Raw genomic sequence first — 72,089 nt, forward strand, 5'->3', positions numbered from 1 at the left:
TATATGATCTTTGGTGTAATTGAGTTTTGGCAATCCTATTACAAGATCATGTCTTGCCAGTTTCTCAATTAGGCGCATACTTGCATGACCAAGCTTCTTGTGCCACATCCACGGATCTTCTCCCTATCAAGCTTGCATATATGACTCGTAGGATTTTTGACGAGTCTAGAGTATACACATTTTTGTTTCTCGCTTTTGCAGAAGAATTTTTATCCCAGAGGAGTCCTCTATGACACAACCTGTTTTACTAAACCTTACCTCAAGATCAGAGTCACATAGCTGACTTACACTTAAAAGATTGTACTTAAGACCCTTTACCAACCAAACATTAGAAATGTCACAAGAATTATCAAAAGTAATAGTACCAATACCGACTACGGTTCCAGTTGAGTTGTCTCCAAAGGTTACTAATCCTCCATTAAAGTCATCGACTGATTTGAATAGACTTTTGTCGCCTGTCATATGACTTGAACACGCACTATCTAGATACTATTTTCCTTTTTTCTTTTTCTTGTGGTGTTCCTGCAAGACAGAATTTTTACTCTTGTTTAGGTACCCAAGGGTTCTTGGGTCCTTGATGGTTAGTTTCAACGCAATTATTTTTCTTGGGTTTCCATATCCATCTAGGTGCATTTGAAAAACGAAATCTACAGTTATGATAATCATGGCCAAGTTTTCCACAACAGAAGCATGTTTGAAAAAGTTTTCCTTCTCCTTTACACGGATTGATTGACCTATGTATTCCAGGATTTCTTCCAGTCGACTTAGAGGTTCTAGTTGACTTATCAGTTTTTAAAACAACAGTTGTCTTTCCTTTAAGTTATCAGTCATTGGTAAGACCCTTTTCCCAGTAGACTTATTTTCATCAGTTAACTGGTTTGACTTGGTATAACTATGACTGGAAGATTTCAGTAAAATATCTATTTTGGATTGTAAATTGTAAACTTCATTTTGAAAAGAAATTTTTTTCTTTTTTCGCATTTCTAATTTTGACTCCCACTCCCTTTTTCTCTCTTCAATTTCCTATATTCATCAAAGACATTATTTAGGTCTACAAGAGTTTGATCTAATAATTCTTGAGTTTCTTCACATTTAGAGCAGTGTGTGATGGGAACTTACCCATCGCTTTCTTCGAGAGCCATGAAACACACATTTTCAATTTCTTTTGATTCTTCATCCAAATTTCATCTTCACTCCAACTGCTGAAAGCTCTTTGTTTTTGATAACCTCTAGTTGGTTTCTTTCTTGTCTTAGGACATTCAGATGCGATATGACCATATTTTCCACATTCATAACGCTTCCAATCATTCTTTGACTGCCCAGTGGAAGCCTTTCCTTTTCTAAAGTTTAAGCTTCCTTTTCTATTATTTCTTGATCGTCTCATGGCTTCTATCACATTCTTGGAAATCATGGCAACTTCTTCTTCTTTAAAGTCATCATCAGATTCTTCAACTTGAGCCTTGAAAGCAACCACTTTCTTCTTTTCATCCTTCGATATCTTTGAACGTGATTTTTTTCAAATGCTATCGCATTCCCTCTTAACTCATCATAAGTGAACTTATCCGCATTTCCATCTTCCAGGACAATTGCTTTGGTTTCCCAAGTTTTTGATAGACTTCTAACAAGCTTTCTTACTTGTTGAGAGTTGGTGTAAGTTACTCCAAGGGATTTGAGTTCTCCAATTATCTTGCTGAATCTTGTGAACATTGATTCAATGTTCTCATCATCCTTCATCATGAAGGCTTCATAATCGTGTCTTAGAGCATCAATTTTATTTCCCTTACCTTTGATGTTCCTTTATAGGTGACCTCAAGCTTATCCCACATTTCTTTGGCGGTATCGCAATTTGAAATTTTTGCATACTCCTCTCCACTTACTGCACAGTAGAGCAAGGCTATTGCCCTGGCATTTATTTGCAGTGTCTCTTGTTGTTCTTTGGTAATGTCATGTGATTCCGCATCTATTGTTGAAGTATCCGTGTCTTCCTTGTTTTCGAAGGTGGTGTTTGGAATGGGTTTAGGCCCTTTCTTAATCACGATCCAGCTTGATAATCTGTCGATCGCACAAATATTTTGAACCTCTCCTTCCAATGACAATAGTGTTCACCATCAAGTATGGTGGTCTTGTCGTGGAGTGCCCATCCCGCAATATTGCTCCGAATTTGATATCCAAATATTTGATCTTTTCTCACGCGCGGTTAAGCACCGAAAGTGAGACCTCGCTCGATACCAATTGAAAGTGCAAGAGGGGGGCGAATTGTAAATTTTTCGTTAAATAGGCACGATTAGGTTAGACCAAGTCGACTATTTGCTCAGAGAACACTAAACGTAAAATGCAGAAGGTAAACGACACAAAGAGTTTTATACTGGTTCAGATTCAAGGTGAATCCTAGTCCAGTCCCCTTGGGTTGCAAGGGTGATCTCTGCAGCTTTTCGTTAAAGGTTTGGTACAATCGAGGTTTGAATGGAGCTCCTACGTCTACACTCAATCGCTCTTAATCTTTTTGATACAAAGCCTCACAAATCATTTATAACTCTCCTTTCTTTTTTCTTACACTATAAATCACTCAGACATACAATGTTTATGAAAAGTAAAGTAGAGTACTAGGAGAATGAGACTAAGCATAGCTTATTGGTTTGTGAAGCAGCCCTTTTATAGCTGTTTTAGGATTTTCACGCAGAGAGATCAACCCAAGGGATTTGATCCTTGGAAACGGAATTAACGATCCTATTTCCAAGAATAAGGCTGGAGCTGTTGCTGCTTTCCTTGTGCGTTGAGGCAGCATTATCAATCAACAAGATTATTACACTTCATGAGATATTCCTTTTAATGTTGGAGATGGCCTTTCCTTCGTTGGAGCGATTGTGTACTGCTGGAATACAATGCTGAAGATATCTTTTCCTTTCTTGAATGATTTGGTACAGCTGGTGAATACTACTGTGAGTCGTTATCTCATTAGGGCTGGGAAGGCTTCTCTTGAGTGAGCCCGGCTCGTTGAGCCGTTTTGGGCTCCCATCTTGTTGGGCCGTTTTATGGGCTCATATTATTCCTTGTGCAATTCAATTATTATACCCGCACAAGTAAAATTGTCATCATAAAAACTTGACATATATATATATATATATATATATATATATATATATATATATATATATATATATATATATATATATATATGTTCGTATTAGTCCACAATATTGTTTAACACGCAAAATGATATTTTATATGTGTGTTAGCAGTAGCACGCATAAAATATTAAACTTAATTCAAAAAAATCTTAAGCGCTTTCATGTGAGCTATTGATTTGCTTGGCCGTGTTACGTGGACGAGGGTGGATGAGGCAACCCTCTATTTTTGGGTCATGACCGGTCAATAATGTGAGAGACGTCCGCATCTTGAAGAAATTCTCAAGCTACCTAACTCCTTTACAACAACAACATACCCAGTATGGTTCCATATGATGGGGTCTGAAAAGGGTGGAGTGAACGCATATCTTAACCTTACCGGGTAAAAAGGTTGTTTTCAATTGATACTCGGTAAGCCACCTAACTCCTTTCTCGTTGCAAATTGCAATCTTTCTTAGTCCTCTTGGAGCTGGCTTGTCAGTTGTCTCAACATTAAAAAGGATGATATGATCACTTTTGACTTTTGAGTTTTCATGAATTGATAGATAGTACTAACGATGACTAGGCTGCTTGTGCATTTGTAGTTAGGGAACATCGAATTGAATTCCCGCCTTTGGAATTTCGATTAATTAGGACGTTCGGAAATATAGTATAGTACTTCATTTGTCGATCCATGCGACATTTTATTTTTAGCCAGTCTAAAAAGAATGATTTTTTTTTATATTTCTTAACAATTTAACGTTAAATTTCCTATTTTGCCTTCAACAAGATGATTTAAAACCATACTAATGTCTATAACTTGTTTTAGACTACAAATTTCAAAAATCTTTCTTTGATTTTCAAATTTCATGCTAATCAAACACCTTCGCATAAATTAAAATATAAGGAGAGAGTACATTCCTCATGTGAAGGTTGATTAGGAACCGGAAAGACACACATTATTCGTTCTTTACAAAGCCCGTCTTACTCATGTTGTTGTTGAACTTCATGTGGTGAATATATATTACAGCTGTCTATTGGTTGTCAATTTAAATTATGTGTACCTTTTACAAAAACTGAACCAGCTAGCACAAATAAATCTGGAATATATATACTGTATTTATTTCCAGAATTATTTCAGGGGTTTGAATGCTACATATGACTTGGACCCTCCTTTTTGAGTTATATGTTAGTCTTTCTTAATTTTCACATTTTCCCTCTCCACAGTTAATTCAAAAAAAATTGTCTAAACTCGTGGTTCTTTTGTTTCTCTTTTGGGAAAAGGGCCAAACATACCTGTAAACTATTCCAAATAGGTAAAGTTCACTTTCTGTTACATTTTTTACATAAAAATACTCTAGCTAGGTTACAAGGAAAAATGACCAATTTTGTCGTTACTCAACTATCAAAAATGCTCCAAAGCCAAGTAATTCAAATATACCATTCCTAGGTTACAAGGAAAAATGACCAATTTTGTCGTTGACTAGTCAAAATGGAATAATTTTGCCTCCGTTTTAAAGTTTAGAATAAGTGCTCTTAATTATAAAGATTTAAGTAAAAAATTATATTGCAAATTATGAGATTCCATTGACCACAGTTAAATTCAAAAAGTTTCTCTAAACTTGTGGTTCTTTTGTTTTATACTCTTTTTCAAATAATTCAGAGATTATCTAAGATGCTCTAATACACATTTATATGGGCTAAATTTCTCAAATGGTCACCTAACTTAATGATTTATCTAGTAAAGTCATTTTCTTTATTTTATATCAATAAAGTCACTTAACTACTAATTTGTTTCTCTAAAAGTCATTTACGCCGAAAACTTAACTAAAACCATATATATATATATATATTAATAACTCACTCTTTATCAAATCACGAGAAAAATTTCCTATGGTTACACCTGCATCTATTGCTGAAAAACTACGTCCCCAGCTGGTTGCCTCAATTCCTCTAGTGATCGTTTGGAATCAGGTTGATATCCTGTTTTTTCATCCAATTAATATGATGCAAAACCGATATCAAGATCTTCTTCAGTAAGCAATTTATGAGTTATGACAAGAACAAGCCCTACTCAATAAGTGTGAAATGGAAAATGAAGGTCCAGCTCAAGTACCGAACCCCACAATGGACTTTTCATTGGATTGGGAGAACAAGAAATCATAAGGAAAATGATAAAACTTGATCTCAAAAAATTTCCACCAGTGCTGCAAACAATAGATGAAGGAGAGCTCTGGTGTAACTGGTAAAGTTGTTGTCATGTGATCAGGAGGTCACACGTTCGAGCCGTGGAAACAACCTCTAACAGAAATGCATGATAAGGGTGTGTACGATAGACCCTAATGGTTGGCTCTTCCCCGAACTCCGCGCATAAGGGGAGCTTAGTGCATCGGGCTGCCCTTTATTGCAGACAATAAATGTCCATTTACAGAAGTTCTGACATTGGAAATGGAACATGAATTCAATTAACAACTAGAAGATAATTAAGTTACTCTTCCCTTTGACAAGAGCTTCAGCTTCAGTTCTTGCTGATCATGATGTAATCCTTAACGGAAGTGAAAAAAGAAGTACCACATGCAGATGTAAACAAATGTACTACTATAAGAAGTTGTCATGTCTAATAATAGAACTATCTAAGTCAATGAAGTACAAAAAAAGAGTAAATTTTTTGATGGTTTTATAAAGAGTGAATTATTAATGTCCTTAAACAATGCGAAATTGAACAAAAAGTTGACACACTCATAGGCATCAGTGTTTCTTTTTATTTTGGGGGAAAACAACCATTCTGGTTACAGAAGTCGTTTAGGGTTTAAACACAAATCGCGTGCAATATCAGCTCCACACCCCGAATATGAGTACTGCTCCTCTGCTCTAAATATTAAAGGACTTTCTTACTGAATATTCGATGTGCGATAACGTAAGCAACGATGCTTTTTATTTTTTTCATTTTAATATATAGTTAAGTTAATCCTTTAAAGTGATAGTATTATGATTACATTTTCTGTTTTACTGATGTTATTCTTTCTTAATTTTCACATTTTTCCCTCCCTACAGTTATATTCAAAAAAATTATCTAAACTTGTGGTTCTTTTGTTTTGTATTTTTTTTTTTTTTTAGATAATGGTCAAAAACACACATTAACTATCACTTTTCATTAGTTTCCCTACTTAAATTATTAGTTGTGCAAAGCTCATACCCTACTATCAGCTATCGGGTAGCGGGATTTCTCAACACTTTTCAACCATCGGTGTTCGTTTTCCTACCTCAACTATTCATTCGAAGTAAAAAAGGGAACAACTAATAATTGATGTGTGTTTCGATAAATAATTGGTGATAATTCGGAGTGGAAAACTTACACACCTAATTTTCGGGGTAAACTCGCGAAAAACTATTGTTCAGTGTTTTTTATGACTAACTTTTTTTTTTTTCAAATAATTCAGAGATTAGCCGAGTTACTATTAGGAGGTTTGGATTGGCTTAAAGCATTTTTTTGACTTATTTTAATTTTGACAAACACCAAAACTGCTTTTAAGTTAAAATAACCCAAAACAAGCCAAACGCTATCTACCCCAACTTATTGATTTTGGGTTAAAAAACCCGTTAGATTTGACCAAGTAAAAATAAAATTGTATCTCTCATCATCCTCCCTCTCAGCTTAGCTCTCGTCACAGACATTGCTTTCAGGTTTGAAACGGACATTTCATGAAATTTTCTGCATCTTTTTCTTGTGAAATCCATGTCAATAAATTAGTGAAATTTGCAAAGATAAATGAAAAAAAAAAAAAAAGAGTTTTGGATGGTTGACAAAAAGAGTGGCAAAAATTTGTAAGGAAATAATTGTGGTGTTGAAGAATTTCCTTGCAGAGATGAGAACCCTGAAAAACCTCATATGTTAGTAAATAAGGTTGGAAAAGGAAGGAATTTTGGTTACTTACTTAGGATTCAATTTTTCTTTAATGTAGTCATAAATTATATAATTATATAATATAGGTAAATATATTATGTTTCGAAATTACCTGGGTAGCATAAAAATCTTATACACCAGTGCACAACACTTTTGTTTTCCGGTGAAATCAAGTTTAACCAAAAATTCAATTAGAGATTTGTTTTCTAAGGGTTTGAAGATAAGTGGGACATATCTAACGCCGATAACTCTTTTTATGAGCCCGGTCCGGAAAATTTTAGTTCGTGATATAGTCTAATTAGCAACAAAAGTAATATAATATGATCAAAGCAATAAAATGATCAGAAAATAATGGTTCCGTGTATATACCCTATTCTTTTAAGAATGGAATGATGTTTTACAAGAGTGTGCGTGGGAGAGAAGATGATGCTTTTCTTCTATCCTAAGGCTCCTTATATAAGCTAAAACAAGACTTTTCTAACCCTAACGTTCGGGTGATGTGGCACGACTATGGCTCGATATGCGTTTCTGCTACGACACACTGATTGAGGTCTGCGGACAAGACCCGAGTTGGTGGGAATGGAGGACAGCTGTGTAGATACTCCATACTGTCCGAGCTTCCGATTGGGAAGGCTCGCCCGGATACACATTTTGTCGAATGCCCTTTCCTTCTACCCTAAGTTAGGTTTATATAATTAAGCCACTCCTCAACTTTTCATAATTCCCAAGGTACAGCTGACATGACCTTTCTGCCACCCCAACGTGTATACTTGTGGTGGTACTTTGACCGGTGACTGCTGATGTGACGGGAGTTGGTGAGAATGGGAACCAGCTGGACAACCTTTGTGGCCGTAATGGGTACCCGGGCCCGGACACACTTTTACCCCTATACAGATAGTCCCCCACTTTCCGAGCTCTTCGTAGCATGAGCTTGGGAAGTGCAAGAGTCCGCTCATTTTTAAATTCAGCGCGGGAAACCAGCGGGTCACACCTTTTTCCAAGATTTGACATGTTGTCAGGACGGCATTGAATGCGCCCATCCATCCATTCGGCGATATCTCTTCGATGGTAGCGATTGGCGGTTACAGGATCAGGCGTGTTGTTTCATCAATCGAGGTTAATGATCGTCTCGAAAGGTTCCTTTTAAGGAAGATGCCCGGACAAATATCACGCTTGCTGCGGCCGCACTACCTCGGGTCTGTGTAAACGGGTCCTGGCGATGGATGCGGTGCCTTTTCTTTGGTGATAGATCTCGGGTGAGACTCGCCGCCTCGCTCGTTCGACTAAAGAGGCCGTACGAGGGGTAGTTAACTTGGATGGAGATGAAGAAGAGACGGTGGCCGGTGAAGGTGTCGGGGGGGCCACCCACTGCTGCTGCGGAGACTCGCCCTAGGGAAGCTAGGGGTACACTTAGTGATGAGGGTGCCGGTCCTTCGGTTCGGCCGTTGTCTCCCGAAGGTCCTGGCTTTGACTTGGATGCATCTATTTCTTACTTGGCTGAATTATTTCTTTAGGTACGTAACTGGTCCCCTTTATGTACGATTCTTACTGCTTTCTCGCAAATATCGACACCTGAATTTTTCTATCGTTGCTTGCTCTGGGTCACGCTAGAATGACTTCTGTTATTGATAGCGTCAGGAATATGCCTCCTCCGCCATTAAGGGAGTTGGAGAAAGTGAAGTTCGAGAATTTGCGCCTCTGTGCCGACTTTTCAGGAGTTGCGTCTCACCATATTGTCGCTACGGAGAAGTGGCGGGAAGCCAAGAGAGCCTTATCCGAACGGGAGAGAGCTTTTCAACAACTGACTGCTAGAGGCCGAGTGCGAACATTGGAAGCTTCCTGGGCACTGCTCCGGGCTCATCTTGACCGACTGCGACTTCGCCGGGCTGTCGATAGGAATGCGGCTAATATCATTATGGACTTCGCTATTTTGAAGACCCCGGCGGACACTCTCCTGGAGGTTACAAAAATTATTTTCAGATAGTTTACTAAATTATTAAATGATGCCATATGGTGTTGACAATGAAGACAATGTTATCAGTCAAGATCGGGTTATCGTTAAAATCTCTTGGTTGGTTAACTATAATTAATCTTTTTAAACACAAAATAAGTTTGAAATAGGCCGAAATTAGAGTGTCAGCTATGCATTAATTTGGTCGGATTCGGTTGAGCTTTGGTTCAATTTTTGTATTTGTCTTAAAAATTCATTAAAGATCTATAGATTATTAATTTAGAACTAAATAAATTCAAATATTAGGATTCAGAACTCATATACTTCAAATTCTGGCTCCACATCTGATTTAATGTAAATAATTTCATCAAAACAAAAGTTAAAATATTAAATGAGTCAAATGAAAGTTTTTCTTTTATATATTGAAAATATACTTATTTGAAATTTAATTATTACTAACATAACTTATATTTCTTTAATTAAAATATCTGCTTTTATATATCTTGAAAGATAGGTCTGATATGTTGTTGTTTGCTGATAACATGTTGTTATGTTGAAAGATAGGTCTGATTCTCGGGGGGAACAAGTGGGGATCTGGTTCTCAGGGGGAATATCATTTACGAGTTTTTCATCATCAAAAAGGGGGAAATTGATAAGCTATGCTATCTCGGGTTTTGATGATTTGACAAACATATTCAAGGAACTAGATACGCTTTTAGGGGACCGACGGGATCGAGTGCTCCCTAGCGTCATATGGTCAACTCTACGCCTATAAAGTTGGCGACACTGCATCAAGAGCATCGGTGCGGCAAGACACGGTAGCAGTGCTAGTAGACAATGCAATGTCCCTTTCATCTCAACACTTGCTCCTCCTATATAAACAACATTATACAAGTGCAAACCTAACACTTCGCAAATCAGAAAACCTCATATATCTCACAGTGCAAGCAACCACCTCTCAAAGTGCTCTCAAGAACAAAGCTGCAACAAACAGAAGGACCAGTTCCCAATCACTGAAGATCATTTGATTCCTTAGGTTTGTTGAGTTTTTTTTTCTTTTGTTCTTATTTTGTATTCCTACACGGCTTTCAAGAAGTGTAATAGTAGGACAGATCTTCAACCTTTTACGAGTTGTTCACTTGGCTAGAGTTAGTCAAGGCCTTCTTTGCAATAGAGTTATTGTAAAGGTCTTGCAATAGAGTTATTGCAAGGGGGAGGGATTAAGAGTTTAATTCCTAGGTTGCAATAGGTTGTAATCTGAAGTTGCTCGTTTATAGTGAAGTTGAGCAAATCCTATTGCAGTGGGTTGTGATTTTTAATCCCTTGAGTAAGGAGTTTTCTACTTAAATATCTATAGTTATAATTTGCAAATCATTTCGTCTTTGCTTTTGTTATTAACGGATCTCCAATACAAAATGGGTGGACTACTCCACGTGCCCAAATTCTATGACAAAAAGTCCAAATTTGTTGATCAGCTTTCGACAGTTAATCCATCACATATCAAGGGCAAGGGAGTCTAGATTATATACATTGTTAGTTTCAGAAATTTTTACACTATCATATCATTTTCACTTGTTCTAGATGGTAACATGTGATACATATGTTTAAGATTACAAATCCCACATTTTAAGGAATCTTTATTTGAGTGACTTGGGAGTCAAAAAAAATTCTTTACGCTGATGGTATAAATAACTTAAACTCAGGGCAAAACGAGACCTATTCCTAATAACGCGACACTACATTTGAGCAAAAGTCTAACAAAAGGCAAAGTTACTCGGTTTCGATTAAATCGACAACAAGTAATAACCACCCATGGATGTGAGAGAGATTGACACTACAAGAAAAAAATATTTGGCAACAAAATTTTTTTTGTTGCCAAAGATTGATTATTGGTACAAAAAGTACTTTTGGCAACAAAAAAAAAAACTGTTGCATAAACTTTTCCCAACGGCTGTTATTGCAACGACGTACAACAACTTTTTTTTTTTTGTTGCCAAAAGTACTTTTTGCAACAATAATCAATACTATGAAAAAAAAAAAATTAAATTGTTTGACAACAAAAAAGTTCATTTGCCAACAATAAGACTAAGTTGTTGCCAAATATTAAATTTTTTGTTGCCATTTCTATACTTTCTTGTAGTGTGATGGGATCCTTCCTCCCTAAATCAAAGATTTCGTGGTCGAGCCCCCATGAATAGTTCTTGCTAAGCATCATTCCCCCCTTAAACGGGCTCTAAACGACGTAAACCTGAATTAGTCGAACAGTTAAGTTTTAATTACCAAACGGGTTACAAAAAGAAAGGAAGTAATAAATATTTTCTGGGTAGTTACAAGTTTGATGTTGTGCAAAAAATTAGTACTGAAGCATATATCATTTCATTTAGCAAATAGCATAATTATGGCAACATGTACTCTCTCCGTTTTAAATTATTTATTGTGTTTCTCTTTTATACGCTCCCAATCAAGAGTGATTTTGACGATTTTATTTTGACGATTTTATGTCTTAAGATACTCCCTTCATTCACTTTTACTTGTCCGTTATATTAAAAATAAATTTTCACATTTATTTGTCCACTTTAAAGATATCAAGAAGAAGACAAACTTTTTTTATTTGTTTTACCCTTAACATTAATTACTCATTTTCAAATCATTCTCTTAAGTCTATTGAGCCTATATATCAATTAATGTTGGTATTATTTCAATTTTTTAACTATTTGTTTTTACCTTTTTAATAAGAGTGAGTCAACGGTTGTTTCGTCGTCAAGGGTACCTTAGTAATTTTATTTTAGTTCTTTGTAAGACTGGCGTAGGGAAGACTCTGTTCCCTACACGTGTAATTCTTGGTGACACTTGTTGTGTACTTCCTTCTTCCGTCTTATCAATAATCTCTTATCAATAATCTCTTTCTTTCTTTGACCTGTTTCTCATTTGCTCTTGTTTTTCCTTTCAGAATAATTATGGCCAATTGGTAAGGATATCTGCATTGGGAATTTTCTCTCTTCCTCTTCGAATTTTATAGACACTATTTGCCGTGGCACCGTGCTTTTCTCTTTTATAGAAATAGTCATTTCTTGCCAGTAACATTTTTTTATTGGAATGTTGGTGTCAATGTTTTGCAAAATCTGCAGGAAGCCTATGGAGCACCAGATGATGCTAAGTACATGAAAATTATGCTCCCAATTACTTTTTCTCTGGTTCCAGTTTTTTCCACTGAGTATTTCTGCCACTTAGTTTCTTACCTTCGCTACTCGATTTCTTATAAGATTTTTTCTATTTTGGGTCATTGCTGTATTTATGAAGAACATATAAGCATACCTGCTTTGGGGATTCAATTTTCCTCTGCCATTTCGAATTTCACAGATGATATCTGTCGCGTCATGTCTGACTATAAAAGGTACAAAAATTTCTGATGGCTATTACCCTGTGCCTTTGGTCGTTTTCTTAATTGATTCTGAAATGCATGTTCTCTTCAAATATGTGGTGCATGTCAAATCCCAAATTGACTCAATGGACATTCTGTGAGATATTAAATAAAATGAATTAACTGAAAGCTACTGTAAAGAGTTGTTCAGCCTTCTGCTGTTTTGTTAACTGATTTGCAGATGCATGTATTAATTGACTATTTCGGGGTCGTTTGCTTCAAAGACAAGTTATACATGGATTAATAACGTTGGGATTAGTAATGTAGGAATTAGTAATACTGGGATTATTTTTGTTGAGTGTTTGTTCATTGCACTAAAATTGGACAGAAAAAATACCATTTGAATATTTATTTATTTTTAAAACTTAAAAAATAATTTGTTACAATTATACCCTTGGATGCTTGGCCTTCATAGGTTTCTTGGAACAAAACAAGGCCAATTTTGTCATTTTAGTTTTTTATCCATGGATAAGTTATCCCATGGTGGGGGTGGGATAAGATAATACAACTTTGGTGTATTAAATAATCCATGTATTAGTTATACATGCCCCAAAATGTCAACCAAACATGGAATAAAGTAATACCACTATTTTAGCTAAGGCCTCCTACCAAACGAGCTCTCGTGTCAATTTGGTAGCAGTCACTGGTATTAAGGAGAACTCAATGAGAATAGAGAAAGGCGCTGCAAATAAATATCCCAAAGGTTAGTATTGCACTTATGTTTTGTCAACTATTTTGTTACGTTTCAGCTTACTTGTGTTCAACATTGGAGCTCGCAAAACCGCATTACCTTAGCTTTTCTCAAAAATCCACCTGCAAGGTAGTTTATTCTAATTATGTGTCGAATATAAGACTTATTTCTAAATAGTGAAGTCTTAAATTTGAATTTGTTGCCCCTGTGAAGTTTTGATTTCCGTAGTGGAGACTTTATTTGTGTGGCAGTAAAATTATTACTATCTTCATCAATTGATTATAGCCAAGGTAATTATAATTTTGACTTAGATATTGTTTACATTTTTCACTTTTGTGAACAAGGTTCTCAAGATGGAGCCACCAACAAATAAAGAAACATAGATTCTGAGTCCCATCCTGTGGGAACAAAAAGTTGGTTTCAAACTGTAAGTGACGGGACTAACTAGCAATTTTGTTATATGTAGAATAAATATCATTCACTTAGTACAAAGGGGTTATATTAGTAATATAACCTAATAGTTCATTAACCGCACCAGTCCATTTGAAATAAGCAAGCATAAGCTCTTTTTGTGCGATTGAAGATAGTTGTTGTTGTTAGTTCCGAGCATATGCTCTTTTTTCAGGATTGAAGACAGTTGTTGCGGTTGGTGAAACATGTGCAAGAGTCAACTGAAAATTGGCTTTCCTTTGCACAGAGGAATGTGTTTTAATGCATTGTTAGTGTGGTGAATGGCTCTTGCGTTCGTGCTACCTTCCTACTTGGTTTAAAAGAAGCTTTACAGTGGAAAATAGGAAAAGTTATAGATGACCCACAGGCAAGCATCTTGATGCTTTTACAGTTGGTTGTGCCCTTAATTAATTGCCTTTCAAAAGCTTTCACTCAGTTATGCGCAAATTGTTAGGCAATACTAATTACTCTCAAATCTGCATCTTTACTATTGTGCATAGCATTTATCTAACAAAAAAGTAAAACTCGCTGAAATCTATTGAGGAAGTTAAATAACTTTTGTTTGTTATGAAAATTTATTCAAACATGTGGGCATTTTATGCTATCCTGCGTTATTGTTACGTAGAAATAGAATCCTGCTTAGTTGCTTCAGCGACGAGTTTTAGCCTTCTCTTCGCTTTAATAGGAGCTCTAGTGGACATGGGCAGAGAGCAAGCAGAGCGTATCATTCGTAATGGGAATAAAGGTACCACTAATTTGCCTCTTTGTTGGACTGCTGGCACAGAAAAATCGGTCTCTGACCAGAACCAAGAACCAATTGGAATCTGAATCTTGACAGGTCAGTGGTTTTTATATACTTTAGATACCAAATGAGAGATTTGTTGAATATGCTTCGTTCTCAATTTCAAGTTCTAATATTTATTTATAAATGTCATTTCCTATTTACTATAATGGCAGCCTTACTTTTGTACAGTATTTTGCTCATACTTTTTGTAAGGCTTATGGTTATCTACGTTCATAAGAAAAAAAGAAAAAAAAAATGTAGAACCAGTTCGTCTTTGTTCCAAAAAATATAATGTAAACATATTTTGGCTTTGACATGGATATCCAGTTGAAATGAACTTTTAGCACTTGAAGATTATCAGCATTCCAGTTTAACTTTGTTAGTTTGGTTGTGAGTAGACTGTAAATTTGACCTCTCTTTTCTCTTAGTGTGAGTAGACTATAAATTTGACCTCTCTTTTCTCTTAGTTGTTAACACAGAAAGCTATATATGTGAAGTATTCTGTTCTTCTTTGGTTTTCTAAAGCCATCTACGTACTATTCTGCATGTTTCAAGCTATTGTAATTACACTTAAGAATCATAGAACATCATATTGCTATATTTGGGATAAATTTAACTACTCTTCTTTTTGTAATTAAATGGTCAGAAAAGTGAACTAGAAAGTAGAAATGTAGAATAGTATGGCTTGAATTTGTCAAGTAAACTTTTCGCTAGGAGTCTTCATGCAACATCCTGAAGTGACTTGTTTTTCTACTTATTATTAAGCGGTATACTTCCAATAGTAGAAGATAGGGGACTATAAAAAATTGAGGAAGCATGCCAAAGTCTGCAGGATGATCAAAATTCTTTTGAGATCAAACAAACTTAAAAGCTTAAGATGATTTTTTGTTACATTTGATAAGGCTGCGTACAATAGACCCTTGTGGTCCGGCTTTTCCCCCGACCCCACACATAGCGGGAGCTTAATGCACCGGGCTGCCCTTTTTCCTTTGATAAATAATATACTTCAATATGGATTTTGAAATTTTGGTGTCATTATCATAGCTCTTTTGCTGCTTTTTCATCTAAGAGACCCTTCGTCTAGATTTTCCTTTTTGAAAATATTTTCTTCTGTTGTAAAACCTTGCTTCCAACTGGCCCCTCAGCCTTGAGGTTTAGTCCTAAGCATGTGCTTAAAAGGATGCTTGGTTACCATCTGGACAAGAGGGTTGGTAATCTTTCATATTTTGCATATGAATGAAAGGAAGCTTGCTGACATTTCCTGCATATCAACAGTCATTTTGCAGGACAATAAAGTATTTAATTTACTATAGCTTGCTGACTTTTTGTCTTGTACATAGATGTTCCAGTGACCTCTATAGTCACGGAACAAAGGTGAGCACTTCACCTAACTTGATTGCAGTTTTGCAAGTTCAAGTAATGCTTCTTTGACAACATAATGTCTTCTTCAGCTGGATTGTCGGTACACCATGCTGCTCGCTGATTCACCTGTCGTCTCTCAATCGTCTTAACCAGTAAGGTCTCATCTGCAATTTAGTTTCTTCAGTTTTTCTTGTTCTTGCTATGGCTTCTTAGCATTTGCGAAGAAACTGCGGGATTGTGCAAAATAAAAAAATGAAAATAGATTGCCTATTTAATTTAAAGTCTTGCCTTTGTTCTCGATATTGCATCTGGAGTGCTGAAAATGTTCTCATTTCTCTTTTGGATTTGGAATTGGAATTTTATTTCAGTGAGAATCAGCGCATTTGAAATTGAAATTTATTTTCAACTGAAAGCATGTTTAATACAAATATGTGTCAAAACCCAGTTTTTCCTATGTAAACAACTCTCTTAACAGTTTGGATTGTCTTTTAATAAGTACGGTGTACGTTAAAGAAGCAGCCCTTCGTCTCTTCTCATTATTTATTTATTTTCCTCTCTGCTTTCCAATGATTTAATTATTGTGTTTAGTTGTTTAACTTTCCTTGCTGTGGATTCTGTTTGGGAAGTATAATTCAAACGTTTAGTCCCTCTCCACTAGTTTAAATGGAAGCCTGAACCTTTTTTGGTGCAGTTGCATACTGATTTGTCTCGTCTATCCTAATCAAAAAGACTTTAGTTCGTTATCTTTTTTTCCAGTATACATAGTAAAATCAGCAATTGACTAATTAGATGAGCTAAGACAGAAGGTATCCTAGAATATCATGCGTGGCTTCAAGAAGACTATGGTAACATAGATCCTAGCCCAAAAGGAACCAGTGCTTCGAGGATATCAAAGAAGACAATTTGGATAAGACATTTTCGCTTGGGACCATGGTTGTCACTCTTGATGTGGGCTCAAATGGTGAATATAATGCATTTTGAGGGAATATGGGAGCAGGGCCTAGCAATGACGGGGCATCATCTTCATTTCCGCCGCCAGCGTGATCAAGTGCTAAAGATCTACGCCAAGTCTTAGGATTGTTTTACATTATGTCATCTTTTATGTATTTCAGTTTATTGTCTCATCAATGTACTCGCTTTTGTTATTTCAATGAAACTTGGCCTTTTATTTCCAAACTCAAGTGTCTCAATTTAATGGCTTGGATCACTCTATCATAATCTCGAATATTTGGTGTTAGGCCTACCTCTGGCACAAAAGAGGTCCCCTGCATAATAGGTTGCGCTATTTCTTTTTTATTATGTGATTTGTTGCTATGTAATATATGTTTCTTTTAACATTATTTGTCAAATGTTAATATTGTTTTATTAAAGTAGCAGTCATTCACACTATACTAACGTAGTTTTCTTCATTTTTGAAGGTTTTCTTTTATTTTGATTATTTCCCCAAAGGTTGATTCGTGTTGATCGCGAACCTGCGATCACCCATACTTCACAAGATCAAAAACACGAGCATCCAACAACATGAATGATCTGTGTGCATCTAAACAGACTGGCTTAGGACTTATCACCGTTCCGAGAGACAAACTTGAGGCTTCGGAAGGAAGGAATGCTGATGAACTCATCGCCCAATTGATGCAACAAATGGCGAACATGTAAAGTGAAATTGAGCGACTGCGAAATCTCACCAACCTGTCCATTACCCTCAACACTCCTTCTCATGAACAGAGAACAAGTGCGATAATCCCACCATCCTTTTCGCCTGTTGACTCACCTGCCCCTCAACCCTTTCCCTTAGACCCTCCACTTCACACAATCAATCCAAGCGCTACTAATTCGCCCCCCATCCCATAACAAACTAACCTAAAACAAACCATCTCACAACAATCTAATCCACAACAAGCCATCCCACAACCAAGTAACCCGCAACAGGCCATCCCATAACAAAATAACCCGTAACAAGCCAACCCACAACAAGTTAACTTTCAACAAGCCAATCATACCCTTCACCACTCCATATATTCCTCAAATTCTCCGCTTATCCAAACTATCCTACTCAACCGTACTACCCCACTTACCCAAAGCTACCAAGCAACCCAACACATACCGTTGGCACACACCGCTAACCATAACACGCAAAAGATGTGCCACCGATACGTAATGAAGCTCAACCTTTCACTACCCCATCAAGACGCGCGATCCGCAGGCCGATCCTGGCGAGGAGACGGAAAGGGAAGCTAGGGCAAAATGCGACGAGAATGTTGCAAAGAGAGATTCGTAGTCCGAAGGAAGCATTTAGAAGATCCAAACCCACAAGGGACGCGAAGAACTTCAATACGAGGATCCGTGTATTCATCCCGATATCGAGTCGCTCATTGATATAAGGTGCCAAAATTTGATATGTTTGACGGAAAAGGAAATCCCTGCCCATTTGGGATCGTACCGTGATAAGCTTGTTTCGGAGTAGGGAAAGATCAAGCCTTTAGATGAACCTGTTTATAAGCGGAGCTTGACAGAGAAGACTTGATTGGTACACATGCCAAGATCCACGAAATGGCGTAGTTGGGAGAGATGGCGCAAGAATTCATGGATAGGTTCAAAGTTTAACACCGAGACCGGCCCCGGTATTCTTCTATTTTGATGAAGTTAGAAAGTAAGTCACCGTAAACTTTCGGGAGTATGCTATGCGCGGAGAGCGTGTTTCGCAAAGGTCCTTTCCGACGGGATGGCGTAAAGTGAGACGACGACGCTTTATACAATCTCTAAGAGATGCAACATACTATGAAAGGTTGATAAGTGTCATCGGGCAAAAGTTTTCCGAAGTTATTAGGACGGGGAGATTTCATGAAGAAGGTATCAAGACGGAAGAATCACAAATTTGGCAAATTGCAAGCAATAAGTAAGGCAATTCAATCAAATTCAATTGGGAGCAACTGCTAGCCACATGACCTGAGTGTCCACTACGGTCATGACCATCCAGAACGTAGACCAAACCGTATGTTAACCTACCAATACCCTTCATCCCAACCTTCGTGACACAAACCAATACGCCCAAATCCCTCAGCCTTATTATCAACCTCCACCTGCTCTCTATCCTGTTTACCACACCCAGCCAACATATTATCCACCTCGAGCACCTGCCTATCAAAGCCCATCACAATACCAACTAACCTACCCGCCTCAACCTTAATACCAACCACAAAACCATCCACAAAATACACCCAGACCGCGCCCAAACTTTGAAAGAAAACCAACCAAAACTTATACACCATTAGCCCAACCCTTAGCCCAATTATATGAAAGGTTGAGAACCGTACAGGATACTCCAACCGATTCAAAGCAAGAGTTCCTAACCCCTTCCCCGGATGGTATGATGTGACTAAACATCAGGCGTATCACTCAGAGTCGCCGACATGATACCGAAAATTGCCTTACTCTCAAAGATAAAATCGAGGCGTTGATCAAAGCATGAGTCATCCAAATTTCAAAGCGTTTCCCCAAATATAAACAACAACCTCTACCCAATCACGGTGATGCAAATGTGAGCATGATCACCATCGATAAGACCGTAACTTGGAAGGGGACTATTGTACCGGTCAAAAAGAGGAAAATGTCAATCATTAGCCTTTATCACTCCCGTAATTACACCAAATGAGGGCACCAATCGTGAAAGTGCTTACTCCAAGGCTCAGATCACACTTAGTTGCTCAGTGCACCTTCTTTTAACACCAAAGGGCCCGGAATTACTCTACCGATGAAAGGAACAAAGTGCGGAAAGGCAAAATTGGTTGTGAAACTCGTTGTCGCCGGGATAACTAGATCCGCGGTATTATGCCCCCCAAGAGGTAGCACGAAGAGCACCGAGTAAGGAAAACAACCAAAAGAAGTTGTGACAGTAATGGGCGAAGAAGAATTCTTCGGAGGAAGACGCCAACTAAGGAATATTTTGTCAGAGAATGTACTTAAAGAAAACACCAGCCCCAAATTTTTATTGTCATTGTTGATGAATTTCGAAACCCATAGGAGCGCTTTAGCGAAGGTACTAAATGAAGCTTATGTTCCAAATGAGACTCTAGCGAGAAAAAAATTTTCAGCCATGGTTGGAGAAGTCCTCGAAGCCCACAAAGTCTCTTTTCATGATTTACGAGTTGTCACCGAAGGTTTAGGGCACAACAAGGCATTGAATATTACAATAAATGCAGAGATAAATTCATTTCTCTTAATATAATAATCGTCATGATTATTTTTAACATTTCTATCTATCGTCTTATGCAAAAAAAAAATGCATTACATTTATTTTATACAATTGAACGATAGCATTTACTTGCTTTTAAACTTTATGAATATTATCGCACAACAATTACGATATCATATCATTTTATTTGAGTGCTAATAAATACTTTATTTTTATTTTTTTATTAAGTAGTATTTTAGCACACGTTAATATATAATTAAATAAAGAGTGTCTTTCATCTTAATCTAGGAGCCCAAATAAATATAAGGAAGAAAGCATCTTAAGTCCAAGATAAAAGACTTCATACTAGCCCAAGTCATATAAAATCTGATCCTTAATTTGGCCAATAGCAGCCCAAATGACCCAAGTCTTCTCTTTCAGCAGCCCACCTAATAAAACACAATCATGGCCCAAACAAAGAACTCAGCCCTCAGCCCTCTTCATAACTAAATATGTTGAATTACCCATTTTATCCTCAACTTAACCACGTAAAATACCCTAAATACCCCTGAATGAATATACACGGCTAGGGATGATTCCATATTCTCCAAGAGGCCGCCGCATCTTCTCTCTTCTTCCACATTTGAGAAAATCCAATTCTTCTCTTCCTCTAAGCCAGAGAAGTCTCACCATTTCTAGCAAAGTTTGAATTCGGATAGGTGGTTTGAAAATAGGTTATTGTTATCTTTCGTGCTATTGAGTAGAAAGCTTTAATTGTTTTTTGTCTTCCTCCTCCTCTTTTCTGAGGTGTGACTGCATATCCCTACAAAATCCTAACGTTTGGATTTTGAACGGAGCTTTGACCAAGAAATCCCGCCCAAATCTTTGAACCCTAGCAAAACCTAAGTTCATCCTATAAATACTAGCATTTGGAGTCCATTTGGACCAAGGGTTCTGGCCGCCACTCTTGCTCTCAAAAAACTCTTGTTTTTTTTCTTCTCTTTTCTTACCTCCTAAAGTTCAATTGCTTGCTGCCATTTTTTTTACATATAAAAAAAGAATACTCAAGTTCGAGGTCGGATTGCGTCGGATCTAAGACCCCTGCACCCCGTTCACTGCACCATTAAAAGGTAATTTTTCCTTCGTCTCAGCTTTATTTTCCTTTTTGTTAAGTTCTGTGTGCGTTCTGAATTCTAGTATAGGTTAGCTTAGTTTTGAAACGCTGTGTTAGAATTATATGAGTAATCTCTTTTTCCTCATCCTAGTTTTATCAGTTTTGAATGTTTTTGAATTCCTATAGATTAGTTTTGCTTCTATGTTTGTATGTAATCCTCGATCCCTCCCTTTTCAATTTTAGTCTTTGATTCTGGGTATCATGTGATTATTATGATTAATTAGTTGATGGGTGATTACCATGTTTACAGCTTCTTTGGTATGAATGTAGTGCAGTTGTTGTTAATCTTGTTTTGGTTAGAAAATCAATTTCCTTTCTCTTCCTATGTGAAAGTATAAAATTTAGTATATCTTTCTTTCATGCCCTTTAGCAAATTATGAAAGCTTGTGCTAATCGCAACTGCAGTTCAATTAATTGGTCTTTAAACGATGTGAGAACTTAAGTAGTCGATTTCTTTAAACTAAAGTAAGACTAAGAGTGTGATCATTATGTCATTTTCCAATTTTAGATTAACTGTAAGTCACCGTTTTTCAAGTGGTAAATTCAAAATGCCTTCCAGTTTACTTGTAATGAGTTTCATTTGAAACATGTGTGAACCTGTTAAACTCTTCTATTTTACACAATTGTTCAAGAGTGGTTTTGTGGAAAGAAATATTTCAAGTTTAACAATTGGTCTGGGAACTCTATTAAGACCTTTTCACTGGGAAATGCTAGATTAGTGGTAGCTAACCTTGATTTTAGCTCCAACTTTCTCGTGATCTCCTATGTGTAAGTATGACAGTTAGTCCAAATAAAGCAAATGTTGACCACTGTTTAGCCTCAGAGGAATGTTGTAAAAATAAGTTGCCTTTGCTTAAAGATCTTAGCAATTTTATAGAAATGAACAACTCTGTTTTGTGTCTTTTGAGTGTTTAAATATTGAATGAACTAGTTTGAGTACCCTTATTTGTTATCCCTTCTTGAGCTGTGAAATCCTTTAAGAGTGTGTTTTCGCCTTGAAGATTAGTGACTTATTTTTTAGAACTTAGGAGAATTGGTTTTCGGCCCTTTTAGTGGACCGTAGGAAATTTTCTTGCTCAAAAATCAAGTCTGTCTTTTCAAACCTCCTTAAGTTATGGAGCATAAATGAGTTTGAGAACTGAAATGATCACTGGTCCTAGAGGTTAATTGTTCTTTCTTGTTGGATCAACATGAGACTAAAATGTGCTAGCCTATGTGCTTTCTTTAAAAGTGTTTGTTTAAAAACTGACGTGAGAATATATTTGTTTCTAGCTACTACTAATTCATACCTGAACCTGAGCTTAAACTTTCCTTACTACACAAATCAGTAGTTAAGTCAAGGTTAGGATAAAGTTGTGATTCCCTCCTTTTATACTAAGTTAGTAGTTAATGGCATTAGAATTTTATTTCAGTGAGAATCAGCGCATTTGAAATTGAAATTTATTTTCAACTGAAAGCATGTTTAATACAAATATGTGTCAAAACTTAGTTTTTCCTATGTAAACAACTCCCTTAACAGTTTGGATTGTCTTTTAATAAGTACGGTGTGCGTTAAAGAAGCAGCCCTTCGTCTCTTCTCATTATTTATTTATTTTCCTCTCTGCTTTCCAATGATTTAATTATTGTGTTTAGTTGTTTAACTTTCCTTGCTGTGGTTGCGATAAATTCTTTTTGGGAAGTATAATTCAAATGTTTAGTCCCTCTCTACCAGTTTAAATGGAAGCCTGAACCTTTTTTGGTGCGGTTGCATACTGATTTGTCTCATCTATCCTAATCAAAAAGACTTTAGTTCGTTATCTTTTTTTCCAGTATACATATTAAAATCAGTAATTGATTAATTAGTTGAGCTAAGAGTAAATATGGGAATAGAAAAAATGCTGTCATGTATGTTTAAGTTTAAAATGCCTTTCATGCTCCAGCATTTTTACAAATTATAATATTGATATCTAAGATGTTCTTTAGAGTAATTTCTCACTGTGTTATAAAACGAGTACCTTCTTTTTCATTTCGTAGAAGTACTTTCTAGTATCATGTTGCTGCCTACTAAATGTGGTATTTTTGACTGTTTTTGCTGCTTTCTCATTAACTTTGATTGAGAAATAACTAGTTTAAATGGTCTCGATTCAAATACTAATCTTTATCTCCCTTTCTTTGCATGTACACTTTAGAGCAAAAAATGGAGTCTTCATAAAAGACTTTCATCGCCACAAGGAGTCTCATTCCGAGACTCGATATCGCCGCTAGATTCAGACTCGCATCTATTCTACATTCGATTCTCTCCTCTCTTGAAAACATCCGAAGGGGAGCGGAAGGCGCTCTGTTGCATTCTTTAGCTTGTCTTAGGATCAATTAACTTTTTATTTCTTAGCTGTGAGTGTTTGTTATTGGCTTAAGATCCTCGACTTAGAACACCTAAATTAGAGAAATTAGAGGGGGATATAGGGAATATTATTTTAGTGAGTAACATTTTCCAGGACACTACCCCAAGCTCAATTTTTAAGAGTCTCTTTATTATATGAGTCGAAAATATTTTTTACTTAGAAGAATAAGCATTTGTTTTTAGAGCTAATTTATTCTAAAATGTTCAAATGAAAGTAGTTTTTCGCTCAATTTGAAAGACGAGCATTTGGTCGTTTCAGTAGGAAATATGTCTCTTTTCTTCATTTAAGAAGTCCAATTTATTTTGAGAGAATGATCCTTGAATGGTTTTTCTAAGTACATCTCTAGCTCAAAGATTTAACATGTCAAAACTTTCTAAAATTAATCTTTTCTAGCTCACTCTTTTTAGCACTTGCAGTTTAGCACCATATTTTGGGTCCATTAGACCCACCATTTCCTTAAAATATTAAATTAACCAGCACTAATTTCCTTGGCATTTCAATGAAAGTAACTATTTTTTTAGAGCCAAGTTCCTTGCAAGCAAGTAAAACATTTTTTTATTGCAAACAAATGCCTTCAATGCTCTTTCTAATACATTCAAAATCGGGTTTTATCTAATTTGAACTTTTTTTGGGAATGGACTTTACATTCACCTCTTTTTGGGATTTTATTGTTAAATTAAGTGTTTTAGATGTTAGCATCATCCTTTTAAGCTAATCTGCACCTAGTTATTATAGATAGTATTTTTTTTAAAATCGTTTAGTGGTATATTTTAATTCTTTTTAATTAACCTAAGTTTGGTCGGTAACCGTATTTGATGGACTCTAATGGATGCTTAATACCTTCCCATTAGAATATTTAGAACCCTTACCTAGAATTTATTAGGCTCGTAAGACCTTAAAAAATAGAGTTTAGTTTAGCTTTATCTTAGTTAATAATTAGGTGTCCTAATTCACCATTAAAATAATTAGGTGGCGACTCCTTAAGTTAAATAATTAGAAATCACAAATATGTTATACTCCGTTTTAACCCGATTAAAATGGGGTATAACAGTCACACGCTTCAACAGTTTACAGTCGTTGAACCATTTTCTAAGACTCCATCTTTATATGAATCAAACCTAGAGTCTTTGTGGAAATTGACTTACAGACTTAGAGGTCATCGTCCACTAGTTACGTTAAAGCACTCCATTTTCTTTTCTCAGGTCTTTTTTTTTTTTTTTGCTTAAGTTTATGGCAGATGGTCCTATGAAATTAATTCATATCATTGTGTTGGAAATTGATTCATATAATTGTTTTGGAAATTTGTTCGAAGGAGGTGTGCACAGGGGCGGAGCCAGTAAGGGCCAAGGGGTTAACCCCTTTCGGCAAAAAATTACCTTGTATATACAAGGTGAAATGATTTTGTATGTATATATAGTAGATGTTGATCCCCTTTGGAAACAGCTTCGCTTTGCTGCTATATTTTTTGGGCTTAACTTAATTAAAAATTTCATCCTTTGGGTGTTCATGCAGATGTTGATGGAGGCCAAGAATAATAGAGTGCAAACTAGCTGTAAAGTACTGATCCTTCAAAGTCTAATAACTTTGGCCCCATGAAGTTTTTTAAACCTTTTTTCTTCTGTAACTAGTTGGAATATTGATGGAATTCCCTCATTAAGTGTGAAAAGTTTTGTAGAAAACTACAGAATGTACCTAACAACTTGGAAGATAGCAGAAAAGACCAGCTAATCACTATCTCGGAAATATATTAATGCTCAGAATTTTTCTGCATTTTGTCCTACGCATGGTGCAATCTTCAACATTGATATTGACTAAGTCAGTCTCTCCGGTGAAATTAGATGTTGATGACGTCAATTAGGAGTTCAATTAACCGTATGTATATATGTGTGTGTGTGTGTATGGATTATGATACTTTATTTCGTAAGAGCATTCTGTTATCTGCTAAACCAAGAAAAAAATGGGACATCTCTTTTTCTTTTATTCATTTCTCTGTTTTGTGTTGCTAAGCCAAAGCTTTTCTTCTTCCCTTGTGCATCATCTTTGCTCTCCCAGTGAAGCGTTTTATTTGCTTCAGTTCAAGCAATCCTTTGAAATACACGACTACGCCATTCCAAAAACAATGTCTTGGGACGAGAGTATGGATTGCTGCAGTTGGGATGGAGTCACTTGTGACATGTTAACAGGCTATGTTATTGGCCTGGACCTTAGTTATGGTGGGCTTGATGGAACAATTCATCCCAACAGTAGCCTCTTCCTACTCCATCATCTTCAGATGCTAAACCTTGATAACAATTACTTCAATTATTCTTCAATCCCAAATGAGATTGGCCGCTTGAGGAATTTGAGGCATCTCAACCTTTCTCACTCTACATTTCATGGTAAACTCCCAACACAAATTTCATACCTTTCCAATTTGGTTTCACTTGATATTTCTGGCGAATTCACACTTGACCAGAAAACATTTGAAACACTGCTCCAAAACTTCACAAATTTGGAGGTAGTTTCTCTCTCTTTTGTCAATATCTCATCACCACTACCTATGAATATGTCGTCTTCTTTAAGGTATGTGGATCTTGTATTTACTAATTTGCGAGGTGATCTCACAGAGAGCTTTTTTCTTCTGCCAAACTTGGAACAACTAAAATTGAGTCGGAATAATCTTCTCAAAGGAGTTTTACCAAATATCCACTTGAGCAACACTCTGTTAGAGTTGGATATCGCAAACACAGGCATCTTTGGTGAGCTGCCTGATTCAATTGGCACCTTGATATCCTTGAATTACTTAAACCTCGCAGGATGTGACTTCTCTGGTCGCATTCCTGATTCCATTGGCAATCTTACACAAATTAGGGAGTTGATTTTTTCGGCAAATCATTTCGCTGGCCATATTCCTCCAACAATCTCTAATTTGAAGCAGCTCACACATCTAGATTTTTCATCTAACTCCCTTGGAGGTGAAATTCCCGATGTTTTCTCTAACCTTCAAGAGCTAATTAAGTTGTCACTTACTAAAAACAGCTTCATTGGTCCGTTTCCTTCTTCAATTCTAAGCTTGAGACGTCTTCAAAGCTTAGACTTGAGTGAAAATTCGCTATCTGGTCCACTGCGTTGCAACATGAGCATGATTCAAAAGCTAACTGACCTGCATTTGTCTCACAACTCACTGAGTGGCATAATACCATCTTGGGTATTTAGCATCCCTTCCTTACATGAGCTGCAGCTCATTCATAATCGATTTAACGGAGTAGCTGACGAGCTTAAACAAAACCCAACATTAGAGGTTTTGGATTTAAGTCATAATCAACTCAGTGGTCCTGTTCCTCGATTGCTTGCAAATCTCATAAGCCTAGCCGAACTTGACCTTTCAACAAATAACATCAGTGACGATGCGGGAATAGAAGCCCTTGCGACTCTGCAAAGACTTGCAAAAATTGATCTTTCATACAATCCGCTATCATTGAGGACGAGCATCAATGGTAGCAAAGTCACTTTTCCTGGCCTGAGAATTTTGCTCTTATCATCTTGTGAACTGAAAGATTTTCCACGCTTGAGAAATTTGAAGACACTTCAGGTCTTGGATCTTTCTAATAGTAAGATTCACGGTCCAATCCCAAAGTGGTTTAGCAGCATCAGATGGGACTCATTGCAGTACCTAAACCTTTCGTATAATTCACTTACAGGCCAGCTTGAACAACTTCATTTCAACAGTCTAGTTTATCTTGATCTCAAATTCAACTTCCTTTAGGGTGCACTACCTTCATCCATTTGTAACATGAGCCGCCTTAGGTTTCTAGATTTATCACGCAACAACTTCAGTGACTCGATTCCAATTTGCTTGGGTAGCATGGCTAAGCTAACGGTGCTAGACTTCAGAAGGAATAATTTCAGCGGGAGTCTTCCATCGTTATGTACTCAAAGCACTTCATTGACGACCATTGTCTTGAATGGTAATCAATTCGAAGGACCGGTTCCTGTGTCTTTACTTAATTGTCATGGATTAGAAGTCCTCGATGTGGGGAATAACGCTGTAAATGACACCTTTCCAGCCTGGCTAGGAACTCTCGAAAAGCTACAGGTCCTTATATTAAAGTCAAACAAGTTCTGTGGACCTATAAGTACTTGGCATGCTAAGTTTTGCTTTCCCAAGTTGCGTGTTTTCGATATTTCTCATAACGAATTCAATGGCTCATTGCCTGCAAAACTATTCGAAAAATTCACAGCAATGATCAAATTGGATGACGCACACAAAGGCACAATTGAGTATATGAAAGCACATCTATCATTGTTTAACATAATGTATGAGGATTCAGTGAGCTTGGTGATCAAAGGTCAGAATATTCAGCTAGAAAGAATCACTACTATTCTTACAGCCATGGATTTATCAAGCAACCATTTTGAAGGTGTGGTTCCGGAAGCTATAAAAGATCTTGGCTCACTTTGGCTACTCAATTTATCCCATAACAATCTCAGAGGAAATATTCCAATGGAACTGGGCCAATTGACTATTCTTGAAGTGTTAGATCTCTCTTGGAATCGGCTTACTGGAAAAATTCCACAAGAATTGACAAGGCTAACATTTCTGGCAGTCTTAAACCTCTCTCAGAATGTTCTTGCTGGACCGATTCCTCAAGGTTCACAATTTGATACATTCTCAAGTGACTCATACAGTGGCAACCTTGACTTATGCGGTCCTCCTTTATCAAAGCAATGTGGAACGAGTGATCCATCGCATGTTCCTCAACCATCACAGGAAGAAGAAGAAGACGAGTCATATTTTTTAAGTGGATTTACCTGGGAATCAGTAGTCATAGGCTACAGTTGTGGACTCGTTGTTGGAACTGTTGTGTGGAGCCTCATATTTAAAGCTGGTAAGCCAAAATGGTTTGTGGAATTTTTTGAAGGCATTTTTCCCAAGAAAATGAGAAGGTCAATAAAGAGAAGTCGGAGACGACGGACTTAATTGAAGATCGAAAGAGCCAACTTGTCCTTGTTTGCAACTATCCTATGATTATTATGCTTTAGTCTGTGTTTAGTTTGTTGTATGACTGAACTTTTCTGTTTCTCTTTTTCTCTTTTAAATTTTCAGTGAACTTTTCTTTTTCTGTTTTTCTCCTTTTTAATATCTGTTTATTGTTTTTATATGTTAAATAACAACTTAATTGTATGTTTTTGTTTCTCTCCAACTTAATTGGACATGAAAGCAACTTTTAGATGTAAGTAAGCAAAAAGTTAAGCACGATTGATATTCGAGCAATAAGTTAGACGAGAAGATTCTTGCCACAAGAACTTTTACGCACATAGCTGCTACCTAGTTGTTGACAGAAGTGATCCCCACAGACATTCATTACTACAATAAAACAGGAAAAAGCATCTGCTTCAAAATTGCCTGCATAGAGAAAAAAACGAAAAAACAAATGTTGATTGTCCTCACAAAAATGTAGCTATAGAGTGACGGAAAGGAGCAATGATATTTTCAGAGATAGCATCATTTTCTTGCTCTGACAGTAAAGGGAAAAGGTTTCGATGTGTTGACATTTCCATGTTCTGCGTAGGTATATGTATAATTGCACGATTGCAGTAACACAATTGCCAGAGTTTTCATCTTAAACAGTTGATAGTGTTGGTTTTTCAAGTAAACATAAAAAACTGGAATTCTCAGTTTCAAATATTTCATAAATTTACATCACATATTTTACTTATTCCAAATGGATGATCCTCTTTAGAAATGTTGTAGCTTTCAATAGGCAATAGGCTCATTAACGTAGCTGCTAGAATCGTTTCCAAGATCCAGAATAAGGTCATAAGAATCGTTTCCAAGATCCAGAATAAGGTCATAAACAGTCACTTTATATGCATTCATAATGAACAGTACGACAAATTCATTATCTAAGACCTTAGGTTACAAGGTTGTGGCAAGTGGAAGCAACAAAAGCAAAAAAGAAGACACATGAAAGACAACATATTTGGGATGGCAAGGTGACAGGTGAATTTGTTCCAAGGTACCTACCTATGCGACTAGCAAAGCAAAATCATATGACAGTGGCAACAACTTTAACAAGATTCAACAAATCCAAGAAGAAGTGATGAACTATCAAGGGTTGTTGGATAGATTTGAAGAAGAAGACAAGAGAGAAGTACTTTAGGTTACTTTAGACAGGCAAACTATCTTTTTTAGTTCATACATATATAAAATGAAGTTTGAGGTTGATAACTCAACTTTATTCTTGGCTTTTATATTTTTACATTACTTAAGTATCCTCATTTGTAATAACATCACAGAGTGTATTATAAACTCCGTGATGACCATAAAATATCTAGTTTTCTCTAGCTCTTGTTTTCTTCATGCTTGTTAGTTAGTTGAGGTTTTGTTACCTCATTAAGATTAGTAAGGTAAGGCTTAGCCCTCCTTACTTGTACTCTTCTCTGTGAGGTTAACTTTTATTTATTAATAAAAACTAGCCCTAGACACCTGCCTAGCGGATTCGCTTAAAAAAAAGAAAACTACTATTTTCTACTGGTGAGATGTTTCTTTATTTGTTTCCCTGAACTCGTATCTCAAACACATACTAAAGAATTGAAATAACTAGGTGGGCAGTAATTCATATTCCTTTACTTCAATGGCATATGTTCAACAAAAAGAAGAGGTAATTCCAATTAAGTGGTTTTCTGATCCGAGATTATGCAATCTCCACATTTTTGAAGATCATTTCCTGCCTGTTTGACTTATTCTAGATTGGAATGTGTCTTTGTGAATTTCAACATGTTGTTTCTAACAAGCAAGATAAATTTACCGGAGCTGCAAGCTGACAAAGATTCATGTGTGAACCTTCTATAAGTCTTTGTGGAAATTGACTTAAAGACTTTGAGGTCATCGTCCGTTAGTTACTGTAAAGTGCCCCCTTTTCTTTTCTCTGATCTTTTTCTTTTGTTGTATAATTTAATATCATACAGTCCTATGAGATTTAATTCCATCGTTATCTTGGAAATTTGTTAGAAGCAGGTGTAAATGCAGATGTTGATGGGGGCCAAGAATAGCAAAGTGCAAACTAGCTGTGAAGAACTGGCCCTTGAAAGTAAAGTGTTGGCCCCATTAAGTTTTTTAAACCCTTTTTTCTGCTGTAACTAGCTGGAAATATGATGGAAGCTACCTCACTAATTGAATGTGAGAAGTCTTGTAGAAAACTACAGAATGTACCTAACAAGTTGGAAAATAGCAGAAACGACTAACTATTCACTATCTTGGAAAGTTTGACCAAATCAATTTTTTAAATAGATTTTTGTGGTCTATAAAAATGTATGATCTGTCTTTTCATATAAAATTGTAATCTCAGGCCTATAATTGACTTTGACTAAAGTATACTTTGATCGGGGAAACCAACTTTTGGTTAAATGAGACGTCTCTTTACTCTCTTAAGATCATACCGGTGTTTCTTAAGTCCTTTTGTCACATCTCTTATTCAAAGTTGCACGACATAATTATTATAAGGTTCATGTAGCAATAGCCAAGAATTAACTCTACAATATTTGTACAAATTGACTTGAGACTTGGCAGTCATCATTCATAAATTAATTAGTGCTAGATGGGGCAAAATACGGCATTTTCCTTGCTGGATACATATATTTTATTTCTTATTCAACACCCGACTATCATGAGATTAACTATGATTTTTGACTTGTTCCGCAAATGTGACTCAAATCCCAACCTTTGCATCATGTTCTTGAACTCTCTAGATGAAGACATATAGTCATAAATTACCATTGTTTTTAAGATATAAGCAAGAGTGAGTTTTCTTACATACTAGAAAGTAGATGTAAGAGGAAATGGAGGAGTTAAATTATGTCTTGATTGTTCATTTTTTTATCTCACTTGACTTAATTAAGCAATAGTTTCTCCCACTGAAAAGTTGTGGAAAACTTGAAAAATATGAGTTGGAGGACAGCAGACATCAACTTGCTGTAAACAACTCCATGAAAGTATAACTTTGGCCTCATTAAGATTTTTAACTCCCTTTTCTACGTAAGTTAGTCTTTCCTTGTCTCAAATTGTTAATACACCATTGCATACTTGTCGAAATCTAATTGATAGGGAGCTTAAAGTAAATGTTTCTTTATTTGTTTTTGTAATTATCTAATTAGATAATTGAATGATCAGAATGTGGAAATTTGATGGAATCTCCCTTATTTAATATGAAACCTCTCGTGGAAGACAATAGAAGAGACAACTAATCACTATCTCAAAAATTTATTAGAAGTTACTGCTCAGAAAATTTGTTAACAATGTGCGTTACAACATCTGTAACATTAACTATTGACGAAGTCAAGTCTCTCTTGTGGTGGAATTAGAATTTGATGATCTAAATCATGAGTTCAACTAACTATATATATATATATGGGGAATATGATGATTGATTTTGTAAGACAATGTTACTTGCTGAATACGAAGAACAAAAAAAAAGGGGCGTCCCTTTCTTTTATTTACTTCTCTGCTTTGCCTTCCTAAGTCAAAGCTTTTCTTCTTTCTTTGTGCACAATCTTTGCTCTCCCAGTGAATCCTTTATTTTACTTCAGTTCAAGCAACCCTTTGAAATATCCGACAAGTACAGTAGTTTTTGGTGTGATACTTCTTTCCCAAAAACAATATTCTGGAATGAGAGTAGGGATTGTTGCACTTGGGATGGAGTCACCTGTGACATGTTAATGGGGTACGTTATCAGCTTAAATCTTAGTTGCAGTCAGCTTGGTGGAAGTATTCATCCCAACAGCAGCCTCTTTCAACTTCATCATCTTCCGACCCTAAACCTTGCTTACAATCGCTTCAATTATTCTTCAATTCTAAATGGCATTGGCCGATTAACGAATTTGAGGCATCTCAACCTTTCCGAGTCTTTTGTTCATGGTAAAATCCCAACAGAAATCTCATACTTTTCCAATTTGATTTCCAAGGTAAACCAGTTGCAAGTCTACTTTCAGTGGCAATGACTATTGGGAGCGGGGGGTCAGCCACTTCCATAGCTTTGATGTCTAAATAGCACACACAAAGGTGACAAATTCTTTTCGTATATCTGATTTCCTCAAGCAGCCTATCTCATTTGGAATTAAAGAAGGATATATAATAGTCACTGGAAGCAAGTTTTAGTGTTTGAAGATGATGAAGTTGAAAGAGACAGTTGTTGGAATGAATACTTCCACCAAGCTGATTGCAACTAAGATCCAGGCCGATAACATACCCCATTAACATGTCACAAGTGATTCCATCCCAACTGCAGCAATTCCTACTCTCATTCTAGGATATTGTTTTTGGGAAAGTATCACACCAAAAACTAGAGTACTTGCCGGATACTTCAAAGGGTTGCTTGAACTGATCAAGCAAAGCAAAGGCTTCAGTGGGAGAGCAAAGATGATGCACAAAGGAAGAAGAAAAGACAAAGTAGAGAAATGAATAAAAGAAAAAGAGGCTTCCCATTTTTCATTTCATTTCAGGAAGTAACAGAATGTTACAAAATGATTTATCATTATCCACATTATATGGCTAGTTCAACTCTTGTTCATGTAATCCTTGTACAGCTGGTTCTAACAAAATTCCCAGCTGATTTATGACTATGGCCATTTGGTTGTTGGGCCTTTAAAAACAGCATAACCTACAAATTGTACAGCCAATTAAAGGCTACAGTTTCCTGTCAAATCTCTTTAAAGTAAGTGAGTTGTCACTGCACAAAATTTTCTCAAATCCAGAACTTTGACAAATGTGGCAAAGTTTCTCATCTAATAAACTTCAAAGACAGTGATGGTTTTCATTGTCTCTTCTGCTGTCTTGCACCTTGACAGGCATATTTTCTAGTGTTCCACAAGACTTTTCAAAGGGTAAAGACAACGAATCAGATAATAATTATCTTGTGGAAGAATCACTGCTACAGCCTTGACAGAGTAAAGAAAGGTCTCATTTAACGGAACGTGAATTTCGTGGATCAAAGTATACTTTGGTCACTGCTACAGCCTTGACAGAGTAAAGAAAGGTCTCATTTAACAGAACGTGAATTTCGTGGATCAAATTATACTTTGGTCTAAGTCAATACAACCAGACGAGGCACTATAATCAAGAAAAACCAAGTTGGAGTAATGCAATAAATTTTATAGAGTTTTCTCCATGGAATCTAAAATCATATATAGGCCAAGATGTGCCGAGTTGCTTAAATTAATAACTCTGTGTGGAAAATTAATAGCACTGTAAGACAATTGCAGAAAATATTTACCCGGATTAGCCCATGTATATATTTTTTTTTTTTACATGCGTTAGCCCGTCGTCTCCTTCATCCTAGGTCACCGATCTTGCTACGCCGGCACTCGATCTTGCTATAGCGGGTCGTCTCCTTCATCCTAGGTTGCCGATCTTGCTACGTTAACGCCGGATCTACACCAGATTTCTGCCGGAGAGGTTCGTCTTCTTCATCTACCACCAAATCTACACAGGATATCCATTATTATACAATTTTATACAATATAGGAGTGTGGATAAACACCTCTTGTATAAGTTTGAATAATATTATATACCAACGTAAACGTATGTATAAACACCTCTTATACATTTTTATATAAGGTTGATACATTGTCTACTATAGGTGTATAAAGTTGTATATTTCTGTATATTGTTGTATACCGTGAAAAAGTAACTATGCGGATGTAATTTAAAAATATGACTACATAAATGTAATTTCTTATGCTAGATTGTACATTATTGAAATATCCCCTAAAGTTTATGCCATTGAAAAAGAAATTGAAAAGAACAAAATCTTTTTCTGAATTGTTTTTTGAGGATATATTTCAGTCAAATTGTCGTGTTTGAGTTATCTTTGTTCACAAAACTCTTTTTTCATCTTGTGCATGATCTTTACGTTTTTTTGGTTGCGCTTCTTACTTATCATATAATTAATTTTAATATTGTACATTCCCTTTACAGATTAGCTATCCAATCATGTGGATCATAGTTTAAAAAAAAAAAAAAAAAAAAAAAAAAACTTTCTCAATGAAATTTGTTAAAGCAAAAGGGAAATGTGAAAATTGAAAAAAAAAATTAAAAAAATCCAAGGTTTTAAAGTTATAAAAGGAATGCGTAAGATAAAAAATGGCACACAGTTACCACATATTAAGCAAAATAATTCAAATACTCTCTCTTGGACACACGTGCAACGTATGTATTCGGAAACTAATTACCTGTAAATTATGATGTGCTCTTCTACTTTGAGTTGATGCAATGTGTTATCATTCTCTCTTTTGCGTTTTATCTCTAGCTGATCGAACTTCTTAACAAAAGGACCCACCCAATTAATAGCATAACTTTTATGTGTCAGCTTTGCAACTCTATGTATACAGGAAAATTGACTTAAAGGTCAGTTTTCTGAAGACTAGATCAACGTTTAATGAAGTACAGTGTTAAATATGAAGGTTGAAGTGCCCGTACCTGAGGCGGCAACTTGTTGATGGTGAAACTAACAATCAGCAACTTGCCTCTTTCTGTATGCATTTGGAAGTCAATAGCTAGAACTTGGATACATGATGCTGAAACTAACCAAAACACTGCTGGACTGGGAATCTTTTTAATTTGAGGACACATAAGAAATTTGTCCACAATTGTAAGCCTCCCCTCCTCCGCCAATGCTGGAGACAGGATTTTCATCAAGACGTGTCGAAATTTAAAGGAGTAACCGAGTAAACCCATGAAGAAGACACGCAAAATATAGTATATATACATAAAAAATACTACCTACACAGTGTAATTTTCCAATGAAGGGGTGTCAATTGACACCCTTGAATACATGTGGCCCCCGTGATTCCATAATAGTCCTTAGCATTAAATATAATTACAGGCATTCCATTATGGACTGTTATTCGAGCTATGACTGATTCGTGCGGATGGTGATTTGGGGTTGCCGCTTGCTTCACTGGTCCTGCCAGAGTGCTCGCATAGGAGGGATAAGCTGGAATTCCTATGACAGAGGGTGATCGCCTCAGCTAAGGGTTCTCGTGGTTAGCTAGACACGCCATCTGGACACCGTCCGGTGGCTCCATTGGCTGGACATGCATTGAGACGCATGGATTTAGTAAGAGAGTTACCGTTGTACTTTTCACTTGAAGAGAGAGAGTCTAAACTTTTAAGCATAATTAGTGACTACTGATTTAGTTAACTAATTAACAGGTAAATTATGAACCCTCGGGCTAATAGGTACGTACTATCTCTCACCTAGCATCGGGTAACTCTGCTACCAAAGTTGAGCCACATAGAAAGATGTCACCTAGTGTCGCTTTTATTAGGATTCGAGCTTTAATCATATTATACTAAAAGTGGAAAGCTCTTATCTTCAAAGTTAGCTTACCATTTTGCCCCTACACTAAATCAAAATCTAATTAAATTTCTAAAAGAAAATCTAATAAAAGTACTTCTATATGGATAATTAAAAAAAAGTTCAATAAAAAATCTATATACTATATATAATATAAAAAAGCAAGCGTAGAAAAGGTGATGTGGCATCTCTTCATTACTTCATTAAACATTTATCTTTTTTCTCCCATTTTTGACATTTTTTCTATCATTGTCCTCATTGGCTATATTTAAAGTCCATGTAAAGACAATAAATAATAAAAGAATTATAGTAAATAAATGGGGAAAAAATGAAGAGTCATAGTATGGGCATGCAGTTACCTCAAAATGGATAATTAGTGAAGGTAATAATGACATGTAGTAAATGATAATGGCTTGCATCTAGCATATATTCATCTTGCAACAAGTAATTCTTTTCCATAATCTCCTTTCTTCCTTCTATGTCTTTCGTAATTTCTTTAAAAATTGGCTTCAAAGATTCTTAATATGCATTTATTTTTTCTTTTCTACTTTCCTAATTATTGATAGATTTTGTGTTTTAGATTTGTTATTATGTTTTTGAGAGCATACACAACATAGCATGAAATGTTGTTGTCTTTTTATAAATATAAAAAGAGAGAAAATTTACCGGTAACATTTTTATGTCAAAATCGATATTGATTTTTTCATTTTTTGTGAAAAATGGTTTAAGCTTATTTGTATATCTGATTTAAGGATAATATTGCAGTGGCTCGTTTTGGAGCAAATTAAGCTTATGGAGAAGGGATGGAGAGTGCTGTTACAAAGGACCAAAATTCACCGGTAATTATATATTAAATACGTCGCTTTTAAACGGCAAAGTTGTGCTTACAAAATGTTTGTATTTGTGCATATTTAGTGAAACCTTTTTTCGTTAAATTCGTGGAACTTTTAGTAAAGTTTAACATCTTGATGTACTTATATTATTAGTTTTAGTCTTGATAGATTTTATTAGTTTTTTTGGTAGAATCAAATAATTTAAGTTATAGTTTTTTTTTTCTTATCAACAACAAGAAAATTCATTTATACCATAAAGTTACATTTCATGTTTGTAAGAAAAAATATCTTACACAATTATTCTTAATCTTTTTTACTCTTGTCTTATTTCAGTGTTAAACATCTATTTTCTTGCTTCCATAGTAGAACGTAACTTTTGCGATAGTTAATGTTACATGAGTGGCAAAGGTTGAAGCCTTTTTAAACTTATATAGAGGTAAGAAGAATTGACAAGTGAGAGAAGATAATTTCAGGAATTTTACAGAAAATTGAGAGGATGATTAGATGAAATTGATGGGAGGAAAGAAAGAAACAAACAAACAGAAAACGGAAAGATAAAGCGAGAATCACATTTTTCTTCCTCTTCTTTTTTTTTTCCTGGACCCCCGGCCCTATTTTTTGCGTTTTATCTCAGTCATTTCGTTTTATTTTTTTCTTCTATTTATTTCAAGTATTTATTGGAGTGAAGTTGGAAACAAAGTCTACCTTATTATTATCAAAAGACAATTCTTACGAAGACAACATACTAAGAGAAAGACCGAATCAGAAGAAGAAAAAATTGAATGATATTTTAGATGTGCATCTTCCGGATTTTTACACTACAATTGATGACTTTTTTCGTTATCTTTTATTTTTTGTTCTACTTATTCAAGTTCACCTATAATTTTAAATGAGTTATTTTATATTTAATTTGATTTTTTTCCTCAGACTTTTATTTCAAATAAGTTTATATAGGATGTTAAAAGTTTATAAAACGATGTAGATTAGTAATTATTAATTTTCTTTATTAAAATCATGATATTAATATTTAACTGTATTTTTTACAACCGCGCAAAGCGCGGATGGGTGTACTAGTATATAACTAAAATCAAGACAACGTGGGAGCCATTGATGGCCACAAATGGGAAATCTATTCACATACCAGCTACATTAATAAGGCCAGCTTGGCTTTTAATTTTCTTGTGAAAGGTGTGTTTATCATTAAATTCATTAGTACATCATAAAATACGCGCCTTTTTACATCCCAAAGAATGAAACGTAATTAACACAGTGAACAGTTACTACTTCATCCGTTGCAGAAAATCATGAGATGGGTAATTAAATTTTGATTAGTGCTCAGAGAAAACGTAATAAATATAAGTAAACTCTGAAAACAATAATATTTATATGTATTACCATTAGAAGGCTTATATTCTTTCAATGTCACTTTATCTCACAATTCAGATCAGTCAGTAAAGGAAACACTGCTATGTTGTTATATTGGAACTTCTCTGGAAAAAAATAATAGAAGAATTTCACTTTGAAGTCTGCAGTTTTAATAGGTAAGATCATTCTCTTCTTCTTTATTACTTTCTTAGATATTTATCAATTTGTATAATGAATTTATTCAAGTTTTAATTAAGAGACATTTCATATCTTTAGGAATGAAATTATGCCTTTTTGGTTTTGCTTCTTTAGTAATCATACCGATTTTTGTAACAGTAAGGTAAGACTTAAGCAGCGAGTAGGCTACAATTTCTTTAAAATTAAAACAATTTTTTTTTTGGCATAAGGTATACGCAACAATAACCGACGTTTTTCATAGAAATATAAATAGTATTGTATACGGTAAAACCGATATAACGTGAACCGAGGGAAGGAAGAGAGGAACGTGCCTGATGACATTCGAGGAGTCAATTGACCGGAAGTTGATCCACCACCTTTATCGCCGTAGACGGTCGGGGCCGCTGTCCCGGTGCAAGTCGTTGGTCCGTACGGCCGTTGGTCCGTGTGGCCGTTGGTCCGTGTGGTCTGTGGTCCGGTATAGCCGCACGTGAGCCACGCGTCGGTAGCGATCCCGCTATGGTCAACCACCAACCATGCGTGTGTCGACGGCGCGGTCGGTCCCAATCCACCAAATCCGTGCGTATCTTTACTATTATTTTATTGATTCCTAATTGTCGGGGGACCGGAGAAGCATACACTATAAATAGGACACATCCCCATCCCCGAGGGGTTGGCTCCTTCATGCTTTCTAAGAACACTTGTAATAGAATAGCCCATATATACAATCTTTCTCTTAAATTAAAAAGTTTACATTGCATTCAATCTACCAATTGTTCTATATTGCTCATAAACACTCATATTCTAAAACCTAATCCCATCACTAGCCACCCATCGGGACCCTCGCATATACATTTTCTTTATTCCGTACATATCAAGATCCAAGCACCTATACCCGCTTACAAATTCAATTGACTTATCCGATTTCGGGGTAAATAGTTTGGCGCCCACCGTGGGGCTAGGATAATAGTGGTTTTTTTTTATCTCGATCTCTATCTTACCCGTCAAAATCGAAACATCTATCGTTCATCTCGAAAAACGGGCCAAATGCTAACACAATCCGATCACGTCGACAACAACGAGATCGTGGCCGAAAATGAAGGCACAAGCCACGAGGATTGCCAAACCCCACCGACCCTTTAAATACTAACAATTCGATTACTTTGTCCGGTACACAAGTCCGGAAAGAACCGGATACCGAATTAATATTGACTTGCGTTTAATTTTTGAAATGTTGCAGTAGCATGAGAGCAAAGAATTGCCGCATCATCAGTGGAATCGCAATAGCCCGGTTGCAAAACGGAGGGAGACAAAGCACTCGGGAAGACAAAGATGGTTGTTGAACCAACGAAGAGATGAGGTACGGATGGCCGAAAGTAATAGGTCCGGGCTAGCTCATCCACCGAGGTTCGAGAATGCTCGAAACCAAAGCGGGTAGACTCGACCGAAAAAATAGTAAACATACAATTCAAATCCGAGCTCGGCCTATTTTGAAAGGGCCGGATTCTTACATCCAAAGGCCTTTTCCTCCGAGTGCGGCCCGAAATTGATCCCGAAGATTTAAAATGCCGACGTCCAAAAATATGACGGCACAACGGACCACTGCGAGCACGTGACCTCATACACTGGTCTTTATAAAAGGCAATGATAGAAGAGGATGAAATCGAATCCGTTTGCCGAAAAGTTCGTGAAACTAAAAGGAGCATTGACTTACGATCATAGCATTCAATCACTTTTTCGAAATGCTCGCCGATGCCTTCATAAAAGCACACGCCGAGCCAAAGGCTGTTCTGAAGGCGGATATTTTTCGTATTGCCCAAAGAACTAGAGTTTGAATTGGTCAAATAAAGGGAACGAACGAGAGCTTCCCCCGATATCTACTCAATGTTCGAGCTCGACGGGCTTCGTTCAAATTAAAGGAAAGCTTGTCGGAATACGATCATACGGGCTGTCCATAACCGGCACGCGTAATCGAAGATTCGGGTGGAGGATGACCGACTCGAATATGAACAAAGGTCCGAAGATTACGAACTCGGAGGGCAAAAGTGTCAAGAAATCAAGCATAAGGTGACTCGATTTTTTCTACAATCTTTCTTTTTATGCTCAAACCGGATAAGTTAGAATCTAGATGCTGAAAACACGTGTTGCACTCTTTTCCTTAGTACGGTTTTGTCCCAAAATGAATTTTCCGACTAGGTTTTTAATGAGGCAATGTGTTGCACTACATGAGAGGGACCGGCCTCCGAAACTCGGGTCATATAAGTAAGGACTTCGATCATAATGAATCGTGTCCCATTCAACATTTGCCACGGCAAAATTAAGGCCCGGCCACCGGCCATAGCCTCCGATGTAAGGACCAAACGATCATAATGAATCGTGTCCCATTCAACATTTGCCACGGCAAAATTAAGGCCCGGCCACCGGCCATAGCCTCCGATGTAAGGACCAAACGATCATAATGAATCGTGTCCCGTTCAACATTTGCCACGGCAAAATTAATGCTCAGCCTACCGTCATAGCCTCCGATGTAAGGACCAAACGATCATAACTGTCCCACTTAGCATTTGCTACGGCAAAACAAATGCCCGCCACCTACCATAGCCTTCGATGTAAGGACCAAAACGATCGTAATGAATCGTGTCCCACTTAGTATTTGCTACGGCAAAGGCAGAAGAAATGAAAATTCTCATGTATTCAGACATTTCGCAATACAAAATCTCGAGTGTCTTTCGATTAAATGGGCTTTACCCTAAGGATAACCGCCATATTTCGGCACTATCTCATTCACACACCCTATAGGCACTATGGTCGAAATTCGACGAAGGCAACGAGGTCACAATGATCCGAGTAAAACGTTAAAAATTTGACTTAGTGCAACGAGGTCACAATGATCGGAGATGAAATTTCCTAACTTCCCCAAACGGACCGATTGCATCAAAATTTAGTCAAGGCCGAGTCGTGTCCGAAAAATACCTACTCTAAAATGCCCATCGTGATTTTGGAGACGTCTCTCTCCTACGGCACGATGAACTAATGACCATGAGTCGGCTTTTGTCCTAAAACGGACCAACAATTTCGGCAAAAACAACAAAGAAACTGAGATGGAAAATGATTAGAGACGACGAAATGAAGAGAGAATAAAGTCAAATGAAGAAAGTAAAAGGGAGGAAGAATAAGGTGAAGGCTTGATTATCCACTCCCGTTACTCTCTATCGTTGATCCGGAAAGTGCTATTCGTATACGGTAAAAACCGATATAACGTGAACCGATGAAACGAGGACCGGCGGAAGGAAGAGAGAGAACGTGCTCGATGACATTCGAGCTAAACCGGAGGAGCGCTTGACCGAGCCGAGCAAGGACACCATTTGGTCCACCACCTTTATCGCCCGAGACGGTCGGGGCCGTTGGTCCTGTAGCCGTTGGTCCGCACGGCCGTTGGTCCCAGGATAGCCGTTGCGTGAGCCACGCGCGTCGAGCGTCCCCGCCATGGTCAACCACCAACCACGCGGTGTGTCGACGGCGCAGAATTCAATCCCACCAAATCCGTGCGAATCCGTCCTCGGTACTATTATTTTATTGATTCCTAATTGTACGGTACACTATAAATAGACACATCCCCATCCCTTGAGGGGTTGGCTCCTCCATGCTTTCTAAGAACACTTGTAATAGAATACCCATATATACACAATTATTCGGCCAAGGCCGTCCTGTTCAAGTTTACATTGCATTCAATCTACCAATTGTTCTATATTGCTCATAAACACTCATATTCGTAAACGAATCGCCATCACTAGCCACTCCATCGAAGAACCCTCGCATATACATTTTCTTTATTCCGTACATATCAAGATCCAAGCACATATCCTATACCCGCTTACAAATTCAATTGACTTATCCGATTTCGGGGTAAACAAGTATGTTATTGAATTATCAAAAGATAAGAAAATTACCAAGTTGAATATTTGATGTATTAGAAGATTGCATAATTAAAACCCTTGAAAACATTACTTTGATATTATTGTCAAAAGTGATATGAAAAAAGAAAAAAAGAAAGGAAGGAAGAAAAAAAAAGCGCACGTCCAATGGTAAATCCAAATTTGAATTATAAACTCTAATGGTGACCAAAATAGAAGAATATACTACTAAAAAAAGGTTTCTCTTTCCCTAAAATTTAACTTTCACCGCCTGAAGGATATTTTCACATTCATAATTTGAAAGCAAATTTTGAAACGTTTGAGCTTTCTAGTGGCAATAAATATAAAAAATATAGATCGAAATAGTCTCACCATTTATCAATTTGAGCTTGCATTTTTTCCCTTCAAATCTTGTGTGGCATGTACACATTCTAATATTATTTATAGCATGTTAAAATGTTTGTACTGATTAGCATAGGACACACATGCAACACACGTATCCAAGAACTAGTTTATAAAATATCTACCCCTACTGGTTGATCCTACATCATCTCCTCGGCAAAATTCTGCACATGATGCAATAAGATAGGCCAAAAGTGTCAATGCATATGAGAACAATCGTATTCTACAACTAGTTATGAAAACCTTGAGCCCGCCATTTTTATTGGGAATAATTAAAATGTATGTTAAGTAGGGTAATAATGCTACAAAAATTGACCCAACTTTTAAAATCTTACAAAAAAAATGGTCCACTCCCTCCCCCTCCCCCTCTCTATCTGCACCCACTCCCTCTCTTCCTCTCTCTTCTTCGCCCAACGATGCCGTCGCTGCGATCGGCGGTCGACACCACTAGAAAGGTCAGAGAGAGAATTCGCCGGCCGATCTGGTGGTGTGGGCTCGCCGGTGATTTCTCTCTGATTTCTCTCTCGGTGGTGTCCTAGTGGTTTTAGCAGGAAATTTCTCTCTATCGCTCTCGCTCTCTCTTTGTCTCAGATCTGGTGACGGTGTTGGAGTTCGCCGGAGAACGAAACTCAGCCGATGGCCGGAGGCTACCGCTCTCTCTCTCTCTCTCGATGTTGTATAATAGTAGTATATGGGTGTATACACACCTCTTATACACAATTATACATTTTTATACACCTATATACATAATGTATCTGTCTTGTATAAAAGTGAAATTCTTATTCAAAATCAATCCAGATCTATGTTTATACCTACTTATACAATATTGTATAATTGTTTATAACTATGTATAAGTGCGCATTTTTGTATATAATATTATATAATTTTATTTTTTTAGTGTATATACCTACACATTATACACCTTCAAACACCTATATACATAATGTACCTGTCTTTTGTATATAAGTGTATAACACTATATAAAAGTGTTTTTGGGCCAAAGCTTTGCAATGTAAAATTTACCCTCGCCATTTAACTCTAAGAGTTATTCCGCCATAACTACCTTTTAATTTAATTACTTGTCAGAGCTACAATGAATTTTCAGTTTACCTATCATATCTATACTAAATACATAGAGTTATTCCATTGTATCAATCTTCTCTCACTTCTCCCTCACCTCTATCTCTTTTTTCCCTCGCTATGGCTATAGCCGCCTGTCTCCCTCCTTTCTCCGTCTCCAGGTAAACCCAAACCACCGCCCAGCCACCAATGCGAACACCCGCTCCATGACCTCAGTGCCACCTTCCCCCTCTCTCTCTCTCTCTCTCTCTCTCTCTCTCTCTATATATATATATATATATATATATATCAACAGAACAAATCCGCACCAATGAATTCTCCATCGCCGATCTCTGAGCATTAAATCTGTTAGGCGTATACGAAATCGAAGAAGTATTATTCTTCATATACTAATGCATACTACACCTAAACATGAGATCTCAGATCTTTGAGACATAACCATATGAACAACATGAAATCTTTGACTAACAAACATGAGATCTCAGAACTGAGTGCATTCATCATTTTTTAGTATAGTTTTTTTGTATTTACCGGAGATTTGACCGGAATTCGTGGCTTCCATTGTTGAAGTTCTGTAGAAGTTTTTCTTCTTTTGCTAATGCCTATGATTACTTGTTGATGCTTTTTGGATCCAGTGGTGCTTGTATACACGGTGATATTTTGTGTATTTCTTCAATTTTTTTGAGTGTAAAAACAGTGGTATTTTGTATTTCACCAGAAATTCGACTAGTTTTGATTGTTTCTTCCTATTCACGCAGAAAATGGAAGTGAGAATCCTGGCCACCATGGCTAGATCTGGTATTTTAATAGGATTTGAATGTATTTTTCATTTTTTTGAATACTGTAGTATTTGTATTTCATCGGGGATCCGATCGATGTTATTGTATTCTTCCTTTTTAAATACAGTGTATTTTGTATTTCATCGGAGATTCGACCGGTGTTATTGTATTCTTCCTTTTTTAAATACAATATATTTTGTATTTGCCGGAGTTATGACCAGATTTGACTGTATTCTTCATTTTCGTCATTTTTTGAGGGTAAATACATAATACAGTCGAATACATTCAACTGATGCGATGTCAGGCGGCGACTTTACTGATCTGAATTTGAACACATTTAAATATAGCCAAGACAAAAGGATTATCAGTATATAAATACAATGAAATACACGACTCCTTCATGTATTTAAAGGATTTACTCCACTCTGTTTTTATGATACATGTATTTCGCTGTATTTAAAAATACGAAAATACAGCCGAAACTCCTTCGTGTATTTAAAGGAATTACTCCACTCTGTTTTTATGATACATGTATTTTGTTATATTTAAAAATACGGAAATACAGCCGAAACCACATAAAAGGTAGCTACGTTTTGTAAATTGCAAACTTGTAGCTATATATTGTTAGGAGCTTATAAAAGGTAGTTGTTTATGTAAGTTTCCCCTTTTTGTTTGCGATGTAAGTAAGCAAATTGTATATTTTTGAAATTTTCCCTTTTTATTGCCCTTCAGCTAACTTGCAATATGCTTAACAAAAAAAATAAAAATAAAAAAATAGGGTAATCCAGGGCACTAAGGTCCCGCTATGTGTGGAGTCTAGGGAAGGGCCATACTACAAAGGTCTATTTTACGCAATCTTACCCTGCATTTCTGCAAGAGGCTATTTCCACAGCACGAACCTGTTGCGCCAAGGTTGTTTCCATAGCAGCTACTTTACTAGTTAAACCTGTAAAGATATGGCACCTAGGCCTAACTCAAACCCAAAAGTTAGCTCACGAGGAGAGGATTGCTCAAGTCTATATAAGCAAACCACTAATCCATTCCCAACCAATGTGCGACTCTAACTCCTTCTAACAACGCCAAAGCTGCCCTTCACTTGCAGCATGCTTAACAAAACCATGTATTGCTTCTGAAAATTTATTGTATTCGTCCCCCTTGGTTCTTGATTAACGAAGTGCGTCCTCTTGTCATATTGATTCATGAGTATCTACAACTCGAATAAAAACTTTCATAATATTGCTTTTGAAAAACAATCAATGTAGAGGAACGGGAGAATAACACTTTTTTGACTCTCCAATATCATTTTAATTAGATTAAGAACCACTATCTTTTTTCCTCATAAATAACTTTCCTACTACCCGGAGTGTCTGTTATCATGAAAGTTGCTTTAATGAAAAATGTAGGAAGAAAGAGTTTGGAATTTTCATTTTTTGTTTTAGAGGAAGAGTTAAAAGAAACAAAATAGAAATGAGAAACTTTACCACATTTATCAAAGTTTTGGAGGGCAAGAAAATTTTGTGAAATGAGGAGTTCTCATTTACTTCAGAATAGCTTTTAAAGCGATTTGACAAGAAACGTACTGTAGCCTTTAATTTCGTGTACAATTTGTAGGAGAGGACGTTTTAAAAGCCCCAACTACCAAATCTCCATAGTTTTAACTATCTGCTTGGATGTTTGTACAAGGGAAGTAAGTCAGGAATGAAATTAACTATATATAGATATGGATTATGATAACTGATTTTGTAAGAACATTCTTATATTTGCTGAAAATAAACAAAAGAAAATGGGACGTCTATTTTTCTTTTATTCACTTCTCTGTTTTGTCTTTCTACGTCGTCAAAGATTTTCTTCTTCCCTTATGCATCATCTTTGCTCTCCCAGTGAAGCTTCTTCCTTGCTTCGGTTCAAGCAACCCTTTGAAATCTCTTCCGATGACTACTCTAGTTTGTGGTGTTTTCTTCTTTACAAAAAAATATCTCTTGGAATGAGAGTACAGATTGCTACACGTGGGATGGAGTCACTTGTGACATGTTAACTGGTAATGTTATCGGCTTGGACCTTAGTTGTAGTTCGCTTCATGGAAGTATTCATCCCAACAGCAGCCTCTTCCAACTTCATCATCTTCAAACACTTAACCTTGCTAGCAATTACTTCAGTTCTTCTTCAATTTCAAATGGCATTGGTCTCTTGAGGAATTTGAGGCATCTCGACCATTCTCAGTCTTACCCTGATGGTAAAGTCCCAACGAAAAATTCATACCTTTCAAAGTTGGTTTCACTTGATCTTTCTTATTCAGGGCTTGAACTCGATTGGAAGACATTTGAAACACTGCTTCAAAACTTCACAAATCTGAAGGTAGTTTCTCTCTCCTATGTTAACATCTCATCTCTATTACCTATGAACTTGTTTTGCCCCTTAAGGTACGTGGATCTTGAAGCAACTACTTTGCAAGGTGCTCTTACAGAGAGCTTTTTCCTTCTGCCAAACTTGAAAAAGCTTATTTTGCATAAAATTGATCTTCTCAAAGGAGTTTTACCAATGATCCACCTAAGCAACACTCTGTTGGAATTGGATATTGCAAGCACAGGCATCTCTGGTGAGCTTCCTGATTCCATTGGCACCTTGACGTCCTTGAATCACTTAACCTCCAAGCATGTCACTTCTCTGATTTCATCCCCGATTCCATTAGCAACCTAACTTAAATTAGGGTGCTGAATTTTGCTAATAATCATTTCACCGGCCATATTCCCGAAGCTTGCTTCGGCCACCAAGACCTAGTTGACATGTATCTTTCTAAGAACAACTTCATTGTGGTTTCCCTCTTCAATTTTAAGCTTGAGAAGTCTTGAAAACATAGACTTGTCCAATAATTCTCTATCTGGTCCACTACCTTGCAACGCGGGCATGCTTCAAAAGCTTGTAACGACCCGCCCGGTCGTTATTTAATACTTCACAAATCCGTACCTAATCTAGGCCTAAGATCTTATATGGTAGATCTATGGGGTATCTAAAATGAATAATAGTGGAAAAAATCAATTTCGAAAAGAGTTAAATATCCTAGGCTCGGGTAAGATTTTGTACACCGCAAATGGGACATCACGGACCAGTGAGTGCGTTTTTCCATACTTAGTTTTATATTTCACCCTCCTTTTTAATAAAAGACCCTTCAAGGCTGCTATTAGATTTTACATAAAGAAAAACCCTTGACACTAAGAAAAGAGGCTCCTCCAACATTCTTCACATCTTCCCCTTCAACTATCATCTCTCGTGGATTTCGGATAAAGGCTAGGAGGTTGGATACTTCATGGAATTTTGAATAGCTACTCGTCATTAAGGTAGGTTACGGTTTACTTGAGTTAGACTTTTATTAGTGAGTAGTACATACGTATAGAATTGACGGGAGAAAGCATGGTTAGGTCTTTGAACACGGAGTTCGGATGGATATTTTCAAAATTTAATGGAAGTTTATGTATATATAGTAACTAGGGTAACAACGAATGTATAAATGGGTACTAAGTTCTACAATTGTTGAGGTCTATGTGCTACTGATAGGAAGTGATCACCTGTCACTGTTAAAGAGGGTTAACCCGCAGGGTAGCATAATTATTCCGAGGTATATCTAATTTTCGCAATACATTGTTAAGTTATTTGTAATATTCATACGGCCGATTATTCTTGTCAATAAAAAGGGTTGCATTGGGTAAGTTGAAGTGATGGCATAATAGTGTTACGCCTGTCAAGTGCATATTTCATAAAATTGATTTCACTCATTAGCATCATTGCATACATTTGCATATGGTTATGGAATAATATATGGAGCGGAAATTCTAAGTAAGTATCAGTTGTGCTATCCGGTTTTATGGCTGAGTTGGGTTGAATATGAGGTACTACTTAATAATCGATCATTAGAAGTGATGTGAAGATAAATATATTTACATATATGAAAAGGCATATTTGATCGGGAGTGACGATGTGGCCTAGTAGTGAGCTCGTGGTTTGAGGTTCGTTTCGGAACGAGTGGTACATAGATACCATGCGTCCCCTACAGGTCATGACTATTGGGAAAAGACACTAATTAGCATATATATACAGCTGTGTAGTTGGTCATTGCATCGCATTTCATTGCATTGCATTGCATTCACATACCTTTATATTCTCATATTTACATGTTGTCATTCTACTACATCTGCATTATGCATCTCCAATAATGGTGTTGAACTTCTGAAGAGTTCTGATCATGTTTGAAGGTGTTGGCGGGAGAATGAATTATTAAGTTTCAGGATTTTTGAGTTAAATCTGATGGATTTAGAGAGTCACAGTGTTTGGTGAAAGTGTGTTGAGTATGTTCCATCGATGCAACATACGCTAGTGAGGGAACCGGATAGAAAACTCAAAGGCTAGTAATTATGGAGTAGACGTTAGTGAATTGATGAGATAAGAATTAATTACTTGTCCCTAAGGGAACTATGAAGTAGGACTACACTTGACTAGTCGGATAGCTGGCAATACTGTGGAAACAAGGCAACCGAAATAACCAAGAGTTAGAGAGGTGAGTTTGTATCGGTGTAGTTGTCTATATTGGGAGTCGTGGGGCATACGTTGACTTATTTGTTTATCTTATTGATTTTATATTGTGAAAAGTGAACTAATCTTAGTCGACCTATGATGCTTACCAGTACGTGTGGTGTACTGATACTACACTTGCTACATCCTTTTTGGGTGCAGATGTGTTACAGGTCATTACTTGAAGTTTCTCTTAGTGGATTATCAGACATCTTCTTATAGCCTTTCTCATCTCATTCCAGGCAGAGGTTGTGTCATTTATTTTGGTTTATCCCTGTGTAATAGGAGCTCTTGTACCTGTCTAGACTAGATCCCGAGAATTTTTTAGTTTTTCTTGTATTGATGACAGAGTAATTATGAATATTTACTTTTAAATTGTGATCATTAATTATATTACTGGTGATAAAAACGTGTTAGAATATTGGGTTGGTTGGCAAGGGTTCGCCTACTAGGTAGTAATATGGTAGGTGCTCGCACGACTCGTAATTTGGGTTGTGACAGTTGGTATCAAAGCCTAGGTTACCGGTCTCACAAGTATAAGAACAAATGTCCAGTAGAGCCTTATGGAATGGTATGATGACGTCCATGCCCATCCGCAATAGGCTATAGGACATTTAGAAGTTTTCCTTCGTTCATTCTATCGTGCTACTCCAATATGCAATCCCCTAGTTGAGTCCAATTGGTATCTGGGCGATTCCAATTGGTATCATGACGGGCTAATTGGTAGCTGTCGATTCCAATTAGTATCTAATTATAATGACCCAAGGAAGACCTTCGGTGGGTATTCTATGTGTTAAGTGTGTGAATAAATGGAAATCCTGTTGCCGATATTAAGTGGTATAAATTATGTGCGTACATTAGGAAGGTAAGTAAGTCGAGGATGCGTTCGTACTCGTTGGGCGAAATCCGGGTTTGTACGTGCTAAGCAAACGAACGAGCCCCTGCGTGCCCTGAGTTGGTGGGCATCAAAATTCGCTCACTGACACTGAGGCCTCGCTGCAGTGGTGTGGGAGCCGTTACAGCGGGTTTGCTATAGAGGATTAAGACTTTTTCGCAGCCCCCCAATAGAGAGACTCTCCCCGCCATAACACTCTCGTTGCAGCGGCCAAGTGATCGCCGCAGTAGAGCCACGAACCAGTGACCTCCCCCTGTTCCATATTTTCCCAGCTTGTTCATACATCAACAAAATTCAAAGAAAAGCCAAATTTCAAAGCATAACCTACATAGAAACATCTGTCCAACTAGGGCAATTATCTTACGAGTGTCCTTAAACCGGGACACCGCACCTAAAATAAAAAGAAATTATCCAGACATCCAAAACAAACCAAAACAGCAATTTTCTTAAAATAAGGCCTACAAGGGAAATAGGAATCAAGCTGATATAAAAAAAGGGAAGAAAGGGGGGGGGGGGAGGGGGTCTCTAAGTCACTCCTTTGTTAGTCGCCTCATCACCTCTGGCATCTGAGTCACTGGATTCTTCACCGCCAAGCCTGGACGCACTCAGGAAGGAGAACTGCGGGACATCTCGAGTGGTCACTTTGGGGTGCTTCTTCTTTGGGACTAGGGTCTTCAGAAGGCTCTGGACGCCCTTCCACATCCTTACAAATAGCTTATCCCTAGCCTGTTTCTTCTTCTTCTCTGAGTCCAAGTTCTCCTAAAGATCCACGTGGGCTTGGTCCAGAGATCCAAAAGCACCCTGCAAGGCATCCACAACGTCCTCCATCTTAGTCTGAGTCTCCAGATAACCCTTCATCTCATCCGGGGTGAAATAACCAGCACCAACAGCAGCACTAGACGTCCCAGCCTCCATGGAAGGCCGTGTAAACCCCATAATGGCCTCCTTCAATGCTGCCATATCCACCTCCATGAGCTCTAAGGTACCCGGGGCTTGTGAAGGACTACTCCCGTCGCCACCTCCCTTTTGGCCCTCGCTGGCCTCATCATCGTCCGAGTCGGTCCTTCTTCTCTTACCCCTGCCATGTGACCCCTTCACCTTCAAAGGGTTGAAGGGGATATCACACTCAAACATATCAATCGCCAGGCTCCACAGGCACACCCGCCCTTTCGCATAAGTGGGTAATCACGGAGAGGAACATCAAGCTCGGGCCAACCTTGACCATGAAACTCCTCCACTCCTCAATCACTTGCATCCCCACATTCACTCGCACACCATCTAGAATGCAAGCAACCATAAGGGCCTGGGAGTAAGTTACATCAGTAATGTTACTCAAAGGGCGAACCCTTTGGGCAACAAGATTCAGCCACCCCCGAGCCTCTGGAGTAAAGTGATGGCTCTTGATGGCAGACCGGGTGATGCCCCAAGTGGTCTTCCTCCTCTTGGACTCTTGTACCAACATCCTCACCAACCAAGGCCCATTCCCCTCATGGTCCTTGGCCCTCAGCTCAGCCTGCGAAGGGTTGGGCAAACCATGAACAACATTTATCGCCTCCACATTGACCCCTCTAATACTGATCTCAGGTTCCGGAGCAGTCCAATAAACAGTAGGGAGCATGACATAGAAATCCCTAACCCAGTTACAGTTAATATCTCTCGGCTCCTCGACTAATGGACCCCAACAAATTTGATGTAGAAGTTGATAGAATTCCGGGGCCAGCTCTTCCACCTGATCCATGACAAAGGCCCTCTCATGAAGTAGACCCTTGGTCTGCTGCTCCATGTAGCTTCTCTTGCATGAATGCGAAGAAAACCTAACATAGGCGGGGGAAGCAGGTGCTTGTTATTATTATTGTTGTTGTTGTGGACTTGCCATAGCAAGGTGAGATAGCTAGCCTGTAAAGGGAAGATTGAGTTAGAATAATGTGGCACAAAGATTAGGCAGTGATAAGAGGTGCGTAATTAAGTTAAAACCCAGACTATATTGGTTTATAAGGTTCTGCCTCAGGCATCTTCGCCGCGGTAGTTGTAGGATGATCGTTGTGGCGAAGCCGCCATAGTTGTAAAGGGGCCTGCCACAGTGACGATTTTCTGCCATAGCAATGTTGTCGCCGCTGTAGCCGGCTCGTCGTAGCGAGCAGGTGTCCGCTACAGCTGACATCTCCCGGATTTAGTCGGCCGGCGCTTGCAATACCACGAGCGCCATAGCGCCACCGCTATGGTGAAAGAGGGTCCGCTATCTTCTCCAGTGAGCAACCTTTAGACCCAAATTCTAGAAACCCAAAAAATTTCACCACAGTTTTCACCTTTTTTGCAAGGATCAAGTACTATGATAGCATACATGAATTTTACAACCTATAGCACCTCATTTCAACCACAATGAGCACCAAAATTTTGATCAAACTCATCAAAAATTGCACCTCTACCAAACACCCCCACCCCAACATGAACTACCCTATTTTAAGAAGATATTTAGTAGTAAGTAATGATTGGGACAGTGTGAACGATGAAATAACCCACCATGACCCAAGAACTTCATACCCCAAGAAATCAAAAACCCTTGTTTCAAAGGACCAACTTTTGCTCTAATCTAGCAACTTAGGCATGGAAAATTTGAAATAAAAGGCTATAATCAAGTTATAGGACAATGAGAGGGAGTACATACCTTGAAATAGTTAGAGATCTGCGAGCTTTTGCTCGAGAAGTGTCCCTTGGGCTACAGAGAAATTCTTCCTCTTCCTTGAGTTATGTGAGTAGTATAATGAGTAATGAAGGGGGTAGGGTGTTTAAATGGGAAGTGAGGATGGAGATAAGAGGCCTGGGGAGATGAATAACTCGAAATCCTGCCTCCTAAGGTTTAGGGGCTGGGAGTGTGACAATTTCCCCATCCCACGTCGTTCGAGGACGAATGGTGGTTTAATTGGTATCTGATATAAGGACCCGCCCGGTCGTACCCGTGCCCAATATAGGCTTAAGATCTTATATGGTAGCCCTATGGGGTATCTAAAATGAATAACAGTGAGAAAAATCAAGTTCAGAAAGAGTTAAAAATTATGGGCCCGGGCAAGATTTGGTCCGCCGGGGCGAACATCACGGACCAGTAAGCGCGTTTTTCCATGCTTAGTTTTATATTTCACCCTTCTTTTTAATAAAATACCCTTCAACGCTGCTATTAGATTTTACATGAAGAAAAACAATTGACACCAAGAAAAGAGGCTCCTCCAACATTCTTCACATCTTCCCCTTCAACTATCACCGCATGGATTTCGAATAAAGGCTAAGAGGGTGGATGTTTCATGGAAGTTTAAATAGTTGCTCATCATCAAGGTAGATTATGGTTTACTTGAGTTAGACTTTGATTAGTGAGTCGTATATACGTATAGAATTGATGGAAGAAAGCATGGTTAGGTCTTCAGACACGGAGTTTGGATGCATATGTTCATAATTTAATGGAAGTTTATGTATATATAGTAACTAGGGTAACAACGAATGTATAAATGGGTACTAAGTTCTACAATTATTGAGGTCTATGTGCTAGTGATATGAAGTGATCACCTGTCGCTATTAAAGAAGGTTACGTACCCCACAGGTTAGCATAATTATTCTGAGGTATATCTAATTTCCACAATAAATTATTGAGTTATTTGTAATATTCATACGGCCGGTTATTCTTGTCAATAAAAGGGGTTGCATTGGGTGAGTTGAAGCGAAGGCATAATAGTATTACGCCCGTCAAGGGAATATTTCATAACATTGATTTCATTCATTAGCATCATTGCATACATTTGCATGTGGTTATGGAATAATGCATGGAGCGGAAAGTCTGAGTGAGTATCAACAGGTGCTATCTGATTTTATGGCTGAGTTGGGTTGAATATGAGGTACTACTTAATAATCTATCATTGGAAGTGATGTGAAGATAAATATATTTAAATATATGAAAAGGCACATTTGACCGGGGGTGAGGATGTGGCCTAGTTGTGAGCTCGTGGTTTGAGGTTCGTTCCGGAACAGGTGGTACATGGATACCATGGGTCCCCTGTAGGTCATGGTTATTGGGAAAAGACACTAATTAGCACGTATGTACTGATGTGTATTTGGTCATTGCACTGCATTGCATTCACATATCTTTATATTCTTATATTTACATGCTGTCATTCTACTACATCTGCATTATACATCTCCGATAATAGTGTTGAACTGTCTGAAGAGTTCTGATCATGTTTGAAGGTGTTGGCGTGAGAATGAATTATTAAGTTTCAAAATTTCTGAGTTAAATCTGATGGATTTAGAGAGTCACATTGTTTGGTGAAAGTGTGTTGAGTACGTTCCGTGTATGCATCATACCCTAGTGAGTGAACCGAATATAAAACCCTAGTGAATTATTGAGATAAGAATTAATTACTTGGCCCTAAGGGAAATACGAAGTAGGACTACACTTGACTAGTATGATAGCTGGCAATACTATGGGAATAAGGGAACCGGAATAACCAGGAGTTAGAGAGGTGAGTTCGTATCGGTGTAGTTATCTATGTTGGGAGTCGTGGGGCGTACATTGACTTATCTGTTTATCTTATTGATTTTATATTGTGTAGAGTGAACTAATCTTAGTCGACCTATGATACTTACCAATACGTGTGATGTACTAATACTACTCTTGCTACATCCTTTTTGGGTGTAGATGTGTTGCAGGTCATTACTTGAAGTTTCTCTTAGTGGATTATCGGACATCTTCCTACAGCCTTGCTCATCTCATTCCAGGCAGAGGCTGTGTCGTTTATTTTGGTTTATCCCTGTGTAATAGGAGCTCTTGTACCTGTCTAGACTAGATCCCGAGAATTTTTCAGTTTTTCTTATATTGGTAACAGAGTCATTATGAATATTTACTTTTAAATTGTGATCATTAAATATATTACTGGTGATAAAAACGTGTTAGAATATTGGGTTGGCTGGCATGGGTTGGCCTACTAGGTAGTAATATGGTAGGTGCCCACACGACCCGTAATTTAGGTCGTGACAAAGCTATTTAGACTAGATTTGTCTAGCTACTCACTGAATGGCACAATACCATCTTGGGTGTTTAGCCTCCCTAACTTTGAGTTGAATCTCACTTATAATCGATTTAGTGGACTAGCGAATGAGCTCAAACCAAACCCAACATTAGAGCTTTTGCGTTTAACTCATAATCAATCATGCGGTCCTGTTCTTCGCTCACTTTCAAATCACACTAACCTACACTACCTTGACCTTTCATCAAATAACATCACTGATGATACGGTAATAAGTATCACTTTTCGTAACCTGTCAACTTTGCACCTATCATCTTGCGAATTGAAGGATTTTCCACATTTATTGAGAACTTTAGAAATGCTTGAGTTCTTGGATATTTCTAACAATAAGATTCATGGTCAAATCCTTAACTGGTTTAGCAGCATAAGGTGGAACTTATTGTGGTATCTAAACCTTTCACAAAATTCATTAACAGGCCACCTACAACAATTCTATAACTATAAACTAGAGTATCTTGATCTTAAATTTAACTCCCTTGTGGGTCCACTACCTTCTTTTATATGTAACTTGAGCATGCTCAGATTACTGGATTTATCACATAACCACTTCAATGAATCAGTTCCACATTGCTTGGGAATCATGACTGAACAATTTGTTCTCGACTTGAGAAAGAATAATATCAGTGGGAGTCTTCCACCGTTATATGCTTGGAGCACTTCATTGACGACCATTGTCTTGAACGGTAATCACTTTCAAGAAACTATCCCTGTATCGTTGTACCGTTGTCGTCAATTTGAAGCCTTTTATGGGGGAAATATTGCTATAAATGACACATTTCTAGCTAGGATAAGAACTTTTCCAGTGCTGCAGGTCCTTATATTGAAGTCCAATGTGTTCCATGGACCTATAAGTACTTGTCAGAATAACGTTTGCTTTCCCAAGTTGCGGAATTTCGATCTTTCTCGTAACAAATTCAGTGGCTTTGAAGGATTTCAAAGAATCTGATAATGAAAACTCATATGGGAAATTTTCTCTTGTATTTCTGTAGGAACAATGTATACAAAGCTATGACTATTTATACAGTTATGCTAAGGATGGAAAATAATATCAATAACTAATCAAGGACTAAATGTTAATATCTAAAAATATGTAACAACCTAAAAAACAAATCTGTACAGCTCATGAAATTCTAGAAGCATGTAAAAGAATATTATGCAGAGTACCATTTATATTGTGTGGTTTGTGTATACTCACTGTGATGAGGATGAGTGTATTTTGGCTGTGTTGGAAATATTTTGTCTGATTGAATTCGAACCCAACTTATCAGAAATAGGCCCAAACAAAATCTGAGGCCCAAAATCATTTTTATTCTTTAAGGGAAGACCTGGTCATTATGAAATATATCTGATGTGTTTGTGTTGGTAAAGTCAACGAACTCATCTTTTTCCAAGACATCAAACTCATCTTCTTCCTTGAGAGATAACATAGAAATTAGGGTTCCATCATCCCCCCTCAAGTTGGCGTCCGATGATCGGATACCTAACTTGCCCAAAAAATGATGATGCAAAGGCCCAGCCAAGGCTTTGGTGAATAAATCTGCTAGTTGGGAGGTTGAAGGAACAAAGAACAGAGAAATGAGTCTATCGAGAAGTTTTTCACGAATGAAATGGCAATCAAGTTTGATGTGCTTGGTTCATTCGTGAAAAACTGGATTTTTTGCAATGTGAATGACGGATTGGTTGTCACAATGCAAAGAAACCAGAAGAGAAGGGGATATATACTCTAAGGTCAAAGAAAAGAAAAATAATCCATGATATCTCTGCGACAAGACTCCTTATTGAAACAACGGGATGTTTCTTGGATTTCCAAGATATCGGTGAACCACCAAGAAGTATGTAAAAGCCACTCGCGGAATGGCGAGTAGAATAGCAAGAGGCCCAATCGGCGTTGCGATATCCAAGAATTTGAAGAGACGGTGAAGAATTCATGAAAAGACCCAAACTTGGGTCACGTCTCAAATACCGGAGAGCGTGAAAAGCTGCTTGAAGATGTACAGATCTTGGGGAGTGCATATATTGACTGAGTGTTTGAACGGCATAAGAGAGGTTCGGTCGTGTGTGTGTCAAAAAATTGAGTTGTCCTAAGAGTCTCCGATAGATGGTAGGATTAGATAATAACTCACCTGAGTCCATGGTGAGCTTAAGAGTCAGGTCCATGGGAGTCGAAGCCGAATGGGTAGAAAGATCTGGGTGTTCCAACAAAAGATCCTTGGAAAATTTACGTTGCGTTACAATCAAACCCTTTGGTAAGTGTAAAATCTCCATTCCCAGAAAGTAATTTGCGAGCCCCCAGTCTTTTATTTTGAATTCTGTGTCCAGAAACTCCTTTAACTCAGTGATTTCTTGTTGGTTGTTGCCTGTTATCAAGAGGTTGTTGACATAGATAGGTAAGACTGTAACAAGACTGCCACAGGACTTGTAAAACAACGAGTAATCATTCAAAGATGAAACGAATCCATGAGTCCCTAGAGCTACAGATAATCTGGCGTACCACTAGCGTAAAGCTTGTTTGAGCCAGTAAAGGGACTTTCTCAAATGGCAAACATGAGAGGGAGAAGGTGATGTCAATCGCGGAGGAAATTTCATGAAGACCTCCTCGTCCAAATCACCATGTAAGAAGCCGTTATCTACATCCAGTTGAAACAAAGGCCAACTGTTCTTGACTGCAATAGCAAGAATGGATCTAATGGTAGTCATCTTCACGACTGGTGAGTATGATTCATTGTAATCAATACCCTTACATTGAATATCCCCCCTCACCACTAACCATGCCTTTAATCTTTCCAAAGAACCATCGGATTTGAGCTTAACCTTATCTACCCATTTGCAGGGCAGAGGCAAAGAAACTACCTCCTAAGTGGAGTTGGAGATGAAGGCCTGGAGTTCATTTTCCATGGCAAGAACCCAACCAGGATCAATTACTGCCTTCAGGCAAGAAACTGGCTCTCTAATCTTGTCAATAGATGATATTTAAATATTGATTGTTAATACTTAGAAAGAATGAAAAAAAGAATGAAGAGACAAAGTAGGAGTGTTAGAAGAAATCACAAAAAAATTAGTTTCATAAATAAAATCAGACAAATATGAAGAAAAAACGATTTCCTAGTGGTCCTGCGCAGGCCCTGCACTGTAGATGACACATCCATAGGATTAGTGGAGAGATTAGGTGGAGAAGAAGATGGTGAAGTGGTAGGTTGAGTGCTAGGTTTAGAACTAGCAAATGCAGGATTGATGGTGGATGAAGGTGGAGATGGAGTGTTGTTAGTGGATGGAGAGGAGAGTGAAGATTCTTGTGTTTTAGATTGGGTTAAATCCTCAAAAGAGAGGGGTTTAGTTGATTTGAAAGACCCTGGAAATAATTTAGACATACGAACTGAGTGTGCAAAAGGGAATAAAGACTCATAAAACTTGACATTTCTGCTTATAATGACCTGTTTATTTAGTAGATTTAGCACCTTGTAACCCTTTTTTCCAAAAGGGTAACCTAAAAAAATTCCAGGAATTGCCCTAGGTGAAAGTTTATCTCTGTTGTGAGGCAACGTGGAAACAAAACATAAGCAACCAAAAGTTTTAAGATGAGCGTAAGAGGGAGGTTTTTGAAAAAGTTTATCATAAGATGAACTGTGTTGAAGAACTTTGGAAGGAAAAAGACTAATGATATGAGTTGCTGTCAACAATGCTCCCCCCTCCCCCTCCCAGTATCTAGGTTGTAAATGAGACTGATACATAAGAGCTCTACACACCTCTAATAAATGTTTGTGTTTTCTTTCAGCTGCCCCATTTTGTTGAGGGGTAGCAATATAGGATGTTTGATGCATAATTCCTTGGGAAGAAAAAAATTCAGTTGTAAGATTCCCAGACTCTAGTTCATAGGCATTAATTGACCTTATCACTTTCACTTTCTCACTTTCTTGGAAAATTATCTCTCAGTATAAGCTAAGAAAGATTTCAAAATGGGGAAGGCATTGGATTTAGTGGATAAAAGATAAGTCCAAGTTGTTCTAGAGAAATCATACACAATAGTTAGGAAATATTTTTCGCCTTTATATGTTTGAGTCTTGTAGGGTCCCCAAATGTCTATATGGTCCCCAAGTGTCTATATGTATCATTTCAAAATACTCATGTATAGAAATGTTACTTTTGGAAAATGATAATTTAGATTGTCTGGCCATGGGGCAAATATCACAAGGAAACTGCGATGTCTTAGAATGAGAGACTGAAATTCCGGTAATTTTCTTCATACTATCATAAGGTAAATGTCCCAATCTATAGCCAAAGCTTGAAGGAATCAAAATTTTCAGAAACTGTGCTCATTTCATTAATAGGAAATTCAGTACAAACATCAGGACTGCTCATAGACACTGGTAAAGAAGACAATGAGTCCACATTAGACACAACTGGATTCTTAAGAGAAAATAAACGAGATTAATAACTAAAGATTGACTAGGCTTTGTTTTAATAGGCCTGGATGTGGATATGTCATTGTTCAGCAGATACAGATTTCCAACATCTTCACCAAAAATCTGCTTCTTCAACATTGAATGGTCCTGTATATGAAACAACCATTTTTTTGTAATAAGAACTCCTAGATCAGTTTTATCAACAAATTAGCTGACTGAAACAAAATTTCATTTGAAAGAAGGAACATAGTAGACATTTAGTAAGACAATACGAGAGGTTAGAACCACATCACCCATATTCCTAATAGTGACCTTAAAAGAGTTAGGCAAAGTGACAGAAACAGGGTTAGGAAGTAATTTGAAATTGTGAAACAAAGATTTGTCAAAAGTCATATGATGAGAGGCCCTTAAATCTATTATCCAGGGGGTTAGATTTAAAAATTGAAATACAAGATGTGCGATCTTTTAAAATGTTAGAGATACTAGCCATGTTTGCACTGTGTTGTTCTTCTGTTCCAGTCCTAGATTTGAGTGCTTGAAACATTTCAATCAATTGTTGGCACTGGCACGTTGTAAAAGCTTCAATGTTGAAAATGGAAGACTTGTTGTTTCTAACAATCCTATTTGCTGGAAAAGTGTTCATCATGCTAGATTCCTCATCATTTCCTAAAATAGCACCATTACCCATACTTTCTCCTGTATTTGCAACATTAGCTCTTGCATTGTTAAAAGGCTTCTTAGATTTGTTTATGAATTTAAAATTTGGTGGAAAACCTATTAACCTATATCATATTTGCCTAGTTAGTATGTTTGTCCTCTTACAAAAAGTGCAATACAAATTGTTAATTTGGTGGTTCATAATTCTGAACATTTCTGGGAGTGAAGCTTTGTGTGTTTCCTTTGTTTGCAGCAAAATTCCTTTGCTCATTCCACTTTATTGCATTAAAAGCTGAAGATTATGTTGTCACTAAGTTCCCAAAATGTATCTCCTTTTGTGATTCCTCATGGAGGATGATTGAATAAGCCTTGATTAGTAGAGGGTAGTGGTTTCATCATAAGAATGTTCCCTCTACATGTTGAGAAAGCTTCATTAAGTCCCATTAGGAACTGTACTAGCTTCATATCTTCATTCATCTTATGATTATGTTCCTTAACACCACACTTGCATTCACAGCTACACACCATAAATGTATTGAGCACTTTGAGTTGATCCCACAGTTTCTTCAGTTTATTGAAATAACTTGCAACATCAATTGTTCCTTGGGTGATATTATTGAGATCTCTTTGTAATTGAAAAAGTTTTGAACCATCAAGCTAACCATGCCTCTCTTGGAGATCATTCCATATATCTGAAGTTGTTTGTGAATAAATCACACTCTCTGCAATATCCTTGCTTAGAGAGTTCAAAAGCCAAGCAATGATCATGTCATTGCACCTTCTCCACTGCTCAAACGGAGATGAGGTTTCATCTAGTACTTGTGCCTTTTCATTGATAAAGCGTAACTTGGTTTTGGCTAAGAGAGAAATCAGAACTCCTCTCTTCCAATTTCCAAAACTGGCTCCATCAAAATTAACATTTATCAAATTCATTCCAGGTGAATCTGAGGCATTCAAGTAGTAAGGATGAGATGGTGGAAGGAGATTTGCTTGTCGTTTCTCAGTAGAAGCACTGGAAACATTACTAGGAGTCGATTGTGGTGCCATTTTTTAGAGTTGGTTGAGATGTGATTTGAGTTTATAAGATTAAGAAAAAATGAAGGAAGATTGAAAGAGAATTTCCCTAAATTGCTCTGATACCATGAAGGATTTCAAAGAATCCGATAATGAAAAACTCATATGGGAAATTTTCTCTTGTATTTATGTATGAACAATGTATACAAAGCTATGACTATTTATACAGTTATGGTAAGGACTGAAAATAATATCTATAACTAATCAGGGACTAAATACTAGTATCTAAAAATATGTAACAACCTAAAAAACAAATTTGTACAACTCATGAAATTCTAGAAGCATGTAAAAGAATCTTGTGCAGAGTACCATTTATATTGTGTGGTCTTGCGTATACTCCTTGTGCTGAGGATAGGTGTATTTGGGCTGTGTTGGAAATATTTTGTCTGATTGAATTCGAACCCAACTTATCAGAAATAGGCCCAAACAAACTCTGAGGCCCAAAACCATTTTTATTCCTTAAGGGCAGACCTCGGTCATTACGAAATTTATCTGATGCGTTTGTGTCGGTAAAGTCAACGAACTCATCTTCTTCCAAGACATCAAATTGTTCTTCTTCCTTGAGAGCTAACGTAGAAATTAGGGTTCAATCTGGCTCACTGCCTGCAAAAGTTTTTGAAAACTTCAGAGCAATAACTAGATTAGATGGTGCAGATGAAGGAAAGATCAAATAAATGAGTACAATTTTAGGAGATTCTCTTATATATGAGGATTCTGTTAGGTTGGTGATCAAAAGCCAGGATATTGAGCTTGAAAAGATCACCACAATTTTGACAACCATAGATCTCTCAAGCAACGATTTTGAAGGTGTGATTCTGAAAGCACTAAAAGATGTTGGCTCACTTTGGATACTCAATTTATCCCATAATAATCTCAGAGGTGATATTCCCATGGAAATGGGGCAACTGAATATGCTTGAATTGTTAGATCTCTATTGGAATCAGCTCACAGGAAAGAGTCCACAGGAACTGACAAAACTAAAGTTCCTGGCAAGCTTAAACCTCTCTCAAAATCTTCTTGTTGGACACAGTCCTCGAGATTCACAATTCAACACATTTGAAAATAACTCGTATGGTGGAAACTTTGATTTATGTGGTCCTCCTTTATCAAAGCATTGTGGAACGAGTGATCCGTCGCATGTTCCTCATCCATTGGAGTCCGAAGAAGAAGATGAGTCATATTTTGCGAGTGGATTTACCTAGGAATCAGAAGTAATAGGCTACAGTTGTGGACTAGTCATTGGAACTGTTGTGTGAAGCGTCATGTTTAAAGCTCGTAAAACAAAATGGTTAGTGATATTTCTTGAAGGCATTTTTCCCAAGAAAATGAGAAGGCCAAAGAAGAGAGCTCAAAGACAATGGACATAATGGAAGATTGAGAGGTTCAATTTGTCCTTGTATAGTAAGTAATGTTGGAATTATCCCACGAATGTGTTTTTGTTTGTTTGTCTAAGTGAACTTTCCCGTTTCTATTTTTCTCTTTTTAATTTTCTGTTTGTTGTTTGTATATGTCTGATATCAACTTAATTGTATGTTTTACTTTAGCATTAATGGTTATTCAGTTAAGTTTCTATCTGTTTCTGTTGCTTTCCAACTGATCTTGAGTGAGTAGCAACTTGCTTGATAGAAAAAATTACAACAAATTTTTAGAAGCATACCTTAGTAACAACTGCATGGCAAAACAGTGTTAAATGTAAAACTGAAGTACAGAGATAGAGGGAAAGGACTAATAAATATCTGAACAACTCATTCAATAATTATGATGTTACTTCCATTGTTTTTTGTTTGCCATTATTAATGAGTTGGCTGATATAAATTGCCTGCTTAAATTACTTTATGATTGGAATGTGCCTTTGTGAATTTCCTCTTAACTAAACAAATGTTGTTTACTTTTGAACATACTTCTTTCCAGGAACATGCATGACTAAAAGTTTCAATAAGCAAAGCAGTAAATATGAAGAGTTGGTTCATGATTAAAATCGCTTGATAAAAAGGCTTGTATTTCTGAATACTGCTGTAAAAGAGAACTAAAATAGCAAATTAAGCCTTTCTAGCTCATGTGGACATTATTATTTGGTTTCAAACATTGTTTAGAAGTGACATTTATCGCGTTCTAGCTTTAGCAATTGCCTTTGACAGGAACATTAAATAGTATACTTGCAATAGCTTTTTAAAAGAATAATCGACTTATATAAGATGTGTAGCAGAAAATATTACCAGAATTCTGTAGTGCCACAACTGTGGTCGGGGTATATTGCGATAACCATTCAGACTTTAGTACAGTAAAAGTAGGCAATTTCCACAAGAACTCCATCTGTTCCATTTTTTTTTTTTTTAAATAAAGATAATCTTATTACTAATGAAAGGTGCATCATTAATTTCTTTGAAGCTTTCACGCATTGGCCATTACGACGCTCTTGCTTGTTTCAATCTTAAATCTTTAAAATATCAACGTCCAGTATAATTCCTGTCCTTTAGCTTCGATTTCTTAGCATTGTCTGCTTAAGACAGTTTTATATCAAATCTCAATAAAAACATTTCTGGTGATTAAAACACATTCGCAGAAAATGTTTATACTATTGGATCAGGTAATAAACTTCGAAATTAGTGGCTCCCGAACTCCCTCCAAATTAATCCACCTTTTGAATATGCTTCTAGCATTACCAAAAAAGATTATAGAAACCACAAATGTACTCTTAAGGCCAACACAAGAAAAATCGGAAATCCAAAATCTGGCAAAAACCATTACCTCTTTGATGAACATGAATCACTACCAAGTAAATGAGTTCCCGGGTGCTTTTGCCTAGTTTGCTCTTCTATCTTTTCAAGATTAAGAAAATGCGCATTTTTTAAATGAATATAGCGGGAAACTTATTCTGCTTGGAAACAAAATGTTGCGTTTACTTCTTGGACACAAAATGTTGCGTTTACTTTTATGAGGAATAGTAAGGTTGAATTATTGATTTTGAGTTTCTTGGCTTGTGTTCTAATAGTAACCACATGAAGAGAGAGGTGAGCATGGTCCCTAGCCTCGTTTTTGCCGAGCCTGAGTGTCTATGGCATGGATTGATTGGATGGAGACAGATATTTAGAAAGTGTGCATTGAGGGTGCTAGTAATCACTAGGTAGCCTAGATTGGCCCAAGCAATTCCCAAAAGTCCCATGCCTTTCTTGGTCAGACCAAACCAACCGGTAATTTCCAACAAGTCTTTCTGAACTAGAAGCAAGAAGCAGAACTAGAAGAAAACTTTCTTTCTCTATAAGGATAACCAAAAGCTCAAATATATCATCGAATTATCGAAAATGGCTCATTTATGTCACTCGTTAATAGTTGGGCTCAATTATGTCATCGTTGTGACCGAATAGCTCATCCATGCCACTTACCTTTAACAGCTCAAATAGCTGGTTTTATAATATCAGATTTTACACGTGGCCTCCAATTAGCGGTCCACATCAGCAACTTAAACCAGCCCAAATTGAATCCCAAATAAAACTAAAACTCGACCCACCTATAACCCTTTTAACCCAAATCCCTATTCTTATTTCCCACATCCAGGTTGCTATTAGAGTTATAAGAGAGGTCTTGTTATGCTTGATCAATTTGGTTTTGTTTTCTTAATTGTGGATTTTTGGTGATTCTTTTTTATCCCTTCTACTAAGTTGACTACGGTTAAGCAACGAGTACTTTGCTACACTTTTTGCTCCCTTTGGTCCATCTTCATGACGATTTTTCTCATCACAAAAACAGTAGTATGCACTCACTTCCTCACATGCCTTTCTCATCTTTGAATTGTTCTACTTAGTATCTGCTCCTCTTCTGCCTAGGTCCTCCATTACTTAAAAATAAAAAACACTCAGTATCTTCTCCTCTTATGAAGTTCAATGGAGCTTGAAACACTTCTGTAGGGATATAAGAATGGGGATTTGGGTTAAAAGGGTTCTGGGTGAGTCGGGTCTGGGTCGGGTTTTTAATTTTATTTGGGATTTAATTCGGGCTAGTTTAAGTTGGCGACGTGAACCTCTAATTAGAGGCCACGTGTAAAATCTGGTATTTTAAAACCAGCCACTTGAGTTGTTAACGTTAAGTGGCATATATGGATGAGAAATATTGGTCACGGCGATAGCATAAATTAGCCCAACTATTAACGAGTGACATAAATGTGTCATTTTCAATAGTTCGATGGCATATTTGAGCTTTTTTCCTTCAATTTTAAAATATAGTAGGGAGACTTTACCCAAGAAATGGTCAAAAAATGGAAAGATCTGAACATATTGTGAATAGATCTGATACCAATACATACTACCTATTTCAATTGTTGTGCTTTCTGAAATTGCATACCTATACAAGGGTTCAAGTTTCAATCGATATTCGGGAATTTAATTATCCTTCTCGAAAACAAAAATTTGAAGTGATCTACTATAATTTATTGAGTTTTTAAGCTAGTAGTGTGTATTTTTCATCTAGTGCAAGCTTTAAATGAAAAGGCAGGGACACCTTCAACTCTTTGAATGTCAAATACGTTCCTGTAGCCTTTGGATGTTGTTACTTGCCTTAACTGAGACTTCTTATTTGTTTAGAAAGAGCCTTTAATCTTGTTGGCTACCCTATTCGTGATATCAATGAACCAGATTATCTGGTATTTGACTATTTCAACTAATTACTTTGTGGTCTTCTAATTGAGTTTTCTTTGTATTTTTTAACTTGATTTGGAGGCTATTATATGTTCTTCAGTGGTTAACTAACATTCAACGTATTTTCTCAGATACTATACATTTGTACAATAAATTACTTGACAACTGAACATAATAAATCTCTTTCTTTGAAAGGTCTAACATTGTTACATTAGCTTGCTGGTATATCCTATCAAGAGATTCTTTACTACCAATATCGTCTCTCCATTTTAGCTCCGAGTATGTATCATCTTTAAATTATTTGAAAAGCTTCTTGGATGCTCTTTAATCTTTCTAATGTGGCAAATTCTATATATTTGATCGAAATTCAGGTTCTCGTCAGTTTAGTGATCTGACTCTAATTGGTATAGAGAATTTCTTAAGTGTGTGTTACGCATGGTGCATTCTTTAAGTGATCAGTCTCTCTAATGAAATGACAAAATGTCTGACTAACTTTTTTCATAATTGGTTCAGTGGCTTCAAAATCCCACACGGTATTATTAACTTAAAGCAGCTTGATACATCTTGACCTTTTATGATTGTATAGATTCCATGAAAAAGTTGCACCCAAATTTTATAGCATTTGTCCAACTTGACACATCATGTCTTTATTGTTGATTTCTCTTTTTTCACTTGACTAATTAATTAGTTGAGCAATAATTTCTCTTTTCGCACTGGCAATGAAAATCTAGTCATTTATAACGAGAAGAAATTGTTTTCTAAAGATCATCATATATCAACAATAGTTGTAACATATTCTTTAGCCTTTTTTTATTACTCGTTCATGGTACTATAAACAACTATATGTAGTTGGATTTTTAGTAATCCCATATTTAGCAACCAAGACTTACGACTAGAGTCTTTCTGGAAAAGTTGACTTAACACTTGGGATAGATTATATTGTTTACAACCACAAATTAGTTAGTGCTGGCTAGTAATTGGGGAAAGTACCTCATTTTCTTAGTCGGATGTTTTCTTTTCTTTCTTTAATATATGCCCCACGGTCCCATAAGGAGAAGGTAGGGGAAGGGTATTAATATTAGGGGACTCAACCTGACCTCTGTTAGATCGTAAATACCATTTAACTGGACATGAAATTTAAGAAAGAAAGAAAAATCTTTAAAATTTATGGTCTAAAATAAGTCATAAATATTTATGTTGCTATAAATCATCTCATTAGAGGTAAAATAGAAGAAGTTTAAAGTTTAATTACTTTTAAATATAAAAAGGTATCACATTTTTTTTTTTTTTGGACAGACTAAAAAGGAGCGTTCAGTGTAAATTGGACTGACGGAGTATTAAAGGTGAAGTGCCTCAACCTCGAGGGAGGCAGCAACTTGGTTACAATAATTTTTTCTTCCATGATTTTGAACATCAAAGAATAAGAAAGTTAGATCACTGCTAGATTTACATAAGAAAAAAGAACAGAAGTTTAGAAAAACTTCAGTAAATTTTTTAAACTTTAGTAAGAGAATTTCTCTTTTCTGCTCTATTTTGAGTATTTTTTACGAAGAACGAAAGCTATTACTCCAAACCTCTCATAAAATTATTCTTGTGGTATATGAAAATTATGATCCTTCTATAAGAGGTCATTTTTATGTTATTTGTTTTTTGTTTTAATACTTGTCATATAAAATGGTAATCTAAGGCCTCAAAGTATACTTTGATCTGTGAAACATATGTTGTGGGCTGGCTAATGAAACTGTTTCGTCTTTCGTTATGCTATCAAAGATTATACGAGTGCCTTTGAAAACGTGAGGAAATTAGTTAAAGAAAGTCCTCCTATTAGAATTGTTAATTGAAGTTGCATCGTCATCTCTCTCTTTTGAAAAGTTATGTGACTATAAAATTAATATGTCTAACAAGTTGGAAGATCACTGAAAAGACAAGGAAAATCGTCTCTTTTTTGATATTTTATTAGATGTTACTGCTCATCTATGGACCACAAGTTTTGTAGTTATGATGTAGCTTATTTTTTGTCAATTTTAATGAAACATACAAGAGTTTAGTACTGCTGAGTGCTGACTTGCTCTAAAGGGGATTACCTTTTTGTGTCATTTTTAGAATATTCCAATGTATGATAACAATATTTTTCCTATGTTTAAACAGAAAATTAGGCATAAAGGTTAATTCGTTGAAGACTTAAGTCATATTTCCTTGTAAAGCATGTTAGATATGTATGTTGAAGTGTCTAGACCTTGAGGAAGGTGACATCTTGGTGACTAACTCCTTTCTTCCATGATTTTAATTTGAACACTAAAAGAATGAGAAAATTAGATCATTGTTAGATTTACGGAAGAAAAAGAGAAGAGGACAAATAATTTTGGTGAAAAGTTGTTTCTTTTTTGTGCTAATTTTGCCGTTAGTCCTCTTTTGTCTTACGTTGAATTGAGAGAAGCAAAATTTCAATCGAATAAATTTTTGTGGTATATAAAAAGGGAAAAGGGTAAAAATACCCCTCTACTTTGGAAAAAGGACTAAAAATATCCTCCGAACTTATTTTTGGTCAAAAATACCCCTCTCATCCTTAAAGTTTTCAAATATACCCCTACCTTGACGAAAATTATCCCCCCAAATAACCCGAAATCCTTTTTTAAACCCGACCCAACTAAATAATAACCCATAAGATCCCCTTATTTCCCCAATAAGGGGATCTTATGGGTTATTATTCCGTTGGGTCGGGTTTAAATGATGGAACGGGTTTAAAAAATGATTTCGGGTTATTTCGGGGGATAATTTCCGTCAAGATAGGAGTATATTTATTTGAAAACTTTAAAGACGGGTGGGGTATTTTTGATCCAAAATAAGTTTGGAGGATATTTTTAGCCCTTTTTTCAAAATAGAGGGGTAGTTTTGACCCTTTTCCCGTATAAAAATGTATGACCCGTATATTCATACAAAATTGTAATTGAATGCCTAAAATTGACTTTGACTGAAAGTGTATATATATTAATCCGTTGAACCCACATTGTGTTAAATGAGACATATATTTCTTTACTTATCAAGATTTGTATCAGTACTTCTTTAAGTCCTTTTATTACAGCGCGCTCTTATGTAAAGTTGGGGACAATTATGATAAGGTTCAAGTACCCTAGAGTCTTTCTACAAATTGACTTGAAATTTGGGAGTCATCGTCCACAAATTAGTTAGTGCTAGTTCGGGCAAAGTACCCCGTTTTCTTCATCGTATCATTTTTTTTTCATTCAATACCCAGCTATCCTATGAGATTAACCATGATTTTCTGTGTGTTCCCCAAGTCTGAAACAAATCTCAACCTTTGCATCATGTCCTTGCAACTCTGTAGATGAAGGCATATATTCATAAACTACCGTTGTTTTTCTAGAAATAAGTAAGATTGAGTTTTCTTACATACTCTTAAGTAAATGGAGAAGGAAATGGAGTTACATCATACGTCTTTATTGTTCATTTCTCTTTCTCACTTGACTTAGTCAAGCAATAATTTCTCTCTTTGAAAAGTCACGTGGAAAAATAAAAAAGTATGACTAGCAAGTTGGAAGACAGAAGAAGAGATGTTGATGGGCCAAGAATAACAGAGTTCAATTAGCTGTAAACAACTCCATGAAAGTATAATTGTTGGCCCCATTTAAATTTTTTAACGCCTTTTGCTACATAAGTTAGTCCTCTCTAGTCTCAAATTCTTACTCCACAGCCATCATGTTCAATATAATGCCGTTTAACTTGACATGAAATTTTAGCCAAAAAAGAAAAAAATTGAAACTTGTGATCTAAAACAAGCCAATTTTAGTTTCTTGTTGATTTCTTTATTATATAAATTATAACATTATTCATTTAATCATATTTTGTTCGCAAAGCGCGAACAAATTCGCTACTTCAATAACAAACTCAATTCACACATTGCAACCGAAATTTCATTCCTTGTCGTGTTCACGAAACTTCTTATTCATACACACTATTTATAGTATATTCACTTAATCGACAATACAACTCACATCTAGAGATTTGATAATGATAAAGTAACCTCGAGTTTTCAATTAGAAATAAGAAATTTGTTGAGGGGAACAGCTTTGCCCCTAACCCTCCTGGTAGTCAAAAGAAGATGTCTCAGTTCAGTCCATGTAAAAGGCACATATTTTCTTGGATTAGAAATTGGATCAATTAGTTGAGGTGGACATTCAATAGTTGCATTACTTGTTGGACTCATGAAATAGTCGATTGATAGCCTTTGCTTCTCCTTATTCACCACTGCCCTGTGTATTACACTCTTTAACCTTCCATTTGTCCAAGCCTGCAAGAAATACAAAGGTTTCATAATTACTTAAACATATAAAAATATGTGTGTTTAGTGTGATAGAAGACGTGTGTTTGGTTGGTGAGTTAAAGTAATGGCCAGAAAAACTATATATTAAAATCATTAATAATATTAGCAAATCAGATGGATTGAAGTAATTTTGGGTCTTAAAGATTATTGATAAAGTCTAATAATTAGTTGGACCATTTAAGAAAATAAAAATTAAGATAGTATAAGAAAAAAAAAATTATCCATAAATGAGGGAATTCGACAAAGATTTGGTACGACAGAAGTCATTTTCATTTTCCTAAAAGATGTGTATTCGCTGATGTTTGGTTGGTGACTTAAGATAATTTCCAGAATAAAAATCGATAATAATATCAGGAGAATAATCAGATAGTGTTTTAAAGATATTTTGAATTCTAAAGACTAATAATAATATCTAAATATTAGTTGGAGCAAGAGATATGAAATTAAAAGTTAAGATAGCGCGGTTCGTAGGAAAAACGATTTCTTTCATACGCTATGGAAGTCATTTTTCCTCTTTTAATACCTTAAAAAACATTCATTTTCCCTAATCATGGTAACCAAAAATGTTATGTTATTTATGAGAACTATCTTTCTAAGTAATGATTTCAGTCATACTAAACCAGGGAATGATATTTTCTTTTATTTTAGATCTGGTGTGTGTGTGTGTGAGTGAATTACTAAAAAAGAACAAATTGAAATTAGCTACGAATATGTCAGTGGTTCTTAGCTAAATTGATCGTATCTGACAGATTTTTTTTATAATTTATCGATAAATAGGATTAGCGACGGATTCTATTGTTTATTTTTTTTATCCGTCGTTAATTCATGCTTTTTAGTAGTGACTGTGAGAGACAGAATATGACCTCAAGGGTGTCACGAATATTGATGACGAATGAATTAGAAAGTGGCCTAACTCCAACCCATTGCTTGTCATCCTTGAGCACTTGAAGACCACCAACTTGATCTTGATGCAATACGGTTAATGTTTGTGGGTCTGAATGAATCCCAATTCCCACAATCTTCTCAGGGAGCTAGGGGACATGGAGGATATCTACTTATCCTAAAATAAGTTGACTCCTTTTCTTCAAAGTTCTTGCTGAAAAAATCATCTTCAAGGCCTAATCCATGTGCCAACATCTCAAATATAATCATTCCTAGCTTGTCCATTTCTTTCATGTACTCTATCATTGCATTGCTGCTCTATCAGAAGTCAAAATCAGCATCTTTGGCAGAATAATATATAGTGCATTCAGGCTTCAGCCAATCAGGGGCGAAGCTAGCCTTAAAGTTAGGGGTTCAGCAGAATTCAGCAATTTTGGCTCAAATCTTATATTTGTATTAAAAATAATGTTTTAATATGTATAAGTAATCTATCCGGAATCCAATAAATAAAAAGGATTGTGACTCAAAACCCGAAAACTAAAAATTATGGCTCCACCTTTGATCTAATACATAAATCTTGATTAATGTTGAGCCAATTATTAGCTCTAGAGAAACAGATAGGATTTTATTTGAGCTAGAATATTTAACTAAAAACTTTTGCAATGACTTGGATTAGTTTTTCATGCTGACCTAGGATAAGGAAGAGGGTAAAGAAGAGGGTTTAATAAGATTTTATGTCACCGGTTGCGTGAATGTTGAAGATATAATTAAGTACAATTTATGATTAGATGAAGTACGGTCAATCAGCCTTGCAAGTGAAGGGACTTATTCAAACTATAATCAAATAAATAAAAGTGTACTTTATCAAACATCTTAATCTTTTCAATGAAATGGTCCCACAATTCAACATCAAGTACGTATCATGCGGGATAAGTTGACATGAAATAAAATCACCAATATATGTAATCAAAAATGCCTTTTCATGTGCAAGTATTGTGCTGCAAGGCGAAGCAGCGCGAATGCTACAATAAGTGTTGTGTATGTACATACCTAAATGTGTGATATTGATCACCATAGACCTTTTTTGCAAATTCGACAACCATTTCTAGCGATTGAAGCAGCTGCAAGACTTCAGCCCAAGGTAAGTTTTGCCCATACTCGGGATTTGAGGCGTAATACCCCAATGGAAAACTTGTTGTCTTGCCACCTTTGAGCTTTTGTTCCATTGGAAGATCAAAAAGCTCGTGCAATCTAGTAGTATAATTTTCAACAATCTCATTAGGCACCCCATGATCCACAAG

The 72,089-nt window shown here is 36.7% G+C and overlaps 3 protein-coding genes, 1 long non-coding RNA gene and 1 pseudogene across 13 annotated transcripts; 4 read left to right on the forward strand and 1 right to left on the reverse strand.

The window, feature by feature from the left end:
- The first annotated feature begins 11,859 nt into the window (after positions 1-11,859).
- On the forward strand, positions 11,860-15,926 carry LOC132031240 (probable cytochrome c biosynthesis protein). Of its 10 annotated transcripts, none has more exons than XR_009408203.1 (4): positions 11,860-11,927; positions 12,088-12,353; positions 13,416-14,359; positions 15,581-15,926. XR_009408203.1 is itself a non-coding variant. In XM_059421119.1 (3 exons), the coding sequence occupies exons 1-3, from the start codon at positions 12,320-12,322 to the stop codon at positions 14,347-14,349; spliced, it is 285 nt and encodes a 94-aa protein (XP_059277102.1). In that variant the 5' UTR covers positions 12,025-12,319; the 3' UTR covers positions 14,350-14,728. The 10 variants fall into 10 exon arrangements, 1 of the variants encoding a protein (XP_059277102.1); XR_009408208.1 differs by lacking the exon at positions 11,860-11,927 and having other exon boundaries at positions 12,022-12,353; positions 15,581-15,679; positions 15,757-15,926; XR_009408202.1 differs by lacking the exon at positions 11,860-11,927 and having other exon boundaries at positions 12,023-12,353; positions 13,416-13,498; positions 13,697-14,359.
- Positions 15,927-25,512: 9,586 nt separating this feature from the next.
- Positions 25,513-27,138, forward strand: LOC132032047 (receptor-like protein 7). Its single transcript, XM_059421864.1, has one exon. The coding sequence runs from the start codon at positions 25,513-25,515 to the stop codon at positions 27,136-27,138; it is 1,626 nt and encodes a 541-aa protein (XP_059277847.1).
- A 99-nt stretch (positions 27,139-27,237) lies between these two features.
- Positions 27,238-28,353, forward strand: LOC132032048 (receptor-like protein 9DC3). The gene has a single exon (XM_059421865.1). It carries the CDS (start codon positions 27,238-27,240, stop codon positions 28,351-28,353), a length of 1,116 nt encoding a protein of 371 aa, XP_059277848.1.
- Positions 28,354-56,157: 27,804 nt separating this feature from the next.
- LOC132031241 (uncharacterized) lies at positions 56,158-62,510 on the forward strand. The gene is made up of 3 exons (XR_009408211.1): positions 56,158-57,055; positions 57,174-57,513; positions 57,636-62,510. It is a non-coding gene; the product is annotated as an uncharacterized LOC132031241 (long non-coding RNA).
- Positions 62,511-68,907: 6,397 nt separating this feature from the next.
- LOC132029360 (gibberellin 20 oxidase 3-like) overlaps positions 68,908-72,089 on the reverse strand; it is a 3,834-nt pseudogene continuing 652 nt past the window's right edge.

Source organism: Lycium ferocissimum, chromosome 9 (genome assembly GCF_029784015.1).
Source record: "Lycium ferocissimum isolate CSIRO_LF1 chromosome 9, AGI_CSIRO_Lferr_CH_V1, whole genome shotgun sequence".
NCBI classification, from domain to species: Eukaryota; Viridiplantae; Streptophyta; class Magnoliopsida; order Solanales; family Solanaceae; genus Lycium; species Lycium ferocissimum.

What these genes read in the sequence shown, in the direction of transcription:
- LOC132032047 (XM_059421864.1), top strand. Translation starts at nt 25,513, where the DNA reads ATGTCTTGGGACGAGAGTATGGATTGCTGCAGTTGGGATGGAGTCACT.
- LOC132031240 (XM_059421119.1), top strand. Translation starts at nt 12,320, where the DNA reads ATGATATCTGTCGCGTCATGTCTGACTATAAAAG. An exon ending in GTCATGTCTGACTATAAAAG is followed by an intron (nt 12,354 to 12,975) that starts GTACAAAAATTT and finishes CCACTATTTTAG; the next exon opens with CTAAGGCCTCCTACCAAACG. An exon ending in TGCAAATAAATATCCCAAAG is followed by an intron (nt 13,084 to 14,206) that starts GTTAGTATTGCA and finishes TCGCTTTAATAG; the next exon opens with GAGCTCTAGTGGACATGGGC.
- LOC132032048 (XM_059421865.1), top strand. Translation starts at nt 27,238, where the DNA reads ATGGCTAAGCTAACGGTGCTAGACTTCAGAAGGAATAATTTCAGCGGG.